Below are 72,089 nucleotides of genomic sequence, written 5' to 3'. Positions count from 1 at the left end.
GTCTGATTCAGAGAAAGATAAGGCAATATTACGGGCAAGATTTGGCAACACAGAAGAGTCTTGTATTTGCAGCTTCTAATTCTACTTTTACATGCTAGTGCACCCTTACAAGTTACAACTTTCCATACCATTCTCCAATAAAAGGTTGATGAGGTCATTGTAATGATCTATCGCGTCGGTGTTCACATCTCCAGTACCGTCTGTCCAAAAGCAGACATTCCGAATTAAAAAAAGAAAGCATGTTTGGAATGCTCAGGTTCGCGCGTTAACTTGATGGAAGGGGAAGAGAGAATGCGCACTTGGGAAAATCCTGGTCCAAGCGATGGAAAAGCGATACGCGTCAACTCCTAACCCCACCAATAGCTGGACGTCTTCCTGGAGCACGGGGCAAACAACGAACAGGTAACAAGAGCGTTCGCAGACAGAATCGATATCCGCGTAATGTCTGATAGCAACTTTGTGAATGATGCAGATGGTAATACCTTGTATCGATTGTATTCATCTCCTGCCTCGCCCGGCAAAGTTCCATCGAGCACAATCCCTGTCATCGGCAATGAGCTTCAGCCTCGTCGAGCAAACAAAAGCTACGTCTATGCTAATGAAAAGAGCAAACGGTCTAGACTACATTACACCGGAATCATTGCCACGCCATCATAAATCCGTGATTCTTCAGAAATGAGTGCAGCCATCGAAAATCAAATGGAGAGGTCAAGAGAATCACCATCCACTTGCGCGTACGTATCCCAAATGCTGTCGACTTTCCCGATCACGGCACCCGCTCCTTCATGCTGCATCGACGATCAAAATATCAAGATTGTCAATGGGAATGCAGTGATACAAAGCATAGAGCTGGGAACGAGCAATGCAAAACCAATGCAAGCAAAGCTGGCAGTGACCTTGACGGCCATCGTGAGGACACCGAAAGTGAAATTGGAGGGGAAGAAACTTCTGTCGATGTAGGTGTTGTTGGGGAATTCATAAGCGAGGGGGCGGGGAAGGGAGGAGAGGGGGCTGGAGGGGGGAGAGGAGGTGGCAGCAGGAGGGGAGAAAGAGAGGAGGAGGAGGAGGAGGAGGAGGAATGGGAGGAGAAGGGGAGCAAATGGGAGGGAAGCCATGGGTGGGAGGGGGCTGTGCAATGGGATGAAAGGAGAGGGGAGGCTAAAGAAGGGGAGGAGGGTCACATTGTCGAAAGTTTGAGAAACGCGAAGAGCGATGGCGATGGAGGAAGAGACAAGAGTACAAGCATGCACGAGGAGGCTGCTTTTGTTTATCGAGCACGAGCAATGCGTTACGTTATTAGTTTAGAGTACCTCTTCCCAGCATGAACATCCTCCCTTCCCTCCATGCCTTGCACGTGCCCCCTCTCACGTGCTCCTTCCATCCCTCTCCACTTTCCCAAACTCAAATAAGTTGATGCACCTCACTTTGTCTCTAGCCCCACGCCACGTCACCTTCCTTTTCAAACACCCACGTCCCAACTTCCTTCGTTTTTCTTTTTCCTTCTTGAACTCCGACACCAACGTACTCTTGCACTTTAATACCGGCTCAATTCGCCACGTATGCTTGTCAAAGGGGCTTGACCTCTCAACTTCTCTCGGCACTCAAGCTCTTTATACACCGCAAAAGCCGCCCAAATAAAGCCCATTGGATTACACACCAGCTATCCATCATGGCCAAAGTAACACAAAGTATTCTTAAGTAATTTTAAAAAACCATCAACAATCTACAAGACCCTGAACACACAACTGTGCCCATCACTAGTAACCAAGCTGGGCTACTTATAAAAGGGCTTTGGGAGTGGCAAGACATCGAAACCATGGGACTGGAAGCTTCAGTCATGGGGGCCCCACATGTGTGTAATGAGATGTCCACCCACCTAAAAAAGGTCTCCGATTGGTTCAAACAGCCACCCAGCCTCGAGGACTATTTGGTGTATAAACAGCCTCAGCAATTTCATGCAAGCTAGAGAGCAATCGTCTATACTCCCCGCACATCCCCACATGCCTAAGATCCATTTTGACAATGGGCTTCACCAACAACTGCCACCACCTCCAACAATTCTTGCCAAACTTTTTTCCTTTCCAAAGCCTTCATGGAGAGACAGACAGACAGACAGACAGACAGACAAACAGATAGACAGATAGACAGACAAAGATAGAGACAGAGACAGAGGCAGAGAGAGAGAGAGAGAGAGAGAGAGAGAGAGAGACTTCATGGAGCCTGACACTACAAATCACCAACTATCTCACTCTTGGCGCATTTGACAAAAAGCTCCATCGCCTTTCATCAAAGAATTGCTCCACACACTAATGCTAGGCTAGAATCATGAAACTTAAGGATGTTGGGCTAGAGCTTCAATGCCAACTTTGAATGCTCAATCAATGCTAGCCCTTGTCATGGAGCATGAATAGAACAATGCTACTGGGGCTAGTAAGTGCCAATAGCATGCAGAAGAAGCCCCTCTTATCGGGCCTCCTAGGAGTGTGCTAATTCCCTCAACAACAAGAGGGGGTTATAGGGGGAGGGATGCGGGGCAAGGCTCACCTCAACCATCCTAGTTTGACCTCAATTCCCCCTCAATTGAAGCCATTGAACCAAGATCAAAGCACTCCATCTAATATGGAGATTGTCCTCACTAGAAATGGCAAAATTCTATTAGCGTCTTAAAATGATGGCTACCATTGCCTCTCTCCCTTTCTATTGCGAACTTGGCCACAATCTCAAGCACACTACTAAGTACTAATGCTTAAATTAGCAAGAAGCACCTCCCTAGAAAGCATGCAAGCATGTCCTCTTACTCCACAAGCTTCATGTGACCATCAACATGATTCACCTCTTCCATTCTCTCCATGATGACAATCCTTCTTTTCCATTTTACTTTTATTGCAACGAAGGTTAGTCAATCTATACTAAACCCTTCATGCTCCCAACATCTCCCTTTCTATGCTTATGTCTAGTCAATAGTAATATCTAAAATCATCTATTTTGTTCATTTGTCTCTACTAGCATGCCTCATATTGAAACTAAAACTTACTATATATTCAAAAATTAATAATGTATACTTGACAATAAAAACATGAAAACATTACTATAAAAGTATTATGATGATATGTCATGAGATGCTCGTCCTTGAAGTGAATACAACAATGTGTTACCTTAGGAATAGTTGTTTCCAAACTGAGTTGTAGATAATTGTAGAATGTGCATCCGTACACATTACAAAACATTTGGACTCAAAAAGGGCCTCTATAAGAGAGCCCTTTAATTGGTGGCATGGAAGGATAAGGTGAATAAAAAAGAGTATAATATTGGCTAGTGGAGGGCAACATAATATTGGAAGTGGCATGATTTTTCAATTTCTTTGTTCAATGGACCAAAGTTTGATACATACCTCCCACTTGTGACCTCAAGTCTCACATCACTTTTTTGAATTGTAGCCAAATTTGTAAGCCAAGTTTCTCAAATGAAATTGCACCATTTGTTCTCTTTCTTCTCTCTCATTTTTGAGTGCCATTTCACACTTTCTTGCTCAAATCCTATTTTTGAATCTCTTCATTTCATTTAACCATGAAGCTTCTTTCTATGTCCTCCCTATCATGGGATGGATGTTCACATCAAACTCTCATCATTTTATGTTCACATCAAACTCTCATCATTTTCCTTCTCTACAAATGTTTCCCTCCCATTTCATTTTTGTAGGTTAAATTTATTGGCTCACATGTCTCCTCCAACCACGTGGAGACATGACTTAAATTCATAAGGGAATTCATACCATGAATATAGCAGCGGTATGCCATTGGATATGTGGGTATGCATTCCTTAAAATTAATCCAACATGCCATTGAACGTGTGAGTCTACATGCCATTGGTTATGTGAGTCCACATCCCATAAATCTCCTAAGTATGTGAGAGTCCTTATGCCATTAAATTTAATAGGCAATATATTTTTCTAGGGTATTTTCAAATCACCCTTACAAAATATATTGTAGCACCATATAAGGGTAATTTATTTTTCAAAATGAAAGGTTATTAGGACATGCCATTCCTCATTCCATATAAAGATATGTTAAATCTATAAATGCTATTAGGTCATAATTTTCATAGGGAAATATAAGGCTATGAAGGACAATACTTATTCGAGTGTAGCATGAAAGTAGTGCATGTTAATAGGCACTATATTTTAGGTGCATAACCACATTATTTGGCTTGGCATTGGACATTTGAATCAGATACCTTAGTTTTATAGGGGAAGTTTATAAGTACATGAGAGTCCCCATGCTATATTTTTATAGACAATAAATTTTATCATGGTATTTTTTCCTCAATTGACATTTTCATAGGGCATGCCATTGGATATGTTAAATCTATAGATGCTATTACAAATCATCTATGGGTTCATAATTTTCACATGGAAATATAAGGCTATGAAGGACAATACTTGTTCAAGTGTAGCATGAAAGCAGTGCATGTTAATAGGCACTATATTTCAAGTGCATAACCACATTATTTGGCTTGGCACTGGACATTTGAATTAGATACCTTAATTTTATAGGGGAAGTTTATAAGTACATGAGAGTCCCCATGCTATATTTTTATAGACTATAAATTTTATAATGGTATTTTTTTCCTCAATTGACATTTTCATAGGGCATGCCATTGGATATGCAACTCCTCATGCCATAAATTTATATATTAGACCTAAGTCATTGCTAGAAAAAGTTGTATCAATTTTACATGAAGATATATTGTATGTTGTTCACATGAAAGTTCAAGGAATTGAAGGACATCCTAAAATGTATGCATGTTAACACTCACTAGACTTCATATGCATATCCAATTGTTTGAGCATGCCAATTGGTTAATTTTAGAGGGTCACATTTATGTTCCCATCATGTTCCCATAGGCAAATATAAGGCAACGAAGGATAATACAAGCTCATGTATTGAATGAAAAAATAGTATATGCCATTATGCACTATATCTTGTTAGAAAGAAACCCAACCCAGGCTTCCTAATATCCCAAAGCCCCTCTAAGGTGCTCGGTCAATCTCATGCACACCATGCACCACGTATGCCATCCAAACCATGCATTAAAGTGGCATTAAATTGACATTAAACCCCTCCAAGAGCCTTCTAGATTATCCATGGATTTACAACCCCTCTTGGGCTATATTCCATAGTTCCACATAAAATGTCACATGAAATGACAAAGTAAAAAAGGCACATCCAAAGGTAACGTGTCTAGCATATTTCTAGATGTAAGAAAATAATACAATGTCTGTGCTCAATAGATAACAGGATCGCATATGCAAGAGAGAAAAGTAGATAGTATGGAGAATCAAAAATTTGATTACTGTAAAACTGATACAATAGATGGTGCTGCCTCCCAGCTGTGAACTCCTGTGAGAGAAGCTTTAATGGCATGCTAGAAACAGTAGAGGACAGAGGCTGGGGATGCTAAGGAATCAGGGTTGTTGTAGCCAGTGATAAAATGGGCTTCACGGGCTTGCTCTTATATAGCCACCACTAATAGTCGGTTAGACCCAATTGGGTTCACGATCGACCCAGTTCGCCCAAAACGATCGACTGGGGGTCAGTCTCGAAATAGGCCACCGACCACACGATAAAACCGTGGCGCGAAATATAGCAACTAAACCTACGGTCTTCGTTCGGCCCAGAGCCATCCGAGATCATCTGAGGCTCCAAACGGGCCCCGCAACCCAAGAGTGGGCTGCCCCGGGAAATGCTCCATCTACCCTCAGTGTGGTCACCTGTGCCCCCATCTGGTGTCCAAACTAGGACCTACCAGATAACCAAGCTACTCAAATGCCTTCTCCTCATATGGGGGGCTTACAAGTAGAGTTAGCTGGTTCCCGCATAGTTACACGAGAGTGGAGCATTGATATCTAACACCCCCCCTCAATGTCCACCTACAAGTGAACTTACTTTTTTGGGCCAATGCTAAGTCAATAAAGATGCCTCTCCAGCAAGTCTCTTCCAAGAGCCTCCGTGAAGATGCCCGCAGCATTCTCTGTAGTCAGACAGTACACCAAGTCGACCACTCCATCCATGATGAGCTCACGTACAAAGTGATATTGAATCTCAATGTGTTTTGTGTGAGCGTGGAACATAGGGTTCTTTGCAATCACCATGCAACTTTGATTGTCACATGATAACTGCGTAGGCTTGTTCTACACTACACCCATGTCCCCCAAAATCCTCCTCAACCACACTACCTCACAAGAAGCAAAACATGCTGATTTGTACTCAGCCTCGGTGGAAGAAAGAGCAACTATAGGTTGCTTCTTGCTGACCCGTGACACAGCTCCAGATCCAAGTGAGAAATAGTAACCTGTCACTGATCTCCTGATGTCCACATCTCCTGCCCAATCCGAGTCACAGAATTCGGTCAAGATGTTGCCCTTGGTATAGGTGATGCCATAATCAAGTGTGCCTTTGATGTATTTCAGTACCCGCATCCCTGCCCTCTAATGGTTCTCTCGGGGCTTATTGGAAAACCTGCTTAGTACACTAGTCACAAAACTGATGTCTGACCGTGTGTTGCACAAGTAAATCAAACTGCCCACAAGCCTTCTGTACTTCGCTTCGTTCACCAGTGGTGATGAATCTTCATTTAAAAGCTTCACGTCAACCTCCATAGGGGTGCCAATTGTCTTGCTCTCAGCCATGCCAAATGCCTTCAGTATCTCTTCAGCATACTTCAGCTGTGAAATGAAGATCTATTTTGGCTCTTGCCAAACTTCAATCCCCAAATAGAAATGCATCAGTTCGAGGTCTGTCATTTCAAACTCTCTTCCTAGCAAATGCTTTGTCTACGAGATCTTCTCTTCATGGTTCCCTATTATGACAAGGTCGTCCACATAAAGGACCACGATCATACACCTGCCTCCTTCTCTAAAGATATACAAATTTGCATCAGATGGGCTCAATCTGAACCCATTTTGCAAAAAGTAGGCATCAATCCACTGGTACCACGCTCGTGGGGCCTGTTTCAGCCCGTAAAGTGCCTTCTTCAATTTATAGACTTTACCTTCTGAACTGGGGATCACAAAACCTGATGGTTGTTCCACGTATACCTCCTCCTTGAGATCTCCATTCAGAAAGGCGGATTTTACATCCATCTGAAACACAGGCCAACTTCCCTGGGCAGTTAAAGCCAAAACACTGCGAATTGTGGTTAGTTGAGCTGTGGGAGCAAAAGTATCCTAATAATCAAAACCATGTACCTGTGGAATCCTTTTGCCATGAGCTGAGCCTTGTACTTATCCAATGTGCCGTCAGACTTGGGTCTTGTACACCCACTTCGTGCTGATTACCTTGCGTTTTGGTGGTCGAATCCACAAGGTCCCAAGTGTTGTTCTTCATTATGGAGCCATACTCCGACTGCATAGCCTCCATCCACCTATCATCACCGTGTGCCTCTTCAAGACACTTGGATTCTTCAGCACGAATCACCTCTGTCATCAAAGCATAGTTGACCAAGTGTTCTTGTGCCCTTCTTTGCTCCTCTAATCTCTTAGACCGGCGGTGTTTGGATGGTTCCTCCTCAATGGCTGGAGGTTCTCTGCCGTCCAAAAGCTGCTTTACCCACTTCAAAAATGGCCATTGCCGTTGTGGTCCAGCAGGCTCTTCTTCCTCTTCTTTATCTTGAATCCTCCCAAGCACCATTGGGGGAGTTCGGTCTGTTGTTGTTGGTTGTATTGAATGGATATCCTGGTCTTGGTTGTCTGGGAAGGAAGCATCCTCCTCTAATTGATGCGACTATTATGAGAAGACCACATGGCGACTTACTATTACCTTCTTGGTAACATGGTTATAGAGACGGTAACCCTTTGCCTCTTCACTGTAGCCCAAGAAAATATACTTGCGGCTCTTCGGTTCCCATTTGGTCTTGTTAGCATCAGGGACATGTTCACAGCCTTCGTGTAGCTATGATTCAAAGTGTAAACTACCGTGTTACATGCTTCAGCCCAGAAAGTCTTTGGCAAATCTTTCCCTTTCATCATACTCCTGCCCATTTCACAGATGACACGCATCTTGCGTTCTGCTACTCCATTTTGCTGTGATGTATGTGGCGAGGGTTTCTGCCTCTTGATCCCGTGACTTTTGCAGTAACTTTTGAATTCACTTGCTGTGAACTCTCCAACTCTGTCTGATCTCAACTTCTGGACTCTTTCTTTACTCCGTTCTTCTCACCTGCAATCTTCTTTCAGCACTCATTCTGCTTGTGCCCTACCTTGTTGCAATAGAAGCACTTGATCTTCTTCTTTCTCTTTTTATCATCAGAAGAAGATGGGTTACTAGAGCCCTTACCCTTACCTTTCTTTGATCTAGCATAGAAAGCCGAATCTTCTCCAGTCCTCATCTTTTGATGCATCTCCTCCTCCAAAAGCATCGCACTGAAATCCTCAAAGTCAAGGGGTGCATTTTTATTCTGTGTATTCAGCACTGTAAGAAGACCGTCATACTTTGGTGGGAGAATCTGCATGCACCTTCGTGCTACATTCTCGCTGATGGTGATGCCAATCGCAGTCATCTGATCGCGCTGATTCTTCTCCCTGGTGATGAACTTCTCTGCCGCTTCAGACTCAGACAATTTCTCATTCGCGAGTTGAGTCTCCAGATTCTGAATCCGCGTCTGATTCATGGTCTCATACTGATTTTTCAAGACCATCCATGCCTCCTCCGATGTGGTGACATGTTAAATTAACGCCATGACAAAATCACTTACACTGTAGACAATAGAACACAGTGCATCTGCATTTCTTCTTATCCATGCGAGAATCTCATCCGCAGTTGGTACTATTTGTTGTCCTGCATTGGCTAGATCTGGTCTCGCAACTGGCTTCACGTCCACCCCAGTAGCAGTATCCCAAAGCTCGTATGCACTTAGGTCTTCATCTTGAACTTCCAGAGTGGATAGTTAGTGCCGTCCAACTTTCCGCTTTCGCCAAACGGTGGGATTCGCAGTCTTGCGGGCTGGGCCATCTCTCACAATCTGCTCGCAAACAGAAACACACTACTAAATCTTCTTGCTAGAGCCTAAGCTCTGATACCATGTAAGAAAACAATACAACGTCTATGCTCAACAGATAACAAGATCTCATACGCAAGAGAGAAAAGCAGATAGTATGGAGAATCAAAAATTTGATTACTATAAAACTGATACAATAAATGGCGCTGTCTCCCAGCCGTGCGCTGCTGTGAGAGAAGCTTCGATGGTGTGCTGGAAACAGTAGAGGACAGAGGCTGGATGCTAAGGAATCAGGGTTGCTATATCCAGTGATAAAATGGGCTTCACGGGCTTGCTCTTATATAGCCACCACTAGTAGTCGTTTGGACCCAATTGGGTGACTGACCCAATCTGCCCAAAATGGTCAACTGGGGGTCGGTCTCGAAATAGGCCACCGACCACACGATAGAATCATGGCACAAAATAGAGCAATCGTGGGGGTCTAGGCCACCGACCACACGATAGAACCGTTTGGCCCAGAGCCATCCGGGATCATCTGAGGCTCCAAACGAGCCCCGCAACCCGAGAGTGGGCTGCCTCAAGAAATGCTCTGTCTACCCTCAGTGCGGTCACTCATGGGATGCCTTCCTGCACTTGCATGTAGCCTAGTTGGTAGTGTGCCAACTCTATCTGAAGCCGTCCAGCCATCAGGCCACACATGGCCCCCATCTAGTATCCAAACCAAGATCTACCGGATAACCAAGCTACTCAAATGCCTTCTCCTCATATGGGGGGCTTACAAGTAGAGTTAGCTGGTTCCCGCGTAGTTACACGAGAGTGGAGCATTGATATCTAACACTAGACTCATGGCACATTTTTTGGCATGCCTTTGGATACATTAAAGTGAAAATGGCAATATCACTTAAACTTAGACGAACAGATAGGCCACAAATATAACAAGGGCATGCCTTCAACATGTGTGGTTTACATGTCTTAAACTTCAAAATCACTTAAATTTAAAAGGGTACTCATGTCACAAATATAGCAAGCGCATGCCATTGAACATGTGGGTACATATGCATTAAATTTCATTCTAGATGCCATCGAACATGTGACTCTACATGCCATTAATTTGAGTAGTATATATGAGCCCTCATGCTAGTAATTTTAAGAGGCCATATATTTTGTAAGGGTATTTTATTTTTCAAGAGGACATGTTATTAGAACATGTCAGTCCTCATGCCATATATATATATATATATATATATATATATATAATATGAGTAATCTGTGACATATGACTCAAATTTTCTCTATCATCTTCACATGTAAATGTAATGAAGTGAGAACCTTATCATAAATATAGCTAAACAGTAGTGAATTTTGGCATGTGGGATTGTGGTATGGTGTTCTCTTCTTCAAGCCTAAAATACGAGGAGATTTTCTTGGGGGTAGATTATGATTTTGAGTTTTTAAATAAGTTGTAAATTTTTCATAAATTGTCACTAGTTATAAGTTCTATTTTTTAATTTTGAACTTGTGTTGTGTATTTTGTAGAAAGATGCAAGAAAATGAGAGCTGGAAAGAAGACACCCATGAAGTTAAGAGAAAGAGTTCCTACATTTTTTCATCCTATATTGTAGAGGGGTAGAAAACAATATGCCCCAAGTGATGCTTCAATGGATAGATGCTTTGAGGCCCATTTTAGTAATATGTAGTTGCCAATACTTTGGAGCTACATAATCCTATAATTATAGATGAAAACACTACTAGATTAATATTGAGCAAGAAGAAGTGGATCTTGATTTGATAGATATAGACCTCTAGCCAATTAATGGAGGTGATTTTATTTCTAGATGTAGACTATTGAGTTCACATGAGCATCCTTAGATTCCATTGTGTAGGTTGATTTCCTATGCACAAGTTAGAGGGCTTAGAAGTGATGTTGCTTCATTGAAAGTGCTTTTTTCAATATATGAACGGTATCAATCAAAGAAATTAGCACTTATTGTTTCCCTTTGCAAGTGTGATGGGGAGGAAACAATTGTCTCTAATGTAATTAAAAAGTCATGGTCTCCTTTGTGGAAGCATTAAGCAAGTTTAAGTTCATGTCAAAGAAGACGTTCTATCAGTGAGAAGATAAATCGTAGAAGAATGCCATGGATGTCATTAATTGATGAGTCATATAGAGAGAGCAAACCAAGGCACAAGAGAGTCATGCGTACCTTGATTCATCCAAGGAATCCAAGTGAGATTGCATTCAAAATATGAACCAATATGTTGATGGGAAAATGCCCCCAATAGTAAAACTCAAAAGAAGACTAGTCGCCAAAGTATTAATGGAGAATGCATCTACGCACAAGGAGATTGGGAGCTAAGAACTTCCCCCCACTCATGCATTACTAGAAAGAATACATCACATGTAGAGCAAAAGAGAAAAAAGTCCCAAAGACAAAGGGGGTGCGATAAGGCTGTTTTTTCATAAATACTGCCCCAAAATGGGGCATGTAAAATCCCACAAAAATCCACATGAAGAGTGCTCCATACAAAGATATAGGGGGCCAAGTATCCAACATTCTTTTCAGCATTCACTTGCCACCTCATAAATGCATATGCCTTTGCTATGTTCCTTTCTCCATGTTGCTAGGCCTAATTGTGGTCAACACTTAACCATATGTATGGACCCGCTTAACACTAGCACTCATGGTGAACGGATGAAAATCCGTCAAACTTCAACAAGCCCTAATGAGAGGTCAGATGCCCTATCAAAACCTAGTCTAAGATTTTACACCAATTTTTGGACTAATAGCTAGGGTTGGAAACCCATTTCAGTCCGTTCTGTAGCTATATCTTCATAAAGATTCACCACTCATCGAGTCGAAAGAATGACTTTGTGTGGTAAAGACCTCACTGTATCAAGCATCATTACTGAGGAATGAGGGTGCTTCTCCAAGTCCATTTTGTATCAAGTCAAAGAAAGTCAAACTCCCTTGATGAATGTTAGACTTCTTGGGCTATCGATAGTTGTATCGGACTTCGTTGGAGACATCTATGCATTGAAGGAGGGTGGTGCCTCAATGTAGAGAAACTCTAGGTTGTACATGTCAGTGGGGTCACAGGGATTGTTATTCTGAAATAGGGAATCTCTAATCTAAATGTCAATTACTGGATGTCAATTACTGGGAACATCTAGAAGTGTGCATCAACCATGCATCTAAAGAAGATGATCCTGAGCATTCACGACTCATTAAAGGAAGAATTCATGCACTAATTGCACTACATGAAGACAATTTCATTTGTGCATATGTTGGAGAAAAAAACCCTTGTGCATTGAGCACACAAAATTGCCTTGACTACTTGTAGAAGGATGAAAAGCATATGCCTCATCACACATATCATGAAGAGTAGTGAAAAACCATATGCATCGATCACACATGTTGGATCATCAGATCTTATGGAAGCTGTTGAATACCGTACATCACCACACATAGGGGAGAACATGTGCATCAAATGCACGTCTGAAAGAAGCCTATGTGCACTAGTACACAACCTAAAAATTTTATGCCTCGATCATAAAAAAATAGAGAGTTAGGCATCGATTACTTGCTAGAAATCATGTGCCTAAGTTCAAAGTGTAGAAAGTTAGAATTCTCAAAACTTGGGATCTACCAAAAGTTAAAACATTGGAACTACATCAGAAAGAGTTAGAAGTAGTCAATACCATTAGAACTAGTGGATTGACAAACTGATGACTAACAAGTGGACCAGAAGGAAGAGTGGGAGAGAGAGTGGTGGAGACGGAGGAAGAGTGGGCTAAGATATTGGTGCGATGCGTGAAGTAAGTAATGTTTTGAGAATTTAATCATGCACATTCCAGAACCTTTAAGGTTTTGAGAATTTAATCATGCATGTTCCAAAACCTTGATTTTAGAACTTTTGTTCTAGAATATTCCAGGTTTTCTAGAGTGCTTATATAGAGGGGGGAGGGGATATGTTTGAGCAATAGAGAGGGAGGAAGAGTGAGGAAGAGCAGTGGAGAGGGAGGAAGAGGGGAAGAGTGGTGGAGAGAAGAGTGGAGCGAAAGAGTGGTGGAGAGGGAGGAAGAGTGGGGGAGAGAGAGAGAGAGAGAGAGAGAGAGAGAGAGAGAGAGAGAGAGAGGTGGAGAGGGAGTAAGAGTGGGAGAGAGAGGAAGAGTGGTGAAGAGGGAGGAAGAACTGAACAAAGCAAGAGAGAGGGGAGGGAGGGAGGGAGGGAGTGAGGGAGGGAGGGAGAGGAGGGGAGCGAGGCTGAGAGAAAGCAAAGGAGGGAGATGCAACAGTGGAGGGGGAAGCGAGGGAGGGAGACACATATAGGTTAATCAATTCATAGAATTAATGGATTCTTTGAGCTTAGGTGCAGCCATGAGAATTTAATTGAAAATTTAGTTAATAGGGATCAGCTTTTAAAATGGATAAATAGTACTTTTCAATCTATAATATGCAAACATATTTATGCAAACATATTTGAGAGATGAGATGGCATTACGATGTGCCAAGAGGAGCTAAATAAGAGAAAATTCCATTTCTCTTATGGAGTGTTTGTTGCAATGCATTTTACATTTTACTTGATTATAGAATATGATGAAGAACTAACAAAGGCATTTTTTAGTGCCATATCTATTGATGGAGAGTTCAGTAAGGTTGCAAAAGTTTACTGGAAGTTGATGAACTAAGAACCTCTGTTTACCTCCATACAAACAGCACTATAACTTTGTTGTATGCCTCTATGTGCTCAAAATTTAGCACACACTAAAACCTTACTTTTGTGTAAACTTTGTAACATACACAGTAATTTATTTGTAGAATTTATTTGCAAACTTGCTAAAAACATAGTTGCAAAAATTTGCTTGTAGGAAATAGATTTGCCACGCATTTTTTACCAATGGAAGCTATGTACATTCCTTTGGAGTAGAAAACTTTTTGTGTATTATGCAATAACCAGTGATATGCCTTGTGTGGCTACAATAAAAGTATGTGGATGCCTTGACATGTGATGCATTTTGAATCTGCTTGATGTAGAATTTCTTTTTTTCCCTTGGCAAATTATTGCATTTAGACTTTTTGTCCCAAGTACACAAATTGCAAGCAAATTTGCAAAGAGAGAGTTAGCTACACGCACACATTGGCAAGTATGATAGATAATCATGTTTAAATATTTGGTCAAAATTTGGATTGCAAGAAGTTCTTGGCATGGCAGTATCGAATCAAGGATTTTCCTAAAGGAAAAGGCTACTAGAATCTTGTTATAAGTAATGAGCCAAAGCTGGTACTACCCCAACAAAATCCCACACCCACAACAATTGGCTACTCATAAGCAATGGTCAAAGCAAGCATTCAAGGTGTTGCATTACTCTCAATATGTATATCAGATGCTCTACTTATACACATCTAAGATGCTAAAAATCCCAAGAATGCATGGGATACATTAGTCAAGCTCTTTGATACAGACACTAATGCTTACAACTCATAATTACGGCAACAAATGCATAATGTTACAAGAAGAGGTAGGAGTATACATGATTATGTGCAAGAAATAAAGCAATATGCTGATGCATTGGCAGCCATTAATGGTCCCATGCCAGATGTTGATTTGGTAAATATTACCTTGCATGGTCTAGGGAATACATAGCTTTTGATGCATCTATTATAGCTCGAAGCACTGGGTTGCTAGATCTTAATGAGTTGGTTTCCTTTCTTCTTTTGAGGAAATCAAGCCAAGTGATCCTTATGCGTAAGTCATGATGATCATGTCAAGAATCAAGCTTTTTATTCACAAAAAGGCTCTAGAGGCAAGGGGAGATTCACACCATGTGGATGTGGTGGATGTGGCTAGAATGGTAAGATGCCACAACTCTAATAGAATTTTCAGCCATCATTTGGTGCTAGAGGTGGACACGGTTATTCACATCAAAGAGGCAGAGGTAACGCTCATGGAAGAGGTCATTGGCAAGGCCAATCATCTATCAAAAATGTGGACTGTCACTATTGTGGGAACCTTGGTCAGATGGCTCATGATTGTTATCGCAAATAGAATGATTTGAGAGGGGTAAAGTACATGGTGGTAATTTGCATCTAGCACTAATGATGATGTGCAAATCATATGTTTGCAATGAAGCATGTCATGGGCTCAATGATCCCACATAAAGCCAGTGAAGACGCATGGTATATGGATTTAGGAGCATCAAACCACATGACTTGCCATGTTGAATTACACATTTGGTTGGGAAGGCCATTATCAAGGATATCAAGGTTGACAATTGTAAAACAAGTGTTAGCCACCACACCATCAAAAAATAATTGGCTCTACTAAATGTGTCTAAATCTAAAACTATAACCATACAACAACAGCACAGAACCAAGATGATCTAGATCATCTTTGCCAATCACACATTCGATTAGGAAGGTCATTATCGAGGTGGTCAAGGCTAGAAATTACAATCAATTGTGGGCCACACACCCAGATAGTAATCTCTCTCTCTCTCTCTCTCTCTCTCTCTCTCTCTCTCTCTCTCTCTCTCTCTCTCTCTCTACATATATATATATACACATATATATACAGATATATATATATATATATTGACATATATATATATATACACACAGACACACACACACAGACACATATATATATATATACACACACACACACACATATATATATACAGATATATATATATACATACACACACACACACACACACACACACATATATATAAGATCGAATGGTGAGTCAACAGAGTGTCTTTCAAGAATATTAGAAATAACTTCTGAAGAAAGAACATTTACTCCTAGTTTTGGATGCGGTCGTTCATACATTGTCAAGTATTTTTTAAATATGGGATTTGTTCTAGAGTTAAATGCTAGAACGTGTTTCATTGTTGATAGTAAGTTTGTTGAGTTAGTACAAAATCTTTGTTGGTGATTCCAACACATTAGTGGATTATCCAACATCGATCTTCTTTGTAGTATACGTATTGCTAAAGATGTAATACCTTTAGAAACGTTTCGGGATATATCAATTATAGAAAGCATTTGCATTTGAAATATGTATGCACCTAATACATTGTGTAAATAGTATGGATCATAGGGAACCGAGTACAACTTTTTGAATGGACTATCTATGCATGCTCTACAAGCCATTTTTAATCTATGTCCTAGGCCATTTTCTACATCCAAACTTATGAATGTATTGGATAAGTCATATGGTGTTATACTTGATTCTAGTAGTGATATTACTAATTTTAACTTTGTAAAAGAACCTGTGTTAAATTCTATTCTACCACAAAATACACAATATTGCATCTTCAAAATATATTGAGAAGTAATTTGGTTCCATTCTTTTAGAAATTTATCGATGAATAGCCACGAAGAGAAACTCGATTGTAATCATCTTTTCTTGTTTTCTATGCTAATGTAGGAAGCACATTCTCTTGTTTCAATAAGTGACCTTTTCATATTTTTAAAGTAAATTATATGTTAAAGTAGAAGCACCTACTTTATTTTCCCGTTGTAGATCAAAGCATTAAAAATGACTTGAAATTTACCAATTCAAATAATCTGCAAACAAAATATCAAGGTTGTTAACACTTTATATTTTTACCAATTTTATACCAATTGGAATATAGCATATAGGAATTTGAATGTAGCATATAGCATTTTGAATTTCGAACATGGTAAATAGCTCTTTCTTTTTGCACATAGGAGTTTCTATTTAACATTTTTTTTTTTGCATGTTTTTGGTAGCTATTTGAATTTGGGATATAGCATTTTCATTTATCACTTTTTATATATATGGTAGTAATTTGAATTTGAGATATAGCACTTTGAATTTCATACAAAGCATTTTGCATTAAGAATTAGCACTTAATCATTGAGCAACTATCATTTTTGCATTTATCATATAGCGCTTTGTATCCAACACATAAACAAATAAACTTAACCACACATTTGTGTGGGGGGAGAGTCGGCACATTTCCTCTCCCAAAATTATAAGACCAAGGAACATGCCCTTCCTTGGGTTCATATCATTTTGCATTTTGCATTAATATTTTTTTTTTTGCATTTTTTTGGTAGCTATTTGAATTTGGGACATAGCATTTTCATTTATAAATTTTTATTTTTATGGTAGCAATTTGAATTTAAGATATAGCACTATGAATTTTGTACATAGCATTTTGCATTAAGAATTAGCACTTATTGAGCAACTAGCATTTTTGCATTTAGCATAGAGCGCTTTGTATCCAACACATAAACAAATAAACTTATCCACACATTCGTGTGGAGGGAGAATCGGCACATTTCCTCTCTAAAAATTATAAGACCAAGGAACGTGCCCTTCCTTGGGTTCATATCATTTTGCATTTTGCATATAGTATTTTGCATATAGCATGTTGCAATTTGAGTTTGGGATATAGAACATAGCATTTTACATTTTGCACATGGTACTTTGTTTTTAGAAATGTATGATTTTGTGTTTTGTACATAGTATTTTGCATATAGCACATAGAATTTACTAACTAGTATTTTTGCATTTAGCACATAGCACTTTGTATCCAACACATAAACAACTAGACTTAACCACACATTCGTGTGGGGGGAGAGGTGGCACATTTCCTCTCCAAAAATTATAAGACCAAGGAATGTGCCCTTCCTTGGGTTCATATCATTTTGCATTTTGCACTTATTATTTTGCATATAGCATGAACAATTTGAGTTTGGGATATAGAACATAGCACTTTGCATTTTGCACATGGTACTTTGCATTTAGGAATGAAAGATTTTGTATTTTGCACACAGTATTTTTGTATATAGCATGTAGCAATTTGAGTTTGGGATATAGAACTTTGCATTTAGTATATACTAATTTTCATTTAGGTATTAGTGTTAAAATGGCTAACATGCCATATCAACATCTTGGGTGGTTCTTGTTCTAGGTATATGTGCAGTGAGCTATATGGTGTGTTAACTTTGTATGGTTTCAAGCTTGTAGAAGAGGAGCGATGAATGAGGGGGGGCTTTCCCACACCTAGGTTAGACGGGCACCAAAAGAGTGGGCTTGTGAGGAATGAAGGCTTCTGTCTTCTTGAAAGCTTGTATGATGAGATCCATTTGTTGAGGGATACGAAATCAGATTTTGGCAAGTACGGAGGAATTGTGAGTTGGTCCAAGGTTGCAAAGAAGGTGCTTAAGGAGCTACAAACTAGAAACCCTTGTCATATACATATATTGGATGGGCACAATCAGATTGGCTTTGCAAGAAATTATGATTGTTATCTTGAAAGCTTGAATGAGGAAATCCTTGTTTAGTTTTTAGAGTGAGCGTGTGCATCAGTAGCATGAATATCTGGATAACAAATTTCTGAGTAACCTTCTTGTCATGCTTTAGCTCACTTGAGTTGCCCTTGCCCTGTGCCTCACCGAAGTCTTTGTTGTCTTGTTGCTGCATGAACTATTTTGTCATTCTGTCTTACATAGTCTATCTTGGTAACCCCGATGAGGAAAGGAGTACTAAAAAATGGTGAAATCATGGTAATGACAAAAAGAAACCCACTACCAGAACATCAAGACTCTGCATTCAATCCCCTCCCAAGCATAAAGATTCCAACCCAATCGAGAGACTGCCCTGTATACATTAAATATTGCAAAGTGACTATGCTAATCGTTGATGCGAAGTTCAAAGGATGCTTTATGGGGATGTCAAGAAAGCTCTTTGCTAAGAGTATAGACCTGCTAATGCATGCTCACACTTTATGCCTTGTCGAAGATAGCATGGCCATAGCAATCGAGCAAGAATAAAGGGCATCACAGGAAGCACATCTTGTCACTGTTCAGCTCCATTTGGAAGTAGTCGCTTAGTGGGGATAGCAACAACCCCCTCCATCATCAACATATTGCACAATGTAGGCAAGGAAATCCTTTAGGCAGTTTGATGATCAAAGAAGTGCATGAAACTGTGTTTGAGTAGGTTGCTTCTAGGAGCCCTTTGATTTAATCTATGAAGGATAAAGCATGGAGCCTTAGTGAATGTTTCAGCATAGCGGATTGTTGGCCATTCCAACAAATAGCATCCCTAGCCATATTCAAATTGCTCTTTGGATTCCTCAATAGCTAAGGTAGAGTAGACACAAAGACAGATACAGAGACCTATGCTTTGGCTACCTCAATAGTTGAGATCCTCCAAATCTAGAGTTTATGTGACTAAGCATGTTTTTCCCTCACCAATAGTGACCTCCATCAAATTCTCCGAGAAATACATTGTCAAATTGCAAGAAAGGGGTTGGAAAGGGATCCATTTGTTAGCACACTTTGGTCGACATGTATGGCAAATGTGGTTGCCTTGCAAACATAAGGGAAGAGATTGATAAGATTCCAGTTCAAAGTGTGGTCTTTGGAGGGCACTAATTGTGGGATATGCCAATTTGTCAATATGTATGCAAAATGTGATGTGCTTGCAACATCAAAAGAAGCATGTGACAAGCTTAATTACAGGGTATCCTAAACATGGGCTTGGTGACAAAGCACTGTGCTATTTCAAATAGATGCAAATGGATGGTATTTCTTTGGATTCTATCACATTTGTTTAAATCTTGAAAGCTTATGCCAGCATAGGAGCCATAGACAAGGGTTGAGAAATGCATGGGACAATTTCTAGAAAGGGGCTATACGCTATGACATTTGCTTGAAGCTTGAAAGGTTGTGCCAATGTAGGAGCAATAGAAAAGGGCTGAGAAATACATGCTAAGAACACATACACACACACACACACACACACACACACACACACACATATATACATATACATACATACATACATACATATATGTGTGTGTGTGTGTGTGTGTGTGTGTGTGTGTGTGTGCATGCGCATGTGTGTGTGCGTGTGTGTGTGTGTGTGTTATGCACTAGATCAAAGTGAGGGGATCAATTGCTGGCAAATGGATGCCATTTCTCACACCCTCTCTTTATTTCTCTTTATACACATAACAACAAAATCTCTCTCTCTCTCTCTCTCTCTCTCTCTCTCTCTCTCTCTCTCTCGCTCTCTCTCGCTCTCGCTCTCTCTCTCATGAAATCCTATATTTGAAATAACACATGCTAAAAGGGTTGCTTTAATTTTGAAGTCTCTATCTATGTCTTTATCTCTCCACCTGTCCGCTAGGGTGAGGTGATCAAGGCTAATAGAAAAACTAAAAACTAAACCTACATTTCAGTTAGGCACAAGTGATCAAGGCCAGCAAGTATGAGCTACACACCCAACCTTGAATAACAAACATGAACAAGATTGAAAACCTAAAGCATTCATGTTAGTCAGGATGAGGTGATCAAGGCCAACAATTGTGAGCCACACCCTTGAACCTAACTGCCAAAAAAACAAAAACAAAAACCAAAAACTCACTTAAAACAATCGAGAAGCAAGCAAAAAATGGTAGACTGTGAACAAGATGTGGTAAAGTGGTGATGGTGAAGCCCCTCTTTATAGGCCCATGCCAAAAATATTGTAGGATAACTTCGAATTATTGCATGGTAATATTGGCAAATCGGATGCCACACTTTCAACACGTGTCACACAATTGTTGATGGTAAATACCACACAATAAAACATAGATACCGTGGAGTAGATACAATCAATATACCACATGGTCTTGTTAAAATACCACATGGTGTATAGCACCAACCACATAGTGATTGTGAAGTACTATACGATAGTTACCCGATTGCCAAACAAATGCAATTTTGAGTGATTTGAGCGTTTTTTACTTTTTTAAATTAAAAAATGCTTTTTAAAATAAAAAACGTTTTTTAAAAATCCATAGCTTGCTGATCGCAAAACAATGATGAGTTGGGCTTGAGACATGTTTATGAAATTCAATTTTATGAAATTTCTCTCTAATTTGGTTTAAATGAATGCAAAATTAGACTTACAGACAAAAATATATGCCGCTTTGATGATTTTGATTGCTTATGGCAAAACAATAATGCATTGAGGCTTGAGGGGTGTTTATGAATTTCATTTTTATTCTTTTAATCAATGGAAATTTGATTAAGAATAATAAATTACAAATTTAGAAATGCACTTTGGTTAGAAATTTAATTTTGGACATTGTCCTTGGGAATTTAGCTCCTTCATAGATATCATTGATCAAGTAGTAACTCTCTTCATCCTCTATTAGGACCATCCTGAACCTGTGAGAAATGTCTCATAATTGAGAGGGGAAAGGGGAACAAAGAGGGGGGGGGGGAGGGTACTGCTTAAGTGGATTATTGTTCCTATGGAAGGGGCCATGACAAGCTTTTTTGGATGACTTGAGAGGCTAGCCTCCCCTCCTTGCATACAATCAAGTTCCAACTAGCTGCAAGTAAAGCTAGGTTTTGATTAAATGTGGGAGGGGAATCAAAAGGGGAAGGGAGCCGGGGGGGGGGGGGGGGATGTACTACTGTAATGGGCTTTTTTTAGATGATTTGAGAGGCTAAAAGTTAAATTCTGATTGAAAATCGAAGGGATAGGGTTGTGAAGGGAATTTTTGTGAGGGTGGGAGAGGGGGGGGGGGGGTCACTAAAAATCCATGTGTTAGCAAGAAAGGTCATCTCTCCCATAATGTCTTCCTCTTTTGATTATAAGATATGTCAAACATCACCCTATTGTTACCATGGAAAAAGCTACTGCTTTATGTGTTGGTTTCATAGGTATGCCCAAGTCTCGCATCCTACATACTACACAACCTAGCTTGAAAAGAAAATATAGGTACATCCATGCCAAAGTCCAAAGAAAATAGAATCCAACATAGGAGGATGCATGTGATAGATTAACTAAACAAAAGAACATGCTATTAGTTGATGCAAAAGGGATTCAAATGCTTAACTATCATGGAAAAATACTTGTAAAAGCTTGATAAACCATAAATTGGATGGGTTCACATTAGTTTGGGTTGTAAATTGATTAAAGCCATGCAACACCTTAAAAGTAAGACAAATGCTTGAAGATATTAATTAGTTAGTGTTCATGCAAGATAAAGTACCAATGGAATGAGTTTCCATCAAAAGTTACTTTATTTAGATAATAAATTGCCAAATCCAAGAAATAAAAGCAAGATTTTTGTAGCCAAAAAAAAAATCGTCTAACATTACTATTAGTGCATCAAAATTATGTTCAACATACATACTTTGAATGTAGATTATAAATCCAGATGCAAAAACTAATAAAATTAGATAGTTTATCAAAGTACATGAAATCATGCCTAAATATGAGATTATGAATGAAATCAAGACAAATGTAAGAAAATAAAATCTAGATGCAAGGTGCACAACCCCCGGAAGCACCTCCCGCCCCTTGGGTGAAAATTCAAAATGTTAGATACTTATCAATTCGAAGGGTTGTCGAAGAGTATTTAAAAAATAACTTCTTTAAAGGACAAAGGAAGAAATCATAATGATACATTTTCGATGTTCATGAAATAAGAATACAAATTATGACTTCCAGAGCTCCTACAAATTATAGGTTCTCATTTATTAACATAAGGATCTCATACCCTTAAAAAATTTCCTTTTGCATAGTTGTAGTGCATTGATACCTTTTTCTAGAGGAATAAAAATTTAAAAATTTAAGAAAGTATAAGCTTAGCAAAGATAGTGATACCATTTAATTCGGCGACAAATTTAATATAATTTTTGGAATGCATACATAAAGCCACATGGATTGCAAGTCCCATCCTCTAACAACCTTACGATTATACCTATTCTTAAACACCCTTTTTGTACATAAGAAATGTTACATGAATTTTAAACAAAGCTTGATATAGAAGGATTTTAAGTAGCCATATCCTATCCCCTCAAAGAGAGTACCCAATTAAACGAGTAGCAATGATGGGAAAGCATTATATTTGTATGAAAACAGTGATATTACCTATTCTTAATAGTGCACAAAAGGTGTGCCACAATTAAAGACAGAAAGAACGAAAGAAAGAAATAAGGAAACTTTATTACAGCCTTTGAAATATTAAAGGGTCTACGAGATTGAAAAAACCAAGACAGAATGAGCTGAATTGGTGGAGCCACTAAGCTGGCACTTGCACCCAAGATAAACATCAACACAACATGAATACTATACATCTCTAAAACCCATGGGGGGATGAGGGAATTGTAGTGTTGTATCATTGTGGTGGTCCTCTGTATGTTGTTTGAGGAGTTACGTCCTCTAGGTGGCTAAGAATCAAGAAGAGGGACTCTACACAGAGAGGCTCCAATGATGGCCGGTGTGTGGCAGTGGCATGAAACCCATGATAGATTGCTGATGTTGGTCAGTTTGCATGGTCCACTACTACCTCCTAGCTAGTTGTTTGTCGAACAAGTGCCATTGTCACCCACATACTCTATGCCCCTGGTCTAGCAAACATGGAGGGAAAATCCCCATGCTTAATCTGTGCATCCACACGTTGATGAGTCTGTCATAATCTCTTGCTCTAGGCTTCAGCTATGCCTTCTCTTTGGGGACTTGGATCATGCTTATTTGATTGGAAAAACTTAGTGATCACACTTTGGCTGGAGTGAAGTTGAGCATCTTGATCTTGTCTATGTGCTTTGAGTAGCTGATATCTATGCCATACAACCTCATGAATGAATGTCACCAAACTAGAGGCTTGACATGGGTCTAAATCTATCTCTGAAAAGATAGTGGTGCCTAAACACAGGGCATATAAAGGCAAACTGCTCTTTTGACTCAATCTCCTACAGATCACATAGGGTGTGCATATGCAGCTCTCTATAGTATACGTTTAGCATGTCTAATCTCAACACATATATTGTGGTGTGTAGCTTAGAGGGTTGATGAATCCCTCTAATATCTGTAGGCAATGATCTCTATGGAAGCTGAGCTTTAGCAAAGAGCGAGAGAGAGAGAGAGAGAGAGAAGGCAAGGGGAGGGGGGGGGGGGGGGGACAATGCAAATATTGGTTTAGTAAAGAAGAAACATACACACCTTTAGCTCTATTAAAAAAGTTTAAAGCATGGACATGGATAACACAAAGGAGGAGGAAGAATATGAACTCATAAATGAAATCAAGTGAGGAACCATGATGTTTTGAATTGGAAACAAGAGGAAGAGATATGAACTGATAAATGAAATCAGGTGAGGACCCGTTATGTTTAGTGAAGTTAAAATTGGAGGGAAGTGGGAGACTTTCCATTACGTTCCCAATTTGGACCAAATCCTTCAACCAAAAGAAGTTTTAAATGCAACTGTAGGTGGAGAAATTAGGTTGCCAAAAATAGAAGAGCTTACAAGGGTTTTCGAGGCCTACTAGGAAAATCCACCATAGAGGTTTTCTAAAACTTCCCAAAGAACCCACCTTACTTAAAATTGAAGATCTGTGTTATAGATTGTCCATGCACAATTCAAACCTCACTAAAGCTTGACTCTATGGCCTTATCCATCCTTTTCGTTGAATTTCAATGGAGGGTCTGGTCCTCATAAAAAACAAAGGCTTGTGACCATTTACTGCAATTCAAATAAGACTGAAATGGGAGTCACCTCCCAAACAAAATTTTGCTCTTCTACGAGAATAAGAAGGTTGAATACCCAAGTAACTAAGGTCATTTGGGATATCTTTTTGAAAATTTTGAGGAGCCCATGAAATGCTCGTGATGACTAGCAATTGCACATAGCTCACTTGGTATTTATGCATAATAGGACATTCCCCACTTGTTCAAAAGACATTTTCATTAAAATTCTGGGACTACAAGAAAAAACTATTCAATGAGGTGTTGACCCTCCATAGAAGTTCTATGACATAAAAGAAAACCATTTGTATCTTTAAATTAAGTTTTTTGATAGTAAGCGTTTGACACTCATGTTCAAAGAGCCCTATTAGTCCCATAACATGCAAGCAAGCACATGTCTTTTAATGGTTCAAATTATTAGAGAAATAAGGATATTTACTCACTATGAGATAAGTTATTAGCACTCCCCTTAAGGCAATGGTAAGAAAAACATTTTAGGTTTTCCTAAAATGATCCTTAAGTTGGGAGGTAAGAGGTATACAAGTGGATAATGACACTTAGGTTGTATGTCAACAATTTTCTAACAACACCAACCTCACTCCTCACAATGATGAGAGGTCTGGTTGGGCTATGATGTTGGGCTATGATGGAATGTTAGATGTATTTTGTAAAGCCTTCAGGGTCTCAGATCAGTCACAACAAAACATGGGTATATGGTACTAAGGCCTGAATTGTAAAAGGGAACCCACTTCAGAATTCTAGGAATTCTAATGGTGTTTCAATACTCAATGAAGGACACGTGAGAGTGCATATTGCAGTAGAAACTCCAAAAGTGGCAAGGGATCCAATATTCTAGAAAATTTGTCCTAAAGCACTAATTTACTTTTTATCTTGTTGCATACCATCTAAGGCAAGGATTAATAAGTTAAATTATATCTTTAGAGTTTTCTTATGGGGAGGTTAGTGAGGATAACAAGAAAATAGCTAAGGTGAGATGGGCTTTTTGTACCTTACCAAAATATGAAGGTGGCGTCAACCTGAATTGATCAGCTGCTAGGTGCATGTGTAAGTGGATCGTTAGAGCAATCCAAAATAGGAACACATGTTGTTCCATCTTGATTAGGAGGTAGGTGCAAGCTTTAAAACTGTTATTTTGAGCTACCTACTCTGTTTGGGAAGGAATCTTGCACAACTAAAGGGTCAGGGTTGTGGACGTCAATGTGGAAGGGTTGGGAAATGCTAGGGGCATATCTCTTGGAAAGGACTCAATAGAAAGACGAACATTTACTTTCTAGGGACTCCATCTGGTTTCAAGTCATTTGGAAAGATAAACCTCTTAAGGAAAATAATTTTGGGTGACCTATGGGACACGGGAGCTCAAAGATGGTTAACGAACAATGACGACTTTATAATCTTAACAGGTTTGATTTGTTGCTCATCAGGTGTGGCCCCTAGTTGTGGATGGGGGTGGAGACCTGAGAATTGTCTTAGGGAATTTTTCTAGAAAAAGAGAAAAAGAGCCTATCCCTAGTTCCCATGTTCTTCTCTTAATGGAATTTGTGACTCCCATAATAGGACGTGGGAGGGAAGAGACTCAAAAGGGGGGGTGGAAAGAACTTTTAAGAGGTTCTAGGAAAAGACATTGTTAGAGAAGCAAATATGTCTACCATGGTTGCTTTTACACAAGGCAGTCTGCACAAGGTATGGTCTCCTCCTTATGCCAAAGTGCCCCGACAACATAACCCACCTTTTCCTCAACTGCAAAATTTCCAAAATAGTGTGTTAGAAAGTATGTCACATGTGCAAAGGCAAACCCTCTAGTTACAAAATGACGGTGTTAGGGAATGTTTCACCTAGGTTGCAAGGTGACAATCTTGGGAAGTCAAGTGTTATACTATTTCACTGAGGAGAAATGCCATGGTTTATAATAAGGGTTTTCTTGATGCTGAAATGAACACATTGAAAGATCATTGCAAACCTTAAGGATGTTGTGAACACATTTTGGTTACAAAAGGCATATGGAACTTGTTAGGTAGCATCTCTTGTTCCCAATTGTTTTTTAGCACTACCTGCAAAGGCAACGCTCTCGTTAGAAGTGTCCCTCCTATCATTTTATGCCACGTCCTTGCCACTCATCCCATATCCATGCCCATTCTAATTTTGCTCATGTGACCTCTCTCTCTCTTCCCCAAAATGAACTAAGCATCCTCCTCTATCGATATACTCCAATGTTTCATAAAAATGCTATTGAGCACATCATGTGCTCTCTTGTTTTGTTTAGATCTCAATTGATGTATATTTTTGGTTATGGTTATGGCACGGGCTCAGAGAGCCCTTGTTAATATTGCTTTATAAGTTATTAATAAAAATTATCCCTCTTCCTCCAGAAACAAAAGAAAGGTCATCCTTAAGGACTCCAATTTGAGGTTATTTTTGGTTGCTTTCTTTTTGTGTTGCAATGCATGCCTTGCTATATTCTCTTTAGACCACCAAGGCAATGCCCTTGCAACTCATGCCCCCTTCTTATAAAAATTTCCCAAATTAATTCCAAATTCTGTTTTGTCTTTCCATCTTTGACCTTGTTTTGTACTTTTAAGTGCTTGATGCATTTCTAAGCAACTCTTTTCCTCAATTCCATCATAGATCTTGTCATTTCAATAAGCATGCTCACATTTTTGCGGCGCCTCTAAAGACACATGCAAAGAAATTATGAGAGCCTCAGCATTTGTCTTTACAATAATTCAAAGGCTATCCAACCACACATGCCCAACTGCTTCGAAGAAAAAAGAAAAAATGAATGGATTCTTTCCAGTAATTCCATCTGATCCAATATAAAATTGACATTTTGGTTGCAGTGACGTCATGACCAATTTTTACATATTTATTGATAATTAAACCTGACAGCTTTGCTCATGCCACACAAAAGGTAGAAGTAGGTTCAAGCTTGCATATACAAGGGTGTCTCACAAAGATTTACAACATGGGCCATCTTATCGTATCTCACCCAAAAAAGGGGGGGGGGGGATATTAGCTGATTATACACTCCTGGGAATTTTCGCCACTTCCCTCTTCAGAAGAGTCATCTTCACCTGTTTTATCGCCGTCCCCATAGTCAATGTCGTCATCACCATCCACTTCTTGATCTGCACCAGCAAACCTTCCATCTCTATTTGACTGAGGATGCCTCTGAACGTGCCGCCTATGCAGCCGCAGCAAATGCATAATGACATCCGGAGTTAAAGCAAAAGCCTGATCCTCTCTGCTGCACTTATTCATCTCCATTATCTGTTGACAAATTATGTCATGTGATTAGACCTAACAACTCTAGGGACTGACGCGTGATCTTAGAAATAAACTTTTGTGAGTTTGGGAAAGCTCTTCCAATGTGGTGCAGGATGTGCCTTGAAATTTAGAAGTTCAACAGAGAATCGAGAGGTATGCAACACACACAACAGCCACTAAGTACGTAACACGATGAATAAGAGAAAATTTCATTAAACAGAAAAAAATAGACCTATCAAATTTAAGTATGCTCATTGAACAGCATTCTGATAGAGACAATCCTCCCCCGACGTGCATATAATCCAATATAATCCATGAGCACATCAACTTTATTGAATGCCCAATGGCACAAAACCCCCTCCTCGACTACATCTCCTATTTTGCAATGGCTGCGAAGATGTACCAGAGGACTGGACCCTAGGAACAGATTTTTCAGTTAAAGCAAGAGATTCGAGAGCTTAAGTTATGTTTGGTCGCAATGGAAACACGACTCCAAGATTTGGAGGGGATGCAGGACCCCCTACCCCGTTTTACAGTCAAGGATATGATTCATAGAGAAGTGCAGTCAATAAAGACAGACGTTACTGTAGAGGTGGATACGAATGTCAACAACGCTATTAACATGAGGACAGGCAGGATAATGCACTTAAAATCAGGATCAGGGGGCATACAAGGAGGAAAGGAAGACTAGTTTTCTGAGACCTTTAGACAGATTACGGTGGCAGTCCCAAGTATTACATGGCCACAAGAAGACGAAGACGAAGTAGATGAGGTAAAGTGCATCCACACAGGCTGTACTTACTCTTAGCACCATGGCTGCAAGACTTAACATTGTTTGCCAAGGAACAAAAGTATTGGTAGAGAGTCAGAAGGCAAGCAAGTTGGCCAAGGTCCAAGCAGTCAGATAGGCACGGGCAACTGGGCAGTATATCGTGAGAGTGTGGTCCTTATCAAGGGGTTTAAATCAAAACCAAAAGATCCAATCTTAAATGGATGTATGGCCATCTCTTGTCTTACTTTTTCAGACTACAATGTAGTTATTCTATAATAACTTTGTTCCATCCTTTTCCCAGCCTTGAGCTAGGGGCCACCCTCGGTTACATTCTCGCCCCTTGACACCAAAAAGATTTGTGAGATGAACTGAGAATATCACTTGCCTAAGAAGTCCAAACCTTTTCAAGTATTTTAATCTTTTGACTAGTCCCTTTACTTGATCGAGGATTTAGTAGTGTGGGATGCCACAACTTATTGTAGATGATAGCATCCCTTGAGTATTCAGGAAATTGGATTCTAAAGTGAGTTTCAATTCAGCTGATGATCTAGAATCAGATGGCCAAATTGAGAGAGTCAATGGTAGACCACAGACTTTTTCAAATAAGAAGTGTTCACCGAGAATTTAGAGGAAAGTGCCATGATTTACCTTAAATTCTCAAAAGATTTTAAGATAATGAAAACACGAAAAGTTTATGAGTTGTCTTCTAGGCATTGTGGACCCTTTAGAATGATAAAATGATCAAGAAGGTTACATACAAGTTACAACTTTCTCCAGGTATACAAATGCACCTTGTCTTTCATATGGCTCGAGTCTATGTCATAAACCGGTACATACCCTATGGCAATGAATGGTGGTCGTAGGTTCTCTTTCCACTCACGGATCTTGTCCGGAGTCATGACTGGAGTATCATCAACTGTGTGATGTGAAAAACTCCATGCTTACCCGTGTACTGGTGAAAGTATCTACCATGAGAACACTATGTGAAAGCTGCCACTAAGGGGCTTATGGGAAACTATCAAATCAAAACCAAGTCATGGTGGAAGAACAAATGTGTGCCAAGGATCAAGCCAGTCCTTAGGAAAGGGATGTTTTGATTTCATCCTTAAAGCTTCTTTGTTTAAAGGGGTGAGAATGTTATGTCCACATAGACATAACTAGCAATCAAAAGAAGGATGGGTACTAGCATGTGGTTAAGGCCTAGGCTAGCTTGGATGAGACCAAATAATCTTGGTAGGGATGCCTTAGCTAAGATAGTACGAAGGACAATGACCTAGATAGTACCCAAAATACCTTGGCCTATAAATACACTTGGTGTCCTCAAGCTTAGGGGTGGCAACAATGTACATAGTCTATAGTTGGGAGGTGAGTCCACTAGCTCTCTTTATGTTGTTCTTAATGATTTATTGTAGGTTTTACAAGTTATTTGTATTGGAGTCTATCTCATTTAAGGATGATCTAGTGTGAACTAGACCCTATATGGGTTGCTTCATAGAGTTGGTTGTTAAGTTGCATAGCTTGCAACCTGGTTGCATCATAGAGTGTACAAGCAACGAACGTAGGGCAATGGAGATCAGAGTCGCCAATATAACAAACATCCCTCCCTCTCTTGCAACCTGGTTGCATCATAGAGTGTACAAGCAACAAGCGTAGGGCAATGGAGATCAGAGTCGCCAATATAACAAACATCCCTCCCTCCCTCCCTCTCTCCCTCTCTCACTCTCTCTCTCTCTCTCTATCCCTCTCTCACATATAGACCCATGTCTAAGGGCAAGTACCTAGCTCAGTGAAATCTCGTCGTAGGTCATATTGTTTGGTCACCACAATTGAGAAGATTGGGACCTGTTCTCACCTAAGTTGCTAAATGTGAGCTTCGTCCTCCAATATCGTTCTTGAGTATAGCTTGTAGATCTTCTCCAAATTATCGTCCAATGTCCACCTCTAGGTCATGAGGACTAACTCTTACCCTACATATCATTTGACTTTTGTGCATCCACCTTGAAGGTAGTTATCCATAAACAGCCTGGAGTTAGTTCACTCTCTAGAAAGCCATTTTCTCTTTTAGTTCAACGAATGTTTCATTTATCGTGTTTTGCTACACTAGGTCTTTTGTTGCAATCGCTTCTTTTAAGAGGTAGAGGTAGAGGTACAATCAACTTTTGTCACCCGAATTATGTATGACGCATTGACTTTTAGTTGCTCGATTTGGGCCATGGTATCTAACTGAACCCCCTAGATGGAGCTAACCCCCGGTGTTGGGCTGAGGGTTTCGGGGCTGGGGACCGCAGACAAGAGAAGCTCTTGGGGGAGATTAGAAGCAAGAGGAGCGGAGTAGCAAAGGAGCGACGGGGAGGAGCGGAGGGGACTCTTGAGGTGGGTACACCTTAGGGGAGCGGCTGTGCAGGTCTGTGCATAGCAGTGCTGGAGCAGAGGAGAGGCGTGGATCTCTTCAAGCCAGCAATGACGATTAGGAACGATGAACGATTAGGAACAACCAACACTGACTAGCGACGACTAGCTCGATATTGACGATGTTACTCTTGTAGGCCTCCACGGTCGGGGTCAAGCTCCATGAGAAGTCCATATTGAGGTTGTCAAGTTAATAAACCAGAATTTATAGTTCTCCCCACATCCTCCCATTTGGCCCTCTCTAGGCAAATGTTCCTCTGAAACTAACAAAACTAATTTTGCAACTTCTCCCCTTCGTTACAACATCCCTTCCCAAATAGTTTTGCCCCCAAAATTCCATGCGCTGGCTGTGCATAAGAGCTTCTAAGGTGGCGAATGGCTAATTGTCTGCCAAGAAGTAGGGGGTAAGCTCCCATGATTTCTCTTCTTAGAGAACACACTTCCATTTAATGAAGTATTCTATGTAGACCTTATTACAAAGAATTAATCCTAGAAACTCATAATGTGCTTGGGATATAGAGGAGGCTCATAAGTGGCAACACAAAACAATTGAAACATGAAAGCGCAAAACAATTCAAACATGAAAGAGAATCATGGATTCTTGAAGTGGGTACCAGCTCCAACTGGTAGGCCACTTCCCCAACTCTATGGATAATCCTATAGGGGCCATAATCTATAGGAAAGCTTGGTGTTGGTGCTGCCCTTCCAGAGGCATATTTATTTTTGGAGTCATGAGTGAACAAAACCCCCTTCTTTGAACTCCAAATGCCTTCGACATCAATGGCGTACTTCCTTTTGGCCAATTGCAAAAAAGCATCCATCCTATCCCTTGCTTGCTGATTTTCAGAGCCATGTCTACGATAGTGGAAGGCATCTCCCCACCTTGCATCCATATACCACCTCAGATGGGTTTATCCTAATATCTAAATGCTCAGTGCTATTATAGAAAATTTCAGAAAGTACAATGCATTTATCCCAAGACCGCCATCTGTCATGGCAAAAGTTCCTCAGATACTCCTCACCCATTTGTTCACCCTCTCAGAATGACTGACCATCAGTCTTAGGTTGATAACATTGTGAGTGTGGTGCCTAATGCTGTAAATAACTCTTGCCAAACATGACCCATAGACTTCACATCTTTAACACTAACAATATCTTGAGAAAATCCATGATGCTTAATTAAACACATGATCAATAAACTAACAAGCAACCTGAGATGTGGAAACTTGGCAACGACGAAGTGAGCTTACGCAGTCTGCCTGTTGGAATGGTCACCTCCAAGATGGAGGGGGCTGCCACATGGGCAGCACCTCACAGCCAAGAGAGGAGGATCCCTGAAGGAACAGTACGGAACAGCAGCGTCTCTAAGTACGGGTGATGATGCGTGGTTGTATGGGACTGTGCAGATCCTTGGAGGCGATGACATGGCGCTGGCATCTGCAGAGTGTACGGATCTGTACGGCGGTGAAGAAGGGCCTGGCAGAGGCGCAACATGGAGGGGATTACCAGCAGCCTAGTAGGGCTGGTTCCAGCCAGCCTACCATGCCTAGAAAATGGCAGGGCAGAGGGGGGCTGGACCCTGTATATATGGGAGGGCATCTGCCCTTGAAGTGAGGGCCAAAAGCCCTAGTTTTGTGGGCCAGGGGCCCTGGTTATGAGAGCCCTTTTAGGGCGGTTTTGCAGCAGCCTGGTCGGCCTGTTTGGGTCGGCCAGATTGAGGCTGTTGGTCGGTTTCTACAAGGGGCCCTTGAGGGCCTATAAAAGGTGAGGCCTCAGGCCTCATTTGATATCCAGCCAAGCATCTTTGGGAGGAGCAGAAAGGTGCAGCACATCCACCATCCTTGGGCCTCTACACAGGAAGTGAAGGAGAGAGGTGTTGCTGCAGGCTGAGCTCCAGGGACAAATTCCTCTTTTGATCGTGATCTTGTTACAATGGACGTGGTATACTTGTATTGGGAAATATTTATAATTTCATTAAAGGCCAATGTGCACCACAAGCGGAAGGAGAACCGGCTGCTCCCGCTGCCCCCTCCCCGCCATCTCTTCCTTCCCGCAGCCTCCCTCGCTGCCTCCCCCAACATCGCTCCCCTTCTCCCCCGTCTCTTCCGTCGCCTCCTCCTCTACCTTCTCCGCCCCCCCTCCCCGTCTCCTCTTGCCTACCCTCTCTGCCTCTCTCGCCTTGTCTCCCCGCCTCCCCCGCACTGCCCCCCCCCCCACCTCCCCTCTCTACTTCCTCCGCTCCCCCTGCTTTCCTCCCCTCTCTCTTGTCCCTCCTGCCTCCCCTGCTACCCCTCCCTGGCCCACATCTTGTTTACCTCTTTCCTTGGTATCATGGGTTCACAGTGGAGGACATGGATACGACACACCATGTTCCAGGTTTCCCAGTTACACTCCGCTTCCTAGGGCTCCCCAAGGAGTATCAAGCCATCCTCCCTTCCATTGGTTGGGCATTTGGCACAGTGCTCGAGTCCCCGCCAAAGTCGACCGCCTCAGTTCTAGCAGATGATGGAGTCCCTAGGATCAGACTAGTGGTTGAGAGCCCAGAGTCCCTCCTAGAGTTGATCGTTCTCAAGACCCTTGAAGGCAGCACACTTCGCCAGAGGGTGGAGATTTCCGGGTTACCAGGCCAGCATCTTCGGTGCTGACAGATGGGTCACCTCGCCAGACATTGTCCCCGTGGCCTCCCTCATGCGCCTCCCCCCCCCCCTCCGCAGAGTAGACAGAGTTAGCAGGCCTGAGCCCAGCGTCCTCTCAGGCAAGAGCAGCAGGAGTCTTAGACCCCTTGGGTTACCCCCTCAGAATGGGACTGGACCCAAGTTAAAAAGAAAAAGAAACCAAGCAAGCAGGCTCACAAGGGCCACAAGCAGAGGGCCACAAGCAGAGAGAGGGACAGGGTTGACCAAGAGGCCTCGAAGGAGGAACAGCAGGAGCCACCTCCTCCAACGGCAGGGGCCACCGCCCATCCAGATAGTCCTCCAACTTCGGAGGTTCAGCCTCCGCACCCACCCTTGTAGCAGCAACGAGCCCCAGTAGCTCCAGATGCGACGATGGCGGAAGCCGCAGACGCTAGCCCGACAAGGGCCGCAGAGGAGCGGATCCACTGCCCCGATGAGCCTGATCAGCAAGGGGGCCTGAGGTCGTCCTTATCGCTCCTCCTCCCCCCCTCCCCCAGACCACTCCTCCTCCCCCCCCTCCCCCAAGACCCTTCCCCCTCTTCCTCTTCACTTCCCCCCTCCCCCTCCAAGGTTCCCCCCGCCCCCTCTCCCCCCCCTTCTATGATCACCCTCACCACCCACCCCCCTCCCTCTATCCCCCGTGTCCCTACCGCTCCGTCTCCCACCGTGCCCCTCTCCACTTGAGCAGCAGGTTCTTCCGCTTCGACACCCCTACCAGCTGGCAAGGGAACGATGGCGCCCCCTTCTGCTTCCTCATCGCAGCAGCAGCAGGTCCGTTCAGGGAGGGATCCTAAGGGACGAGGCTCGTCTTCCGAAACAGTGGCTCCCAACCTCCAGCCTAGGCATCCCTTACTGCAGGTCTTCTAAAGGTTAGGACCCTAGAACTATCTGGAGATTCCCGACTCGTATCCTCTACCATTGGAGGTAACGCTCATGGTCCTTCAGCCCCGAAAGGGGGGATTGATCAGTGCAGTGAAATCTCTGACACATCCCGTTTGGAGATTTCTATTTGCCTCCACAGGGTTGGAGAAATGGTCCCCGGAGGTGTTTGATGCTATTTTGGGGAATCAGATTACACTCATGATGGACGAGTGGATGGGACCATTTGGACTAGACCTTTGGTATGCCCATGGTGCGGAGGTGAACTTTCAGTAGAGCTTCAAGCGCGAGGAGCTGGTGTGTGGTTTGGCGACAAGAGTTATCAGATCGCCGCTGGAGGCAAAGGAGGAGAGGCACACTTCTGGCCCCTTTAGAAGTGTGCGGAGCTGTTCGGGGTGGAAGCCTCCCTCATGATGAAGTGGACACGGAAGATCAGTATTGAGCCGGTATCCACCCTATAACGGTGACGCACAAACACAGACTACTCGCTCTCTAAAACCCCGAAAAAATCACACAAGACAGCCTTTCTGGAACAAGCACCTACTCACAGGAGAGCCTTGTTCCTGACTCCCCCGTCCTCATGAGCTGGACCATAGTGAGTTGGAACGTACACGGGCTCCACGACCGTGTTCGTAGCCAGCCGCAGTACCTCATACTCCGGCAGGAATTGCAAAGGGCAGTGGTAGGGCGGGCTGTGGACATCCTTATAATTCAAGAGCACATGTTTCCAGCTTCACACATCAGATGACCCCATCACGTTCTCCCAGGGAGAGATCCAGTGAAGTGGTCCCCTACGGTAGGACGGAGCGAAGGGCTCTGCATCTCAATCTCACAGACTCTGGCTCGAGAGGTCTACGATCAGGGCGAGCTCATTCCAAGACGGGCAGTTTGGATGGAAGTTCGGACAGAGCCCACGATCGGGATCCTGAAAGTGTATGTCCCAGCGTGTAGACAGCACCGCCCAATCTTTTGGAGAAGGCTGTCAAAGTGTCTTCCGGATGTAGACTCCTAGATTGTTGGAGGTGACTTTAACAACCTGGAGTTTGGGGAAGACAAGCAGGGTGAAGCCTCATTCTCTGAGATGCCAGCAACAGAGCGTAGCACCTGGGAGCATTTCATTTTCATGATCAATGGCAAAGACCCGTGGAGAGAGCCAAATTTCAGCAAGACAACTAGCAGCCTTCTCTTCTCCTTTGGACAAACGAGACACGATGGATTGCTAGAGAGATTAGACCGTTTCTATGTTGGGGACTGGGCACTACACAGAGGCGGATCTACCGAGATTCTGGCAAGTACCACGATGTCCGACCACTCTCCGGTGGTACTTCACTTAGATCATCCCCGCCGAGGTCTCCCCCAGAAGGGGGTCCACATTCCAGAGGACCTCCTGCAGGACGAGGAGATTCAGCGAGTCATGACAAGGATTTGGGAGCAGTCAGAGATGACACCGTGTGAGGGATGGGCTGCATGGGTGGCCGATGCGATTCAGAGAAGCTGCGAGGAGCTGCAAGCTCACGCCCTTAGGCGGAGGACGACCCTTCAGAAGCGTGAGCGGGCTTTGAGGAGAGACCTCGCCTCCATCGAGAGGCTCAGGAAGCAGGACCCAGTTTCTCAGTGGCTTAGTGACAGATTCGACAGCGCTCGTTTCGAGCTTCACGACACGCAGCTGCAGCGGGCTTTCATACCACTGGGCCGCGATCGGCAGGCATACAGCTACACCGTCTACGGGACTCGCAGTGCATCATGCACACTGACCTGCAAGAGATTCCCGACATGACCACCGGTTTTTACAGCCAGCTCTTTCAGACAAAGAGGATGACCCTAGCTGGTCTTGTGGCCTGGGAGCTAGTTTGGATCACGTTCCGACAGTAGTCTCGCAGGACTTATGCAGCAGACTTGAGGAGCCTTTCACAGATGAGGAGCTCTGAAAAGCCCTCAAGGATCTCCGAACCTAGAAGTTGTTGGAGATAAGTGCACACTAAGTGTACTATTTCCTAGTCTAAGTCTAAGTCTAGTCTTTATGTCTTGAGTGTGTGCCATGTGGCACTTCTACAATTATCCCATAAACACTCTTGCATTATGTCTTGTACTTTGGCCCATATATTCAATGGGTCACATCATTCTAATCTATCAGTCTAGCTTGTGTCTTGTCTACACTTTTCTCAAGGTATTTCTTGTCTTCTAGTCTTGTCATTTCATTTCATTTCCAGTTTCTAGTTCTAGTTCTTTTTCCATATTTCAACATGGTATCAGAGCTAGCTTGATCCCTCTTCTCCCCCCTCAGTCTGCTGCAGCCATAGCTGCCCCTTCTCAGATTTCTCCCCCGCTCAGCTGGTCGCCATCTTCCTCTTCTTCCCGTCTTCTCCACGTCGTACTTCGCTGCCGCTGTAAATCTGCCCGCCATCTCTCTTCCCGATCTGCGCGTCTTCCAGATCTGTTGCGCAGTTCCAGATCTGCACGCCATTGCGCTGCCAGATCTGTTGCGCAGTTCCAGATCTGCACGTCAGATCTGCGCAGATCTGGCGCTGCTTCCGCTCCTGCTGTCGCTCAGCCAGATCTGAGCGCCAGATCTGCTGCCACCGACAAATCTGCGCAGCATCCATCTCTCCTCTCCGTACGACCGCCGCTGTACGCCGCCGTACTTCGTTCGTCTTCGTCCGTACTCCGTCGTCAGTATTCTGCACCATCGTCCGTACAGTCCGTACAGTCCGTACGACTGTACGGAATCCGTACAGGCTGAAGACTTCTTCGACTTCATCTGCCTATTTCAGTTTGCAGAACAGTCTCCTTTTTTGCTGGTTCCTCCTACTTCGATGGGCTGTCATATGCTATGGCCCTGACAAAGTGGTGAGAGAACCGGCTTCTGGGATCTCTCCTTCTCATTTATTTTCTGCAATATTGTAAGGGAATAGACACTGCCCTTGCATCCTAGCAAGAGGTAAGACCTTCCCACATGGCATCTTCCTCTCATCCTCTCATGTCTATCGACAAATTCAATGGGTCCAACTTTCATACTTGGCAGATCAAAATCAAGTGCCATCTTATGAAAGAAGGCCTTTGGGACATTGTTCACCGTGATGCTCCCGAAGGTCCATCTGAGCAAGTTGTTGCTGCCAAGAACGACAAAGCCTATGCTATCATATTGCTCGGCCTTGGAGATGATTACATTCATCACATCTCCGACATACAGTCTGCTCCTCAAGCATGGATCACTCTGGATACTCTTTTTGGAGCCCGATCTAAAAACTCTAAAATTGCACTTATGATCTCATTCTTTGATCTACATATGCAGGAAGGAGCTACTATAGCCTCTCATGTTAATTATCTTCGCAGTCTTATGGTTCAGCTTGCGTCAGTTAAGTCTCCCATCTCCGAAGATATTGCTATTGCTGTGCTTCTCAAAAGCTTACCTGACTCCTATGATACTCTTGTCACTACCTTCAAGTATCATAATAATCCTTCTCTTGAGGGTATCATCAATGCTCTCCAAGAGGAAGAAAGAACTCAACAACGAAAGGTAACTGACACTGCATTTTTAGCAAAGAAAGGAAGTTCTAAGGTAAGAAAGCCTTGCACCCATTGTGGCAAAACTAATCATATGGAGAAGGACTGTTTCAAGGCTCATCCATGCACCATTTGTGGCCGTGATAATCACCGGGAGAGGGACTGCTACTCCAAAACCTCTACATCAGCTCCTGGATCTACCTCAGCCCATGTTGCTGCAACATCTCCATCAGCTGATCCTGCTGTTCCTTCCTTACATGATGAAAAGTGGGCTTTCTGATTACTTCTATGTTTTGTCTACCACCTTGACCACCGATGATGTAGGTCAAGGGGTTCTAGTGTCTTGGTCTTTCTATTTGTCTACAGTCAGTCTTCTGTCTATCTAGTCTTGTCTGTCTGTCTATTTGTCTATCAATCTGACTGTGTTTTAGATCCATCTTGTCCCTACCCTTGTGGACCCATATGAGGATATCACTTGAGGAGGGGTGTCTCAGGATCTTTTGTCTGTCATGTTTTCTATCTTGTCTCTCAGTCTATCAGTCTTTATGTCTGTCTTCTAGTCTTTTCTTTCTGTCTTACTCCTAGTGTCCACTTAAGGAGGGTGTTGGAGATAAGTGCACACTAAGTGTACTATTTCCTAGTCTAAGTCTAAGTCTAGTCTTTATGTCTTGAGTGTGTGCCATGTGGCACTTCTACAATTATCCCATAAACACTCTTGCATTATGTCTTGTACTTTGGCCCATATATTCAATGGGTCACATCATTCTAATCTATCAGTCTAGCTTGTGTCTTGTCTACACTTTTCTCAAGGTATTTCTTGTCTTCTAGTCTTGTCATTTCATTTCATTTCCAGTTTCTAGTTCTAGTTCTTTTTCCATATTTCAACAGAAGTGCCTGGGTGAGGATGGCTTGATTCCGGCCTTCCGGGAGATTATCTGCACCCCTTTCCGTCTAGCTTGCCAGGAGATTTTTGACACAGGCCTTCTCCCTTAGTCTTTGAGCCAGGGGTGGATTTGTTTGATGCCGAAAGGGGGAGATAGGTCAGACATCCGACAGTTGAGGCCGATCACTCTACATGATAATCCATACAAGATCCTTGCAAAGGTCTTGAGTTTGCCGTTACGGCCCCATCTTACCGACATCATCCATGACACACAGACTGGGTTTGCCCAGGAGCGTAGCATCCTTGACAACATCTTCATGTTCTGGGAGGCAGTGGATTGGTCCAAGGAGAAGTCACAGCCGCTGGCCGTCCTCCTCTTGGACTTTGAGAAGGCCTACGACAAGGTAGAGTGGTCTTTCTTAGAGGGCACTATGAGGAGATTGGGTTTCTCATACAGTTTGGTTAGAGGAGTTTCAGCGCTATATGCAGGGAGCTCTAGTTAGATGCTTATCAGAGGACACACGCGCGAGGCCTTTTCTCTCTCTCGCTCGGTCGCCAGGGCTGCCCACTCGCTCCCTTCCTCTTCTTGTTTGTGGCAGAGGCTTTGGGCTACTATTTGAGATCACAAGTGGTGGGTCTCACAGAGTTGAAGCTCCCAATCAAATAGGAGGAGGAGCTACTTGACTCAGAGTTTGTAAATGACACGGCCTTGTATGTTGAGGGCACCACAGCGAGTCTGGAGAGAGTCAGGGGTGCCCTGGCTATTTACTGTGAGGCCTCGGGGCACGGATCAACTGGACGAAATCTATAGGTTTCTTCACAAGCTTTGAGGAGACACAAGAGATCCATGAGTGGGGGAGTGACTTTGTTCAAATGGATACGGCGGGGCCAGACAGCGAGATACCTTGGATGCCAAGTGGGTATTGACATTACAGCAGAGCAACGGATTGCCCCAGTCCTTGAGAGTGTTCGGCGCAAGCTTCTCTATTGGAGCTCGGCCAAACTCTCCCTAGCAGGTCACGCCTTAGTGGCAAACTAGGTCCTTCTTGCCACGGCCTGGTATATCGCCTCCTGCTAGTACTTTCACAGAGGATGCATTGGGCAGCTCTGACAGTTGGTACGGAACTTCCTTTGGGCAAGTTCAGACGACACGAGGAACACTAGGGCCCAAGTAGCTTGGCAGACGGTGATCATGCCGCACACACTGGGATACTTGGGTGTCATTGATCCGAAGATGCAGAGCACGGCCCTTCTGGTCAAGTTGGTGGTTCGTGGCCTCACCCCAGGTGCAGAGCCTTGGAAGCTCCTCTTACAACGAGGGCTTCTGAGGAACAACCCACGCACTGGGGAACAATGGCAGCCTTCACATAGATGGATCTTCTCAGATCCCCCCGTTACGCGGAAGGGCTCCCCCCTAATGAGGAGTCTTCACAGGGTATGGTAGAGATTGGCAGGGGGTCTCAATTTCTCTAGAATAGTTCCAGAGATCCCCTAGGCAGTGAGCTGGGTTTCTCTGGAACAGGCCGGTTCCTTCTTTCAGCCTTTTCCAGTTTTTCCCATACTCAGCAGCTTCGAGCCTGCTGTCTTGTATGAAATCTTTCAAGCATTAATAGAAGGTTCCTTTCTTTGGGGGGGAAAAAAAAAAGCAGGAGAACCGATGCATTTAGCCCAACAAGCCAACCTCATAGACATGTTTGGAAAGTGCATGCATCTAGTAAAAGGCTGGGACGATTGCACATATCTTCACTTCCTATTGCCCCTAGGACCTAGACACGTGTGTGCACATTTTTATTAATAGAATCTATGTCACATGTCCAAATTCGATGCCATCTGAAGCAGTGGCTCCAGCTTAACTAGTCCTATCTACTGAGATGATCCACCGCCATAACAAATTGGTCGGTGTCCATCATAAATACAAATACATGTTACACCATTGGCATATAATATATAATAATGTTTTTAATGTCTACTGATCACGGATTAGTGATCTCTCTTAGCATGACACTCTCTCCAAATTTAATGGGCAGAAATCCTCTTCTGGATCCTCTTTGTTGCTTACGCTTCTCTTTTCTTCTGCATTTGCATCTCCTCTTCATAATTTGCGAATAGTATTCTCTTAGTAGTACACGATCTCTTTTGAATCAGAACTTAAATCCCATCTTCAAGTTCTGGTTCCTCTGGATGCTGAATATTCAAAATGCAGAAGTACCACTGCAGTGCTGCTTCAATATCTCTTCATACTTAGAATGCTCTTCTGAATACGAAGCTACTGAAATTTCTTTATAGTAATTTATAGTAACCTGCTCAATAAGCTGAAACATATTCTCAACAAACTAGTCAGTATTAAAACGATTCTCACACCCAAATGTTTCATTGAACTAGGTGGACCTTGGCTATAGATGATTTTGCGTTGAAGAGCTTCTTAATCTATAGAAACTATAGATCATCAATCTCTTTTTCCAACTCTTCTATTTCCTACACAGAGGAGAAAAGTCTTTATTCTCTATACAATATGCCTACTCTCTATTCAGTTCACACATCCATACTATTGGAATTATAGATATAATTCAGCAGTGACCAATGTAATTTAATAAGCTAGTTAGGAGCACTTTTCCCTCTTTAAGAGGTTTTTCCCCCTAACCGCAGTTAGTTTACTAACTATGGTTAGTGACTACTAAGGTTTTGTCACTAGGTCAAAACCTTATCTCTCACTCATTGAGTTGTACTCTTCACACTCTTCTATTGCAACTCAGCTTTCAACTTTCAGCTTTCAGGTCTCCAGCTCTCACTCTCTTGCTCTCTCTCACTCTCTTGCTCTCTCTTACTCTCCATTCTCTCACATTTGGTATCAGAGCATTTGATCCAGCTCCCTACTTCTTCCCCGTTGAGCTCCAGCTACAACCCACGCTTCGCTGCTACACCTCGCCCGTACAGTCCGTACGACTGTACGGAATCCATACCGTACCTGCCGTACCGTACCGTACCTGTGTTGCAGATCTGCGTCGTACATCGCGTCCATACAGCTCGCCGTGGTCGTCCATACAGCTCACCGTCAAACTGTACGATTCGTCGTACAGTTCCATACCAGCCATACAGCTCGCCGCCACCAGCCGTACAGCTCGCTGTCATTGTCCGTACCAACACGTACGTTCTCCGTACTGTCATCCATACCGTACTTCCGTACTGGTCCTGCTTCCGTACAGCAGGTAGTCCTCTGATTCCGTATAGGAGAAACTTGCACGTGATCTTTGGCAGGCATATTGTGCAGACAGCCATTGTTTGGCTCAATTTTTTGGGAGTGCATTTGGGGCATTTTATTTGTTGCAGACATTGCAATCATTTTGTAGTTTCGAAGCTACACTTGGAGCAAACATTGCAGATTTGGTCTGAAATTTGGGGCTTTCTGCTGAAATTGCAAAATTTGGGGCTTTCTGTACTTCTGCCCCTTTCCAGTTGCAATTTCAAGCTCGAAATTTGGGGCTTTCAGTTCTGCAGTACAATTTCTTGAAGAAATTTGGGGATTTTGTAATTACACTGCAATCTCGCAGTGAAATTTGGGGCTTTTGCAGACAGAGCGCAATTCTTGCAACATTTGGGGCTTTTGATCTATTTGCCCCTTTCCGGTTGCAATTTCACGCCTATTTTGGGGCTTTTGTGTTGGGAGAGCAATTTCTGGAGTTTTCAGTTCATACTGCCTTTCTTGGAGTGTTTTGCAGCACTTTTGGCAGATTCTAGAGAGTTTTTGATGCTTGGACAGATTTCTGACAGTGCAAGTACAGAAATCTGAGTTGCATTTACAGCCAGTGCTTGGCTGTGTTTTTTGGGAGTTGTGCATTTCATTCCCAGTAAGGGAATTCAGTTTTGTATCTGCTTAAATCTCTTTCTCAGATATGGCCCAGCAAAATCAGAATGGTCTTTCACAGGAATACAAGTTGGATCGTACCAACTATTCCCTCTGGAGTTTTGTGGCACGCAATATTCTGATTTCTCGCAATTTATGGGATTATGTGAATGGGGGTGAGATCCGACCAGCAGGTATGGCACCTAATACCCCTCCTCAACAAGGAGGTGGAAGAGGTCGTGCACAAGGGGTAGCTGCAGAACAAGTTGTTGGTGCAGCTATAGCCACTACTCCAGATCAGAAGAGATGGGATTCACGAGATGCCTTAGCTTTGTCATGTATCTCTCTTTCAGTGAAAAAATTTATCATTCCGCATATCCGGTCGTGTAAGACCTCCAAGGCAGCGTGGGATATTTTAGAAAGCATGTATGCAGCCTGGAATGATGAAAAGAGTTAAGTAATACACATATGGAAGAGGGTGACTCCATGTCAGTCCACCTCACAAAGCTACAGGATCTCAGAGAGCAATTGTTAAACATAGATGAAGTTATTCCTGATTCAGAGATGATTACAACCACTCTGAATTCTCTTCCTGAGTCTTATCTCAGCTTTCATACCTCGCTGAACTTATCATTGAGGGGGGGTGCAAATCCTCACTTTTCATGAGTTGATAGGACTTCTGCTTCAGGAAGAGCAGACCATGAAAAACTTGGCTTCACGTGCAGGTGAACAAGCCATGCTCTCAAAGTTTAAATCAAAAACAAAGGGACAGGCAAAGACATCAGTAAATCAGCCTTCCAATGGGTCACGACAGCCTTCACAAAAGGCTAAAAATGATGCAAGTAAGCCCAAGAAGAAGGTTTTTTGTCACTACTGCAAAAAGCCACGTCATCACATTGCAAAATGCAGGAAAAGGCTTGCAAAAGAGAAGAAAAACAGCTCCGGTATGGCTGTTTCAGATTCAGCTCCTCATACATCTGACAGTGGGGATGCTGCAGCCAACTTTGTGGGACAGGATTATGCCTTTTTATCTTCATTTCAGATTCTAGGCTGGCTGTTCCAGATGCTCGGGATAGTATAGCCACTTGTAATGATGATACTTATGCATTTTTGACTTGCAGTTATGACTCTTCTAGGGATGCATCTGCTTTCAGTGTCAATGAAACACTGAACACTTGGTATTTTGACAATGGTGCATCCAAGCACATCACTTCTAGGAAGTGTCTTTTTACTTCCTTGCATCCACCTCCCGTTGGTAAGAAAGTCACCTGTGCCAACAACTCATCATATTCAGTACGTGGCACAGGAGATGTTGAGTTCACTACCATTGATGGCTCAATTTTCAGACTTTCAGATGTCTTATATGTGCCTGGTATAACCAAAAATCTTCTTTAAGTGTCCACTCTTAACAGAGCTGGATTTCAGGTCATCTTTTAGGATGACAAATGTGCTGTCCGAGACAGGGAAGATGACTATGCCTTAAGGTTATCTGGTACTCTGCTGCGTGGGCTTTTTCAGCTTGATCTTTTTTAGAAAAGAGCAGCCCGTGCTCTTGCAGTTTCTACCCCTACAGCTGCCATGCAGAATGCAGAATTATGGCATGCCCGATATGGCCACATGCATTACAACAGCTTGATGACACTTCAAAAGTATTCCATGGTTGATGCATTGCCACCTCTTGAGATACCTCCTCCACATGCCTGTGAAGGGTGCATTTTAGGCAAGATGCATAGATTCCCCTTCAAGAAGGATGGTTCAGTTAAAGCTGTCCGCAAATTACAGCTTATACACAGTGATGTCTGTGGTCCCATGAGGACTCCATCGTTGGGTGGTCATCTCTACTTCGTTACCTTTATTGATTATTACTCCAATTTCACTTGGGTTTTTGGGCTGAAACGCAAATCAGAAGTATTCACGGTGTTTAAACACTTTTCAGCCATGGTTGAAAATGAAACCGGACTCAAGATACAGACATTGCGCACAGATAGCGGTGGGGAATACTTATCTGCAGAATTTGATGCTTTTCTGAAAGGCAAGGGTATTATGCATCAGCTCACAGTCACGCTGACCCCTCAGCAAAATGGCAAAGCTGAGAGGAAAAATAGAACTCTCATGGAGATGGACAGATGTATGCTGAAAAGCAAACACATGCCTCACAAATTCTGGCTTGAGGGCTTGATGTGTGCCAATTACATTTTGAATCGGGCTCCCACTAAGGCTTTAAAAACAAAAACTCCTTATGAGGTCTGGAATGATAGAAAGCCTTCAGTGGATCACTTCCGAGTCTTTGGATGCCTTGCTTATGCTCATGTACCAGTTGAATTTAGGCACAAATTGTCAGATAAAGCCATTAAGTGCATATTTGTTGGGTACAGTGCAGAAAGCAAGGGGTACCGTCTCTACAATCTTGCTACACGCAAGATCATAGTCAGTAGAGATGTGATATTTGCTGAAAATTCAGCTCACACTCAGGCTGAATTTCAAATGCCTTCTTCTTCAGAGATGTCTTTGAGGGGTTGCTACCCATTGCCTTGGGTTCCCCTCCCGATTTTTCTGATGCAAATCAGAATTTACAGCCACCTCCAGATGTTTTAGTTCCGCCACAGGATGTCTTGCCCCCTCCACAGGCAGTGGAACAGGTGGTGCAGCAAGAAATTGCAGACATACATGCAGCAAAAACAGTCCCAAACTAGCTGTTACAGACTCTCAGGGAGAGTAAAATTGATGCTCCGTTACCTGGCAGGACTCGCAGTGCAGCAAGGCACATGGAAGGTGCTAATTCAGTGGAATCAGCATATGCAGGTACTCTTCTTGATGAGGAGGAGCCTGCCACATTCGAAAAGGCAAAGGACAATGTGCATTGGATGAATGCCATGCACGATGAGTTGCAGTCCATTGCAAAAAATCAGACTTGGGATGTTGTAGACTTGCCACCGGGTAAACATGCCATTGGCACATGATGGGTTTTCAAGGTCAAACGGAAGCCAGATGGCTCCATTGACAGATATAAGGCAAGGCTGGTTGCTAAAGGCTATGCTCAGAAAAAGGGCATAGATTATGAGGAGACATTCGCTCCTACATCCCGGATGACCACCATCCGATCAGTTATTGCAATGGCTGCACATTTTGAGTGGAATGTTCATCAGTTGGACATAAAAACAGCCTTCTTAAATGGGGACTTGCTGGAAGAGGCGTATGTCAAACAACCTCCGAGCTTTGAAATTGCAGCAAATGCACTTCAAGTATGCAAGCTCAACAAAGCTTTATATGGGCTGAAATAGGCCCCTCGTGCCTGGTATGCCAAGATCCATGCCTTTTTGACCAGCAAGGGGCTGCACAATAGTCCTACTGAGAGCACCCTCTACATCAAGATGGATGGGGGGGAAATTTTAGTCATCCTTCTTTATGTCGATGACTTACTGCTCACAGGGTCCAATGAAGACAAAATTGCAGATTTCAAAGCTGATTTGCAAACCAACTTTGACATGTCAGATTTAGGGCTGCTTCACTTTTATTTGGGGATCCAATTCTCTCATGAGAGACGTGGCACTGTTATGTCTCAGTCCAAGTATGTTCAGAAACTCTTGGACAGATTTAACATGCATGATTGTAAGCCCATAGCCACTCCCATGGAGCCGGGGCTGAAACTCACAATGCATGATGCAGGAGAATTAGTTGATGCCACACTTTACAGTCAGGCTGTTGGATGCCTCATATATCTCTACAACACTAGACCTGATATTCAGTTTGCAGTATCTCAGGTGAGCAGGTACATGCACAGCCCAAAAACTATGCATTGGCAAGCAGTTAAGCGCATCTTCCGTTATTTGCAGGGCACGAAGTCTTTTGGCTTGCTATTTCCCAGGGGGGGTGACTTGCAGATGCATGCCTACAGTGATTCAGATCGGGCTGGTGATTATGATACTAGGCAGTCCACTAGTGGCAATTGTTTCTTTTAGGGTAAATCTTGCATTTCCTAGTTGAGCAAGAAACAATCTACAGTGGCTACCTCATCATGTGAAGCTAAGTACAGGGCAGCTTTCACAGCAACAGTTGAATGTGTCTGGCTGCGACGTCTATTTCTATCTTTGGAGGGTCCTTCTCCAATTCTCACTGATAGTCAGAGTGCCACTGCAGTGGCAAAGACTCTAGTGTTTCATGCTCGCACGAAGCACATTGAGGTTCACTATCACTACGTCAGAGAGAAGTTGCATGCAGGAGAGATCAGTATGATCTTTGTGTCCACACATGACAACGTTGCTGATATTTTCACCAAAGCACTACCACGTGAAAAGTTTGAGGCATTTCGCAGTGCCCTAAACTTATATCCGTTTGGTGATTGATCAGCCTTGTACATGACATTGGCACTGCAGGGGGGTGTTAGAATTATAGATATAATTCAGCAGTGACCAATGTAATTTAATAAGCTAGTTAAGGGCACTTTTCCCTCTATAAGAGGTTTTTCCCCCTAACTGCAGTTAGTTCACTAACTATGGTTAGTGACTACTAAGGTTTTGTCACTAGGACAAAACCTTATCTCTCACTCATTGAGTTGTACTCTTCACACTGTTCTATTGCAACTCAGCTTTCAGCTCTCCAGCTCTCACTCTCTTGCTCTCTCTCACTCTCCATTCTCTCACACATACACCAATGTTGGCTGAATGGATAGCATTTACTCTTGGTTCTATGTTCACGGTAGAGTCCTAGGATGAGGAGGTAGAAGCCTCACCCTCCTGCTTGGATGCTTTGCCTTTCCCTTTTACAGAATTGGTTTTGGCAATTTTGGCTAATAGAGTAGGACATTTATGCCACGGATGCCCTGGCTTATGTTTCTTACATCAAAAACATTTACCCTCCTTAATTAGCTTTTTCTTCTCATCGTCAATCATGGAAGGAAATGGTATCCATCCAAAACGTGATTGGCTATTAATATTTTGTACAATAGCTTTTTTATTTCCTTTGTTTAAGGGTTTACGAGGATTCAATTTCCTCTCAGCAATCTCGACCAATTTAGTGAGGTTTTTCAATGTGTTTGGGTTAAAAATTAAAACCTCATACCTGACTTTCGAGGTTAATGCTGCTAAATACTTCTTCCTTCTGTCATCCTCGCTCTTCTCAAGTAATTCTAAAGAGAGTATCTAGAACCTAGCTGTAAATTCAGCGTTATATCGAATTGCCTGAACCTTCCCCAACGGAAGGCCAATTCTTCTTCATGCCTCAGAGGCATGAAAGTGGCCTTAAGCTACTCTACAAAGTTGGACCATTGAAGAATAGGCTCTTTCCCTGTTTGTAATAAGGACCACCACATCAAAGCATCCTTCTGTAGATGCAATGTGTCAAGAGCAAGTTTCTTGTGGTCGGTCTTATCTTGATGGGCAAAATATAGCTCAAAATGGTGAATCCAATTGAGGATTCTATCTGCCTCTCTTGCTCCATCAGACTTTGGGAACTCTATTCTCTCTCTAGGTTGAAGTTTGGCTCTCTTTGAGGGGGTGCCTAAATCTTCATCCCCAAAATTCAGCACTCTCTTAGTCCCAAATTTGGTCATAATGGACTGTTCAATCATATGGCTAAGTTGAGAAACCAGCTTATCAACGGGACACTCCTCTCTCCCTCTCGCACTTGGATTATAATCCATGTGTATGGGATTTTGAGTTAAAGGCGTGAATGCAGTGCCTTGCTCTTGGATGGACTCGTTTCTTGCTTCATTTCTAAAGGAAAACTCCCTATCAAATGATTCTTCTTGGAGAGATGAAGGTAATTGTCAGGGGGATGTAAATGTATGAACCATGACTAACTTTGGCTTAGGGGACTAGCCCAAGGGAAATGACACTTCCCAAAAGTCCCTAGGTGCACACACTAGGCCTACATGCTAGGGGCAAGGCAAGGTTTTGAGGGGTCTAAAGGTTAGGCCCAATAGAATCCAATGTTTCATTCGTTAGAAGGGTTAGGATTTAAGTGTGAAGGGCAAACCAATGTTCCATTGGTTTTGTGGGGTTAAAGCATTAATGAGGGGGCCACGTGGTAGCCCCTCATGCACACCTACCCTCTTCCTCTCCTTCCAAGGCAAAAAGGTACGGGATTTTTTACGTGGGTGGCTTCTCTCTTCTCACGCATCTCAAGGTCCTCTCTCTCTCTACGGCTCTTTCTCCAAGGCTTCCGTTACGAAAGCATTAATTATTGATTGCACGTGCTATTGCATGACATCCAAGGCGGACATCCTTTTTGCTGGCTATACAAAAGAGGCACGTATCCCTAGGCTGTTTGTACGAACGGTTGCACGCTTCCCGTGGTAGTTTGGCGCTGATTTCAGGGCTGTTGTCCGGCTGTTTTCTGCATATTGTTCAAGGTGCATGCTTCCCTAGGTGGATCTTGAAGGTTGCATTGATCTCTTCCTCCTCCTCCTACCCGTGATCCTCCTGCTCTTTTCCTCTCTCTGATTTCCAGCCCGTTATCTCTCTTCCTTCCCCTCTCCAAGCTGTCGTTTCCTCCTGCTAGCCTCCACACTGGATCTGCTGCCCATGGAGGTGTTCTGGACTGAATTGGAGTTCGAGATCTGTGTTGAAGCTTGGTCACCCTAAGAGGCTGGTCACTGGGTTGTGGGATTGCCAGTCCTAGTTAAGCAAGTTGGATGCTTTGTGGAATGCTTGGACACCTTTACAGTTGGTCATGGACAATGGTAAATGCCTTAGCCTTGAGTACTAGTGTGTGCTCTAGGATGGAATGCAGGTTGTAGCCAAAGTTTGGCTTGGATAGCGGAATTTTCCGTGGGGCAAAGCACAAGAGTGAGCCCTTGTTATATGTACCAATTTCATTCCTAAAGAAATAAATAACTACCGGAACGGGCGCCAAGTGTTTGGGTCCAGCACTCTAGCCTCCATCCAGTTATTTCTCAAATTGTTTCTAAGTGGTATTGTTTAAAGTTAAGTGGTTGGAAATGATGCAATGTGGCTGTGAGTAATGAATATGCAATGCAAGTTATGGTCTACTGCCCTTTAGGAAACTCACGGCCGGTTACAGTAATTCTATACGTGGGTTATCATACTCAATATGTGTGTAGCTCTCATCTAAATTATCCTCTTCAGGAGGAGGTCATGGTATTCTCTCCATATCTCCTTCTGGTAGTGGAGGAAAAAGGACAAGTTCATTATTAAATATCCTTTCCCCTTCCATTCTTTCCTTTTAGTAATACAAGAGAGAAAATGACTTGCTGTAATTTCAGAAAAGGAGTTTATTTTACAGTAAAAGTCAAGTGTTTTAGAGTTGGTGGTACTTATCCGACTCCCACTTCGCTTGTGTCAAAAAATCACTTCAAATGACCTCTTCTTCCTTCTCTTTTAGCCTTTCTTTATGGTTTTATGCTGTAAACTGGTACACCCCATTTGGGCTACTTGTTTTAAGTGGATTGGAACTCTAGATACCGTTATAGGGGATACTTGGTGGGTGGATCACCCCCTTAAAATCTTGTTCCAATCTGACTTTCCGTTGGGGATAACGAGAGGGGGTCTCTTTTCCTCACAGTTTAAGAGTTTTAAGGGTCTATTCGCACAGGGAGGGAGTCACCCCATTCTTTGTCCAAAGACCCCAAAAGAAATCAGAGAGAGCCCTTACCTCAAGGGCTCCAAATTTCAAGGTTTCCGAGGATGAGAAATATCTTCCGTCAAAACTCGCCACCTTGGTTGGCAACCTCCAAAGCTCGCCCTTTGTATACGAGCTTCTGTCGACTGTTGCAACGGATCTCACTTTGCGCACGGCCAGGGCAAGACACTGTTGCGTGCACGAATCTGCGAACCTCCGTGCTGGTGTGCCCTATGACCTTCCTTCCGTCCGCCTCTCCACACGCGTGGCCTTACTACTGCGCTCTTTTCCTGTGTCTTCCGTGCAGTCTTCCCCTATGCGTTGCCTCCTTGCGCGGCTCTCTTACACGTAGTCTTCTCATGCACTCGCACTTGCTGTCGATGCCTCCATATCCGACACGCTCTTCTTTTGTCCCAGTCGTGGATTGTCACACCTCTGATACCAAATGTGAAGAACTAGACTTCTCGAGAATGCAAATGTGTGCAATGCATGCAGAATTTGAATGCCAATTGGCCCTCCAATGGGAAAGAGCACCCTCGTGAGAGTAATTGTTTCTATTTCGACCTACATGCAAGGTCGGAGAGAGAAGGCGGATGGGTAGAGAGAATGCTACGTGAGATTCACAATGAAAGGGTGATACTCTTTCATTAATGTCCCTTGAGATCACTCAAGTTCCATCTTCCCATTTACACCTACCCTTAGCCTATGACCCATGCATCTACCATTCAATGCACCTTAATGCACCCTTCCCTTCCTATTGCCCCTAGGACCTAGACAAGTGCACGCACATTTTTATTAATAGAATAAGTGTCACATGTCCAAATTCGATGCCGTCTGAAGCAGTGGCTCCAGCTGACTAGTCCTATCTACTAAGATGATCCACCGCCATAACAAATCAATCGGTGCCCATCATAAATACAAATACATGTTACACCATTGGCGTATAATATATAATAATGTTTTTAATGTCTACTAATCACATATAGTGATTTCTCTTGTCCAATGTTGTTATCTCGCAGGTAGTTGCACACGGCACAATGGTAACCATGAAAAATGACTCTGAAGCCATTTATAGAAATGGATGATATTGAAATCAGATTTCTCTTTTTACCTAGGAACATTCAAAGCTTCCAAAAGAGGACTGCATCTCCTAAAACTGAATTAAATTTAACCTGACCAACCTTCTCATGAGATAACATGCATTATGTCCCCCTTAGATGCATCATCCAAGGACTGAAATAACTTTTTGTAGGAGGTGATGTGCTTAGAAGGAAAGAGAGAGACCCAGGCTGACATCATAGGCAACCAGCACACAGGCTGGTTGCTGCCTGCAACGGCAGAGAAATAGGGGGGGCCTTGTGCCTCCCTTGGAGGCGTCTACAGCCCCATGGACTGGCTGCACAGAGCACCCTTTTATAGGGGCCTGTGGCAGGCCCAGTCAGCCCAACCAGGGCCACCGACCAGGGTTGGTTGGAGGCATCTACAGCCACATGGACTGGCTGCACAGAGCAACCTTTTATAGGGGCCTGTGGCAGGCCCAGTCGGCCCAACCAGGGCCAACCCTGGTCGGGGTCAACCCTGGTCGGATTTCCAGGGCATTCTGGTCGGCCACCAGACAGGGTACCGACCCTGCTGGTCGGTCAACCTAAAGGGCCTGGGCAGTGCCTATAAAAGGCCCACTCCTTCAGTCATTCCAGCATCCAGTGCAGGACGGAAAGCCTTCTTCCTAGGCTGTGCTGTGCACTCAGAGCTGGTTCAGTTTGACAGAGAGAGTTCCACCAGTTTTCCTCAGCACTTCGCTGAGTTTTGTATTGCTCCCTTGGAGCCAGTTTCTGCCCACCTTCCGGTGGATGAATATACTCTCTCTCTCTCTCCGTTTAAGTTATCTCTGAGTGAGTGTTTATTGCATCTGTGATCAGTTATCTGAGTTGAGTGTAGAGAAGAGTGGGAGAGATCTTGGGTGGAGGTTTGAGTGATTCATTCCCTCCTATTTTCTAACATGGTTTCAGAGCCATAGGGTCTCAACTCTTCTTCATCAAAGCACTCTCTAAAGGAAGGAGTCCCTTGGCAGTAAGGCGATTCTGTTTCAGCTCAAGCTAGCACGGGAGGTTAGTACATTTTTTTGCTTCAGTTTTTCTTTTTCAGTTTGCTATTCATCAAGATGGATCGGCGTTCAGAAGCTGTTGGGGTAAAGGCACATTGCCACCCCTTTATTAAAGATATGACACCTATGACTGTCTTAAGACAGTCATAGGGTGAAAAACCTAATCCTAATAAAACTTAAGAGTTTGTGGTGTGGCTCATCACTTCACACCCACATCTTTAGTGTCACTCCTCTCTCTCACTCTCCCCGTTGTACTTCTCCCTCTTTCCTTCCCTCACAACTGGTATCAGAGCCTACCCTTCCCTCTCAACTTCAGTCTACCCACTCCCTCTACCTCTATCTATCCCCTCGGGCCTCGTGCCCTCAGCATTGGGCAAGGCAACGCAAGGCAGCAGCTGGGCATCGCGCAGGCAGCGCGCGGGCAGCGGCTGGGCATCAAGCCGATTCGCGCACCGTACAGTTCGTGTACGGACGTACGGCCGTCCGTACCGCCGTACGGACACCGTACAGTCGACCGTACCGTACGGACGCCGCCGTACGGACTGCGTCAGGGAGCTGTATCAGGGAAGGTGCATTTCGATCTGGAGCTGCATCAGGGAAGAGCATTTCGGAAAATTTTTTTTTCTCTCTCTCTGTTCTGGGATTTCGTACCCTGCACAAGTACACAAGTACAGCAGGTACAGTGCTGCCAGTACACAGGTACACCACTTTTTCTTTGGGGAAAGAAGGCAAAGAGAGAGCATTCCCGGCTGTTCACTCCTTCAAACTGTGTTTTTTTTTGAGGTACAGCAAGTACACTCTTGTCCCTCGTGCTTGAGGTGACTAGTACCACAGTGTGTGGTGGTTGCACAGTTATCTTGTTTCGGGAAGGTAATGCCTTGATTTTGCAGAGGAGTTCTATGCTTTTGCTGAGTGCAAATCTCAGCTTTTGGGTGACATTTTCAAAGGGCTTTTGCCTGGAAGCTTATGCAGTGTATGCCTTGAGGCAGTGTGGAGCCAGGGAGCCCACATTGGTCTTGTTTCCGCAGTGTATTCAGTGACATTTCTGCAGGTCACATTTTGTGTACGACACTTTGGAAAATCTCATTTGAGCCACGCTTGGCCAGGGCGCATCGAGTTTACTCGGTCCCTAACTGTCCATCGTTGACAGTGCTCAAAAGATTTTCTCTTCAGTGTTTGTACGTTGAGATCTGTGTTGTTATTGTGTACACAGGGCTGTTTATGCATTGCAATGTCAGGTGAAAGTGCCAGGAGAGCGCTATATTTTGTATGCTACCTCAGTGTTGAGGTGTTTTTCACTTGGCACAGGTGTCAAATCAAGGGGCTTTTGCTCAAATTTTGCTTGAGAGCACTTGAGTTACTGTTTGAGACCTTCAGATGCCTTTTATCCCCTTGGCAGAAGGGTGATTGCTTGAGATTTGTCCCATTTTCTGTTGCAGGTTTGTGACAGGCTGAAGTGTCTGGAGCCTCTTTTTCAGTGAACAAAACAGTGTATGACAAGTGGTTTATGCATATAAAATCAGTGCAATACCTCATCTGAGGTGGGAGAAGTGATCAGGACAGCAGTGTTTTATGCACTGTTAAAGCACCTGTGGAACAGCTGCAGCATTCTGAAATTACTGTTTTATGCCTATTTGAGCATGGTACAGTGTGTCAGAAGGTACAGTAACTGGAGGGAAATTTTCTGTTTTGCTGCAGATTCTTTTGACAGTAAAAACAGCACTATTGTGAGTGCTCCTGGCTCTTGATAGAGCAGGTTTTTTCTGAGAAATCAGAACTTTATTCAGTCATTTTTTGACTTACAGGGAGTCAGGAACTTTCCTTATCTGATATGGCATCAGGGGGAAGTGAATCTTCAATTCTGAACATAAAAAAATTGGAAGGAGCACACAATTATGCATTATGGGCAGAACAGTGTTTGAATGTACTTCTGCTAAAGAAGATTTCTAAGCCCATAAGGGTGAAGGGTGTCAAGCCATCTGACATGGCAGATGATGAATGGGAGGAGCTTGATTTGTCCGCAAGGGCAGCTATCATGCTTACTATTTCTGATACTCTTGTGTTCAATGTTCAGGCTGAAAAGACCTCTTATGGCCTATGGCAGAGGCTAGCAGAGTTGTATGCCCAAAAGAGTTCAGCCAGTAAGGTTTATTGGTTGAAGAAGCTGGTTGATCTTCGCATGAAGGAAGGTACAACTATGACCTCACACTTGAGTGAGTTCGATGCCATCTTTACACAGCTGATTGCACAGGGGTTGAACCTTGATGAGGAGTTCAAGGCTACTTTCTTGTTGTGTACCCTCCCTGAGAGTTGGGACACATTCAAGACCACCTTGTCAAATTCAAATGTCATTCTTATGTATGCTGATGTGGAGAGCTCTCTCCTTATGGAGGAGATGAGCAGGAAGAACAATATGGGCAGCAAGTCTTCCAATGCTTTGCAGGTACAGGAAAGAGGCAGGACTCAGCAGATGGGGAGATCTGCTAGTAAGTCCAAATCCCGCAGTCAGTCCCGTGGCAAAAAGGATATTGAATGCTTTTATTGTGGCAAGAAGGGACATGTGAAGTCTAAGTGCTTCAAGTTTATACGGGATCAGAAAGCCAAGAAGGTTGAGGCAAAAGATGCAGGCAGTGGAAGCAAAGGCAAAGGCAAGGCCAAGGCAGATGACTTGGATGCAGTGAATGTTGCAGCAGAGGACAGTGACAGTGACAGACATGATGTTTTATGCTCTTCTGCTGTAATTGCACATACTTTGGTTATTGATGGCCATGACATGCACACCTGGCTCTTGGATTCAGGTGCTTCTTTTCATGTTACTCCTCATAGGGAGTGGTTTACTTCCTACACAGGTACTCATGGAGTTGTTCATCTTGGGAACAACTATGCATGTCAGATTGCAGGGATTGGCAGTATACAGATAGTATTCCCTGATGGACGCATATTTATGCTTGATGGTGTTCGCCATGTGCCGCAAATCAAGAAAAATCTGATTAGCACTGGCTTGTTGGATGACAATGGTTACCACACCACATTTGGGGATTCCAAATGGGTGATTACTGATGGCCAAGTTGTAGTGGCTGAGGGTTTTAAGAGTGATACCTTGTACCCTCTTTATGTTTCCAGTGTAGGTAATCATGTTGTTGCCATAACCGAGCTGCCAAAGGTTTCATTGTGGCATAGCCGGTTGGGACACATGTCCGTTAAAGCAATGCAAGAACTGTCACGTTTGGGTTATCTGCCGTCTCTTTCATTTTCAGATTTGCCTACTTGTGATCATTGCATATTTGGCAAGCATTCTATGACTCCTCATAAGAGGAGAACTCCCCAAAATAGAGCACCGCTTGATCTAGTGCACACTGATTTGTGTGAGATGCCACAGTTATCACTAGGGGGTGCAAAGTATTTCATTACTTTTATTGATGATGCCACACGCAAAGTGTGGGTCTATTTCTTGAAGCATAAAAGCGATGCCTTAGATGCTTTCAAGAAGTTTGTCGCTCAAGTTGAGAATCGGATAAGTCGCAGGCTGAAATGCCTCAGATCCGATAATGGGGGTGAGTATGTGTCACATGCTTTTGTGCAGTTTTGCGAAGCTAAGGGCATTAAACAGGAACTCACAGCCCCTCATAATGCATCTCAAAATGGTGTAAGTGAGCGGATGAATCAAACTATTCAGGAGAAGGTTCGATGTATGTTGTCTTATGCTGCATTGCCCCATGGCTTTTGGGCAGAAGCCGTGCAAACAGTATTCACATAATCAACAGGTCGCCTAACAAGGCTTTGGAGTTGAAAGTGCCAGAAGAGGTGTGGTCTGGCAAGCCACCTTCATATAAGCGCTTACGTGTGTTTGGCTGTGAGTGCTTTGCTCATATACGCAAAGAACTGCGCACCAAACTGGAGCCAAAGTCTTCCAGATGCATCTTTATGGGTTATGGTGACGAAGGTGAAATGGGGTACAGGTTATGGGATCCCGTTAAACGGAAGATTATACGCAGCAATGATGTCATGTTTAAAGAGGATAGTGTACACAAAGAACCCGTGCAACCTGTGGAATACAGGAGGGTTGTTTATGATGATGTCGGACAGCAAAGAATGCCCATTAATATGCAGCAGCAGGCTGCTGCAGATAACCCTGTTCAAGAGGGTATACAGGCTGAAAATCAGCCAGATAATTTTGCCAATGATGCACCACTAGATATGCCAGCAAATGGAGCTGTAGAACAGCCAGATATGGTGGTACAGCCACCCGTCATGCATGACGAACAGGCTGGACAGCAGCCTAATCCGGAACATTTTGTTAGGAGGAGCACCAGTGTACAACGGCCTCCTGACAGGTTTGTCCCAGGAGCCAATAATGTGGCTGATTTTATTATGCTGACAGATTGTGGTGAGCCTTCCAGCTTCAAGGAAGCTATGAAAACAGAGAAAAGGAAGTGGGAGAAAGCCATGCAGTCAGAAATGGACTCCCTACTTCAAAATGATACATGGGACTTGGTGCAGCTACCTGCAGGCAGAAAGGTTTTGCCATGCAAGTGGGTTTACAAAGTCAAAGTGGATTCAAATGCTTTACCGAGGTATAAGGCCAGATTGGTTGCCAAGGGATTTAAGCAGGAGAAGGGCATTGACTTTGATGAGATCTTTTCCCCTGTAGTCAAGATGACTACTTTGAGAGCAGTGTTAGCTCTTGTTGCTCATGAGGACATGGATTTATGTCAGATGGATGTGAAGACTGCTTTTCTTCACGGAGATCTCCATGATGAGATCTATATGAGTCAGCCAGAGGGATATGCTGTTAAAGGGAAAGAGCAGCTTGTGTGTAAGCTCAAGAGGAGCTTGTATGGACTCAAGCAGGCGCCAAGAGAATGGTACAAGAAGTTTGATGCCTTCATGCAGTCCCAAGGGTATCATAGGTGTGAGACCGATCATTGCTTGTACACCAAACGGGCAAAGGATGGCAGTTTGATGCTACTCATTCTATATGTGGATGACATGCTGATTGCCAGTAAATCTCAGCAGGAGATTAGTACTTTGAAGAAACAACTGCATAAGTCTTTTGACATGAAAGACTTGGGTAATGCAAATCATATTCTTGGCATGCGGATTACTCGTGACAGGTCCAAGGGACTTTTGTTTCTGTCACAGAAGGAGTACATTGACAAAGTACTGCAGAGGTTTAAAATGGAGGGGGGGAAGTCTATTAGTACCCCGTTGCCTCCACATTTAAAACTCAGCAGTAAGGACAGCCCCAGATCAGATGATGATAAGGCTGAAATGGCCAAGGTTCCGTATGCATCTGCAGTTGGTTCTTTGATGTATGCCATGGTTGCCACTCGTCCAGATATTGCTTTTGCGGTGGGAGTCATCAGCAGGTATATGGCAAATCCAGGCAAGCGGCACTGGGAAGCAGTGAAAGGTGTCTTGAGGTATCTCAAGGGTACCAAAGACTTGTGCATATGCTATGGTAGGCAGGATGCATTGGTGCATGGTTTTACAGATTCAGACTATGCAGGGAATGCAGATAACCGGAAGTCTACTACCGGTTATATTTTCACATTTGCAGGAGGTGCTATATCATGGGTGTCTCGGTTGCAGAAATGCGTTGCACTGTCAACCACTGAAGCTGAACATGTTGCAGCCACTGAGGCTTGCAAGGAAGCAATATGGCTTACTCGGCTGGTGGGAGATTTGGGCATTACAGGAGATATGCCAATTTTGCATTGTGATAGTCAGAGTGCTATCATGTTGGCAAAGAATCCGGTCTTTCATCAAAAGACCAAGCACATAGATGTGAGATACCATTTCATCAGGGAGGTACTGGAAGACAAGCGACTTGAGCTTGTGAAGGTGCATACTGATGATAATCCTGCAGATTTGCTCACTAAGAGCTTGCCTACAGAGCGGTTTGCACATTGCCGCCACATCATGGGATTAGGATGAGACCATTCTTATTTTATGGTCTTGTATACAATAACTGTATATTGCTGTAATTTTTATTCTTTTCTCCCCTTTAGGCACATTGGCCTTTAGGTGGGAGGTTGTTGGGGTAAAGGCACATTGCAACCCCTTTATTAAAGATATGACACCTATGACTGTCTTAAGACAGTCATAGGGTGAAAAACCTAATCCTAAATAAAACTTAAGAGTTTGTGGTGTGGCTCATCACTTCACACCCACATCTTTAGTGTCACTCCTCTCTCTCACTCTCCCCGTTGTACTTCTCCCTCTTTCCTTCCCTCACAGAAGCCTCTACACCCATTGATCGTCCTTCCTCCTTCTCCAGTCGGATTCCTTCTTCATTTATTCCCAATTTTGGTGATGGTGAAGCTGGAAAGCTTGATGGCACGAACTATCCAATTTGGAAAGTCAAGATCCGAAGCCATCTGTTGGCACGGAAGCTGTGGAAGATAGTGATTGGGACCGAGGAGAAGCCGGAGGACATTGTGGACAAAAGAGGTGAAGTTCTAGTTGAAGCAAATGCGGATGAACTCTGTGCATGGGAGGAGAGGGATGCTCAAGCATTAGCAATGCTTATTGGCACGACAGCAGATGCTGTGATTCCTCGTATCCAATTGGCAGAGACGTCTTCAGAGGCGTGGGCCATACTGAAGGAGCTGTATGAAACCGATAATACAGCCCCTATCATTACTCTTCAGCATCAGCTTTATAATCTTGATATGAATGAGGGTGATAGTGTGCATGATCATCTGACAAAGGTGAAAGTCGTGCGGGACCAGCTCGCAGCGGTTGGTTAGAAGGCGGACACGAGTCAATTGGCGTTGCTCACACTCCACAAGTTGCCACGGAGTTTCAAAAGTTTTGTGACTACGGTCACTGCGGGTCAACGGACTAAGCCAATCACCTTTGAGGAGCTTGGCCCACTCCTGCTTCAGGAGGAGGCTCGAGAGAAACTCTTTACGCAAACTGACGAGAAGGCATTAGTGGCCAAAGACAAGCCTGGAAAAGGCAAGCCAAAGGATTCCAAGAAGTCAGAGGACGATGACCGTAAGAAGAAAATGAAGTGCTATTACTGTGAAAAGCTTCGCCACTCCGCCAAAGAATGCCGAAAGAAGAAAGCAGATCAGAAGCGGAAGAGAGAAGCCAAGAACAAAGAAGAGCCTAAGAATGATTCTGCCAATGTGACGACTGGACAGTTATTTTTAATCAGTAAACATTGTTCAGCATATGCAGTCAATGAAGGTAAAGAGGGTTGGTATGTTGACAGCAGTGCTTCCAAGCACATGTCCAACAGAAGGACTTGGTTCAAAACCATGGAAAGTACACACCCGGATTCCAAAGTTTCTGTCGGCGATAGCCGGACGTGTCCTGTGAAGGGCATCAGTAGCATTTCTTTCATTACAACGGCGGGTGAGGAGAAGGATATCTCTGGAGTACTTTATGTACCCAACCTTTGCAAGAATTTACTGTCTGTAAGTCAGATGGACAAAAACAACATGGCAGTTCTCTTTCAAGATGGCAAGGTCACCGTGACATCCAAAGCAAATGGACAAATGGTAGCTCAAGGCGTTGAAGAGAACGGACTGTACCGTCTCAATGCAATGTTGGTTCATGAAGACAACGGAAAGTCCAAACTTTGGCATGAGCGCTTCGGTCATGTCAGCTATGGAATCTTGGCTGAAATGTCAAAGTCGAAGATGGTGGATGGACTTCCACCAATTACAGGCAAGGATGATGTCTGTAGGGCTTGTCTAGAAGGCAAGCAGCACAGGGATAAGTTCCCACAAGAGGCCTCGTTTCAGGCCAGCAAACCACTTGAGTTGGTTCACGCCGACATTTGTGGTCCAATGTCTACAGCATCGTGGGCAGGATCCAAGTACTCACTTCTCTTTGTGGATGATTTCAGTAGAATGACCTGGGTATATTGTTTGGCTAAAAAGTCTCAGGCTTTCGAGAAGTTCAAGGATTGGAAGGCCAGAGTTGAAAAGGAGACAGGGGAGGATGTCAAGACATTTCGCACAGACAGGGGGGGAGAATTCACCTCAAATGAGTTCAACACATTTTGTCGCAAGCATGAGATCAAGCGACAACTCACCACCGCACATACTTCTCAGCAAAACGGGGTAGCCGAGAGGAAGCATAGAACCACCAAAGAGACAGGGCTTGCTATGCTCCGAGGGAGGAACCTTTCTAAAGCCTCTTGGAAGCTATCAATACAGCCGTACACATTCTCAACAAGACCAAGACGAAGGCCGTCAAGGACAAGACTCCATATGAGGCATTTTATGGTAAGAAGCCCTCTATTACTCATCTTCGCATTTTTGGTTCTAACGCATGGGTGCATGTGCACAAGGAAGACAGCAAAACCAAGCTTGATTGCCGGAGCAGAAAATGTATCTCTATTGGGTATAGCGAAGAATCCAAGGCCTATTGACTCTTCGACCCAGTAAAGAAGCAAATCCTTATTAGTCGGGATGTTGTCTTCGAGGAAAAGGAACCTGAACCCCAAGAGGAGCCGCAGATTGAGGAGGATGAGATTGTTCAACCCCCAAACCCACCCCGCCCCAAGTTGACCATCCAAGAGGTGGCCAAATCAGAAGCTGATGTTCCACAAGATACTCAGGAAGAGCAGGATGTCCCGGAAGAAGTTGCAGTTCCTCCTCCCACAGAGAAGCAGAAAAAGTTGCCCCAATGGTACCTACGGACATTGGAAGAGTCTCGAGTCACCGAATTACCTGAGAGTTTCAGTTCCGGATTGCGGCGGTCTCGACGTCTTCAAAAGACCCCACCCATGAATTTTGCGTTGGTGGCTCAGCTTGACGAGCCAAGGACCTTCGAGGAGGCGAAGGACAATCCAGAATGGCAGGCTGCCATGAAGGCAGAGATGGATGCTATCCTGAAGAACAATACCTGGGACTTAGTGGCCAGACCCCCGCGACGGAAAGTCATCGGCACTAAGTGGGTATACAAACTTAAATACAAATCAGACGGCAGCTTGGATAAGTATAAAGCAAGGTTAGTGGTCCAAGGTTTTGCTCAAACTGAAGGCTTGGATTTTGATGAAACTTTTGCTCCCACAGCCCGCATGGTTACTATCCAGACAGTGATTGCCCTTGCTGCCCAATTCCAGTGGCCTATTTTTCAAATGGATGTGAAGTCCGCATTCCTTAATGGAACCCTGGAGGAGGAGGTATACGTGGAGCAGCCACCGGGCTTTCAAGATCCAGGGTCCCCATTAAAGGTCTGCAGGTTGAAGAAGGCGTTATACAGGCTGAAACAGGCCCCCAGAGCTTGGTACCAAAGGATTGATGTATTCTTTCAGAAGATAGGGCTAAGTCGGAGTCCTTCTGAGGCAAACCTTTACTTGTTCATTGAGAAGGGATTGCGACTGGTACTCATCCTCTATGTTGATGATCTTATCTTGACAGGTGATCATGTCAAGAAGATTTCACAAGTCAAGGAGCTACTCATGTCTGAGTTTGAGATGACTGACCTTGGGTTATTACATTACTTCCTTGGGATTGAAGTAAAGCAGGCCAAAGACAGGATCTTCATTTCATAGGAGAAATATTGCAGAGAACTTCTGAAGAGATTTCAGATGGAGGATTGCAGGACAGCATTAACTCCCATGGAGGTCGGGCTCAAGCTAAGTGTTCACGACACATCTCACCCGGTCGATACTCCATTGTACCGACGATTGGTAGGAAGTTTGCTTTACCTTACCAATACTCGACCTGATATTTGTTATGCAGTTGGGCTATTATGCCAGTTCTCTGCTTCTCCCAGGAAGTCATTGGGATGCAGGTTTACGAGTGCTGAGGTATCTAAAGGGTACTTGCACCTATGGGATCACCTACACCAAAGGCATCGAACTAGGCGGGTTCTATGACAGTGATTGGGCGGGTGATGCTGACACCAAAAGATCGACAACAGGGTATTGTTTCTTACTTGCATCTGGTGCCATCTCTTGGCTGAGTAAGAAGCAACCCACAGTGGCCCTTTCATCTACAGAGGTAGAGTATAGAGCCGCGTGTACAGCAGCTTGTGAGACACTGTGGTTGAGGTGGATTCTGGAGGACATGGACGTGTGTCAGGAGGACGCAACAGTGCTGATGTGCGACAATCAGAGTTGCATAGCCATTGCCAAGAATCCAGTGTACCATGTGCGGACCAAGCACATCGAAGTTCATTACCACTTTGTTCGAGAGTTCATCATCGACGACGTGATCGAGCTTATCTACTGCCCGACCGCCAATAATTTGTCCGACCTCTTCACAAAGGCACTCCCTCGAGAATAGATGGAGCACCTCATCAAACGCATGGGGATGGGCCCACAGTTGTGACATTGAGGGGGGGTGTTAGAAACTCACTGTACCCACCTGTGAACCCCCGATTTGAGGGGACAAGGGGCAGTGAAAGGTAGGAGGGCTGGGAAAGAGAGAGACCCAGGCTGACATCATAGGCAACCAGCACACGGGCTGGTTGCTGCCTGCAACAGCAGAGAAATAGGGGGGGCCTTGTGCCTCCCTTGGAGGCGTCTACAGCCCCATGGACTGGCTGCACAGGGCACCCTTTTATAGGGGCCTGTGGCAGGCCCAGTCGGCCCAACCAGGGCCAACCCTGGTCGGATTTCCAGGGCATTCTGGTCGGCCACCAGACAGGGTACCGACCCTGCTGGACGGTCAACCTAAAGGGCCTGGGCAGTGCCTATAAAAGGCCCACTCCTTTAGTCATTCCAGCATCCAGTGCAGGACAGAAAGCCTCCTTCCTAGGCTGTGCTGTGCACTCAGAGCTGGTTCAGTTTGACAGAGAGAGTTCCATCAGTTTTCCTCAGCACTTCGCTGAGTTTTGTATTGCTCCCTTGGAGCCAGTTTCTGCCCACCTTCCGGTGAATGAATATGCTCTTTCTCTCTCTCCGTTTAAGTTATCTTTCTCTGAGTGAGTGTTTATTGCATCTGTGATCAGTTATCTGAGTTGAGTGTAGAGAAGAGTGGGAGAGATCTTGGGTGGAGGTTTGAGTGATTCATTCCCTCCTATTTTCTAACACATCGACCATTTAAATTTCTTTTGCGTGAAAATCAGACGACGAGTTTTCCTCAGCCACCTCAGCCACTCTCTCATTCCTACTCTCTCTCTCTCTCTGTTTCACACACAGACTGGGGCCCAGAACCAAGACACTCGACCCCCCCTCCGAAAGGTCTTTATTTCACAGGTAGAAAAAGTTTACAGGGTTCCACATCTGTAGCTCGCAGGCTGATTCTTACAAACGTGAGAAAAATGAGAATACAAGGGAGAGTGGGTTCTCCAGTCTTGGCAAGTGCCACGTCAATTGCCTATCCACTACTCTAACATAAAATAACAAATCAAATACTATAATTAGAAAATAAAATACTAGAAATAAAACTTTCAGCTTTTCACAGCTTTTTCAGCTTGCTTTTAGTGCTTTCTCAGCTTTATAAGTTTTCTGCTTTCACAAAAGGTCTATATAAAGTTTGGGCTCTGCTGTCCAACTTCATGATTGCTGGAATTTCTGCTTCAGCCTACCTTTCTTCCTTTCCAGTGCCCAAGACAAGTCACGGGACAAGTATTCTTCGCATATTTCACTTTTATCAACCACTACACTTTCTTTTACGGGCTATTTTTCTCGTATTCAGTTCCATTTTTTGTCTTTCAGGCTACCAGAAAGCGATTTTTAGATTTCATTTTTTACGCATAGGGCTTTCTAAAACTGATTTTATTTATACTGAACCCGTTCCCTTCATTTTCAAAAGTTTCTAACCTCGTTTAGGTTGAAAACACTAGCTACTTCTATGTTTTCCAGAGTGTAATGTTTCGATACTAACCCTAACGGGTAGAATCTGAGTTTCTCGTGTTTCAGGGATAAGGAGAACCAAGACCATTTTATGTGGCTTTCTCCACCTCGTACCAGGCCAGGGGCTGCTAGTGGTTACTATCTTGGATGATCGTCACTCACATAAAATGGCTTTCTCCACCTCGTACCGGGCCAGGGGCTGCTAGTGGTCACTATCTTGGATGAGTCCCACTTTGAAAAGAAAGATCATTGTAACAGTCCTATATTTGAGTCTTGGTCTAGAGCTCTGGATTTCCCAGAGGGGGTTTTGTCCAAAGATCTGTCCTACCATTGTAGTGATGCTAAGCATCATTGAATATATAACAAGTGAAAGAAATGAATGACAAAAGTCATTCATAAGGCCTCCCCAAAATGTAAAACAAAGGATGTAATGAATGGAGAGAGAGACGGAATGAAGGTAAAAACAAGGGGCCCTAAGTCTTGAATGTTCATTGCCAAACTCGTCTCAAGGCCATTAGTGCACTTAACTCCCACTTGACGGCAGCCAATCAAAATATCACACCTATTTTAGAAGCAAATTAATCCTAAAAATTCCGGATTTCTGCTTCACAAAATGAGAACGATTGCTAAGGCAAGAGGGCAGGCCAAAAAATACAACAGGGTTTACCCAGTTTGGGGGAGCGGCCTGCCGGTGTACGTGTCTTTATCTCTTTTATTTTCCTATTGTTATGTGGTGTGACTCTGACATTGACAATGAAGTATGCCATCTAGTCAAGCATGAATGTACTAATGCTAAGCTTGGACAAGTGAAAATGCATGAGTATACGTAAGATCTGACTACGTGTGGTTAGTGTTGAAGATTATAACCTTAGTACTACCCAAGTTTATCTTCATGTCTCAATTCTCACGAAAAGCCTGCAAAGCCCTTTGTTGTGTTTGAGATCAGCACTCAATCACTTCCTCTATCAGGGCTCTAAGGGTGAAGAATGGTCTCAACAGAACGTCCCATATGGCACAAGTGTGCCGTACAGGGAAAAAAATAAGGTACGTTTGTTCATGGTGCAAGAAACTGTCATTTCTCCCATTGGGGTGAGGACGTGTCACATCAAAGGATACGTGCAAGCGGTCTGCTCCTGGCATAAGAGGGTGTATTATGAGATCATAAATCTGTGACATGAATGAAGTAAGGAGCCATGGGGTCAAATGTACTGGGGAGAGTAAAGTGGGGGATATGGCATAGGGCCCTCAAGCTAGTACTAGCAGCCAGGTTCGGCAGGAACAGAGGACCCTTGCATATAGTTTTAGTACTTCCACAAAGTTTGCAATGTGAATCAGCTTAATGGGATGCAAACGAGACGGGTACTTTCTCCATGTGCCTTCACAATAAAGCCTCGGAATGGTTTATGGACCTCAAGACAGCCAGCCTCAATACACTTCGAGAGGACTTCTACTTGAGGTTCCAACCAAGTGGTACAAAAAATGACCTCCTCAAAGAGTATATAGTCCTTTCCCCGTGGTGTCCAGTTTAGCCTTCTCAATCAATAAACAGGCCCAAGGATGTCTTCTGCTTAATTTTCTTCTCTATTACAGAAAGTAAAGAGTCTCTCTCTCTCTCTCTCTCTCTCTCTCTCTCTCTCTCGTTTTTTTCCAGTTCCATAAAACTAAATCTCTAAGAACAATTTTAAAAAGAAGTTAATCAATTATCTCACCCGTCTGTAAAAAAGCTGTAAAGTATCCTAAAGCATACATACAACACGCACAGCTACATTGTCACACAAAAGTCTCGAGAAATCTTGAGCTAACCTCTTCAGTTTCAGGAGGAAGTGGAAGCAGGTGCTCTGCTGTGGGTGCCCAAATTTTCACATCAGTGTCGAGTCCACTGGTTGCAAGGATTGTGGAATATGGATGAGGTTCCAAGCAATTGACCACTTGATTATCTCCTTGCATAAGAGCCACCAGCTCCCCTCCCTTCTTCTTCCATATAAATATCCGTCCACAATCAGACCCACTCACAACATATTCAGTGTTGGGACCAAAAAAGTTAACACCTTTCACTGTCTGTGCATTTCTATGTCCCTTATATACTTGAGATATATCATCAGAGACCCCACCATTCTCTAGCGACACTGCTTTGGGATTAGGTCCAAGCCCCATGCTTTTCTCAAAAAGATAAATATGCTCATCATTGTAAGAAGCCAGAAGCTCTTCTTGAAGAGAGAAAGCAACGCAAGTAATGTGTACTTGACCTGAACCAATCAAATGTCGAGGTGTGAAGGTGTCAACTGGATTATCTCCCTTGCTGGATGCATCATAAGATTTCCTTATATCATAGACCCTTGCATACTCATCAGAACCCCCTACAGCAAAATAATGGGGGTTTCTTGGATTGATAACAATGGCATTTAATCGAACAGTTGGAGGTCGCCGTCGAGGCTTTGAGCCATTTGGGAAACTGAGGCATGTAAACAGCTTTGTGCTTTTGTTGCTCCTCAAGTCAAACTACACAAAAAAATGATTAGCAGGCTGCTCAAAATTATCAGTTAGCACTCGCACACACACAAAAAGCCAAGATTCATGTAGTGTACAAAACCAAGGCACTGTTGGAGATTTAAAACATGGAGAAATGAGCCAACGCAGTCAAATCTCCCAGTATTGCTATCTTATTATAGCCTGCCTTCAGCAAAGCGAGGACATAGAAGTAACATGCTACTGGAAGTCAAGAGTACTCCTGCAGGTGCATTTTTCTCACAACAACTTTATATTGTTGAAAAAAAGGTATTGAAAACTTTTTGAGAATTTGTTTGATTGTGACCAGACCCCAAAAAAAAAAACCATTCAGATTGAAAACGAGCTTTATAAAACAGGACCATAAAAATATCACGAGACCAATAAAGGGTAAAAAACTAAAACAGCAGAATCCCAGCAGGTAAATAGAAGTCTGTGATCTTAAGAGCAAACGAAAAACACAATCAGGCTGACGTGAAACCAGGACGTGTAGGTATGACCAGAATGTCAGCTTGAAGGTGTGATGAAACTAGATATATCTATATAGCATATCACAAAATTCAAATTTTCTGAGGCAGTATGAATGTGCCAATTTTTTCCTCGGGGATCATGCTGGTGAGTCTAGATGCCATAGCCTTCATGCTAAAAATTGCAACTATGAAATGATCTGAAGCTCAAGGTTCGCTCATTCGTGTGAATAGAATCAAAGTCTTAACAATTGTGCTGTAACTGAAAGGCTGACGAAGAACTAACTAAAGCAACAGAGAACTTACATGCCGAACCACACCATCTTCGCCACAGCTGTAAAATAGACGAGGACTCCCTGGCTCTATCGCCAACTTGTGTGCACGACCCTGGTGTTTGGCTAGTTTCTTGGTCTCTACCCTCCCATCCTCCATAATTTGAGCATGACGGACCTGGCAATTGCCCATAACGTATTGGAGTCTGATAAATTAGAGAACTAGCAACAAAAACATGCAAGTGACAGAGAAAACGAACCTGACCATCTGCAGCACAGCTGACAACACTCCGATTCTCTGAAAAAGGCATCACTTTTGCTTGAAAAACATTACTGTCATGACCAGAGCTATAATTGACTTTTTCTGTTTTGGCCGCCCAATCCCAGAAAATGATATGCCGGTCATCAGAGCCTGTCACAAGCAACTCTCCACTGGGATTGAAATGAACCGTATTTACACATCCAAGATGGCCATCGAGATTGGCATAACAGACAAGGCGTTGTATTAAATCCTGCATCCAACAGGGAAGTTTAAATGTGCTGAGCCACGTAACGTTCTAACGAAGTCATTCCCCAAATGAAACGAAACAGAACTTACATTCTTTTCTTGTACCTTCGCTAATCAGATCGACTTTTCATTGCATTAATTTGTTTGTATTCTTAATTTAAACCGCCTTTCAAATCGGTGCAAAACCAGACACTGAAATCAAGTTCTTGCACAGAGGAACAATTGAATAACAATTAAGCACCTGGCAACCTCCTATTCTGTGAGCAAAAGCGGTGGGCGACAAATCTCCAATCTGACGTCGCCATAACTCTTCGTGACCACACCTATAAAGCTCCTTTCTGAACATGGCCGTGACCTTCGCAAAAATTAGAGGAAATCCTCTGCAAGAAGATTACAAGCTGCACCTATTTCGCCCGCACACTACTGCTACGCATAGCCGAGTAATCACCCAAAATGGGTAAGCAGCTCCTTGTGACCGAGAAGTCGAAGCGTGATCGCTAGTGCGGGGCGGGGGCGGGGGCGAGGGCGAGGGCGAGGGCAGACGGCCATGAGAGACAGGCGTGGTCATGAGGCAGAGAAGTAGAAAGGGATGGGTTCTACAGTCTCTGATTGTTGTTATTATGAGCTTTTCTGATGGGTGATAGTCATATGACCTTTACACTTCCAAGAGTCCACATACCCAGGGTCTAGTTAGGGTGAGTCCACATACCCAGGCGCCCAATAGAATCTGAGGGATGGTCGCCCGTCGACAATCACCATGGAGGAGATCTAGAATGTAGCAGTTGGAAGAGTTGGCCATCGAGTGGGCACTCCTCACTTGTGCCAATGTTCGGGCCCATCCCTTCTATCAGGCCAACTAGGATGGTAGCTAATGGCCTACGAGTAGTGTGAACCCAGACATGTCTTGTGAAAGGACAAGTTGCTCGACTCAATCCCCCCGTCAGTGTTTTTTTTTTAAGGCAAATGTTAGAAAATCAGGCGCTCATTTGGGTTTGGAATTTTTTGGGAAAAACCTATGTTGATCGCTAAGAATTGCCAAAGTTTGACAACCCATATCTTTTGATTGACAAATTCGAATTGGGTCGTGAATCAAATGGCAAGACATGATTTAGAGATAATTAGCACGTTTGTTGCACCATTTGATGAAGTAATATTCATCAAAATCTGAATTTTATGAGTCTGTGGCTAATTTTCTCCACAAAGTTTAAAGCATGATCACATATTGTTATGGAGAGTGTCATGGTGGATAACAGGGTAATCTTATAGGAAATGAAGCTATAGAAGTATCTTTCCCATGTTCTTGAAAAAGTCAACAATATAATGTCCTGTTGAGCTACCAATTGCTTATTAATTATTCTTAAGAATTGCTCAAGCTCTATCCCTTTGAGCATTGGCCGTATTTGCTGTTAGAATGAGCTATTATTGAGCTCCTCCATGAGCTCTCCTTCAAGAGCCCAAGCTCTTTTATGACTTTTTTATGTGTATTGGAACCTCTATCAGATTTGAAGGTATTCTAACATAACAATTGCTCAAGCACCTAACTGTTGATCTCTAGTTCACGTCCTTAATCCTAATCCTCTACATGATTCCATGTGGCTTATTGTAAGAATTTGGGTCTTGGTTTCTGCAACAATTGGTCACACCTTAAGCAAGAAGATCAAGATCCATACAAATTTAATAAAGAGGACTACATATGTATGCGAGTATCCAAGGTGGATTTGTCATGTAGCTTCCCTAGACATGTTGTTTCCAATAGCCTTGGGAACTTGGCCTCAAACAAGGCAATTCATTTGCATCCCAAAAATCTCATCTTTTCTAGTCAAGGCAATCATAATGGATTGTCAAAGTAGTCTCACTGAATTCCGCCAAGCCTTGAAATAGCATAGGAATATGGACAACTGATTGGCAATTGTGGACCAGCCCTCTTTACAACATGAATGTAGCAATTGACATACGTGTTCTATTCCTACTTTTAACGAACATGGTGGACCATGCTTCACCATTGGTCATTGTTGTTTGTTTCTTTGCGTTTCTCCTTGATCTGTGTACACCTTGCCAGTTGGCACCGATCAAATTCTTCCACTACTCCTAGCTTGGTCTTCACATGAGCTCAACTACACCGCGTTCTTAAATGCTGCATCAACCAATTCGGAGTTGCCTTTTAACAAGAGGTTAAAATTTTCTACCAAAAAGCGAAAGTTCCAAAATGGTTCACAAGAATCAAGGATCTCAAGAGAGCCATGTGGCTTCTTGAGGCCTTGTAAAAGATGAGATAAGCATCCACCAACGTGTCAAACATTCAATGCAATTACTGTCATAAGTTTGGACACTATGAAAGAGATTGCCACCACAAGAAGCAGTACGACCAAGGCGGTCAATCCAACAACAATCGAGGGAATTTTCGTGAAAGAGGAAATCATCGTGATGGACATTCTAGTCACAGTCATTATGCAAATGAACATAGTAATATATTTCTTGCAAACAAGGAAATGCAGAAGTCTGATACAGTATATCTAGACAGTATATCTAGACACTGATTGCAATCCAAAAGAGGATTTCAGCTATCAAGTCAACCAAGCAGATCAAGATCCTTGGTATATCGACAGTGGTGCATCATCTCATATGACAAATCATCAAGAATGGTTCAGAGAGATGAAACCATTAGAAGGTCAAAAGAATGTCATCTACATAGCATATAATACACCAAAGCCAGTTCAAGGGATATGCATTATCCCTATGAACAATTTCACTGGAACGAAAGGATTGGTGAAAGGTGTACTCTATGTTTCAAATCTCAGCAAGAACCTCCTGCTTTATCTTGCCTTCAAAAGCTTTACAATAACAAACCCTTTCTTCATGTCAATCCTTTCCACAATCTGACCATTTTAGCATCTCTTTTTCCTTTGCTGCTCACCTTCTTCGTTGTTGACTTCTTTGTTCCATTTTTTATCACATAGGCTAGCTCTCTAATAGACAAATTTGCTTCCATTTGTATTCCCTCACTCAGGAGTAGTACAACCACATCATGGAATCAAGATTTATAAAGCTCAAATGTAAAATCTGTACTAACTCACTGCCAATTGTTTCAACAAAGATTGCATTTCATTAAGGAAAGTCCCTAAGCTCTCTGATTCACCCATATGAAAGCCAAACAACACTTGGATTTGACATTTACTGAATCATCTACTGCCAATCTCATGATGCTTAAATGATGGAAATATTATAGAACAGGCGCTCTCCCCTAGGTGTCCATTGCAACAACAAAGTCGATGTACCTTTTCATTTCTGAGTTCTCTTGTAAGAGTTTGAACTAAGTATTCGTGAAAAAACCCAAAACAAGACGTCTCTTTAAACCATTGACCAAAAACTTTCCAAAAAATATAGCAAGCTCTCACGTATCCTCACGACAATGCAAAGACACTAAGATATCCTCACAAAATGTTAAGATACCAAATGTTGAATCATTGACCTTCAATACAATCAAATATCTCGTAGCATAGAAGCTTCAATTCTCGCATTAATCAACTCATGAAATTAAAGACCAAAGCCTAAACCGGCTTTCATATGAAATAAGGATGAAATTTCATGAGCATCTCATATAGTAAAACCCAATGGCTTTGTATTAGGAAGACTAAAGAGATAGCTCAACCTAAAAGACCACACCTCACCTCTACTAAGTTTTTTGCTATTTACAAGACTCTAAAGAGGGGGTTAGCGACGAGTGGACAAAAGGTGGGAGGGGTCAAAATATATAGGCTCAAGTCTTTTTTGGGGAGCAAAAAATTCCAAATTATTTCAAGGAATATGTAAGTAAATATGAAACATTGATAAATAGATATAGATATAAATATACCTTTATATAATATACATATATAATGTCCAAGTGGTGACTTATTTTATGACTTTCAAGAATCCTTTCTTTTCCTTTCACCATTGCTTGGATCATGAAATTTTGAGCAAATATCCTCTTTACGGTTCCTCGGGATGACCTAAGAAAAATAAATAGTAGCTTTTTAATAGACCCTCTAAGTGTATTTTGCGAGAGGAATATGGTTTGAAGAGCTTGCCCCAACCCTATTCCGCCGGCGAAATACCCTTGGAGAGCCTACGCAAAAGGGGTCATAACTTTTGCTCCTTAG

General features: G+C 43.3%; 2 protein-coding genes across 2 annotated transcripts in view; both read right to left on the bottom strand.

Moving 5' to 3' along the window:
• Nucleotides 1–1,224, bottom strand: part of LOC147888259 (coniferin beta-glucosidase-like) — a 3,486-nt gene extending 2,262 nt beyond the window's left edge. The window contains exons 1-6 of the mRNA XM_087393402.1: nucleotides 897–1,224; nucleotides 722–788; nucleotides 483–541; nucleotides 300–375; nucleotides 129–200; nucleotides 1–2 (exon numbers count right to left, since the gene is read on the bottom strand). The exon at nucleotides 1–2 is cut by the window's left edge and continues 86 nt beyond it. Of these exons, the coding sequence (XP_087249528.1) occupies nucleotides 1–2; nucleotides 129–200; nucleotides 300–375; nucleotides 483–541; nucleotides 722–788; nucleotides 897–1,115 (495 nt within the window). The 5' untranslated portion in view covers nucleotides 1,116–1,224. The remainder of the gene's footprint in view (nucleotides 3–128; nucleotides 201–299; nucleotides 376–482; nucleotides 542–721; nucleotides 789–896) is intronic.
• A 26,143-nt stretch (nucleotides 1,225–27,367) lies between these two features.
• On the bottom strand, nucleotides 27,368–68,555 carry LOC147888258 (uncharacterized). The gene is made up of 5 exons (XM_087393490.1): nucleotides 68,192–68,555; nucleotides 67,703–67,954; nucleotides 67,477–67,620; nucleotides 66,002–66,697; nucleotides 27,368–27,789 (listed from the first exon to the last, which is right to left on the bottom strand). The coding sequence occupies exons 1-5, from the start codon at nucleotides 68,294–68,296 to the stop codon at nucleotides 27,532–27,534; spliced, it is 1,455 nt and encodes a 484-aa protein (XP_087249616.1). The 5' UTR covers nucleotides 68,297–68,555; the 3' UTR covers nucleotides 27,368–27,531.
• Between the last annotated feature and the right edge of the window lie 3,534 nt (nucleotides 68,556–72,089).

The sequence above is a fragment of the Dipteris shenzhenensis genome, chromosome 22, assembly GCF_047967505.1.
Source record: "Dipteris shenzhenensis isolate YYH24624 ecotype China chromosome 22, Dip_SZ_1.0, whole genome shotgun sequence".
NCBI classification, from domain to species: Eukaryota; Viridiplantae; Streptophyta; class Polypodiopsida; order Gleicheniales; family Dipteridaceae; genus Dipteris; species Dipteris shenzhenensis.
The sequence above is the reverse complement of the archived record's forward strand: the minus strand, read 5'-3'. Positions and strand labels throughout refer to the sequence as shown.

Coding starts and splice junctions, on each gene's coding strand:
- LOC147888258 (XM_087393490.1), bottom strand. CDS start 68,296: ATGTTCAGAAAGGAGCTTTATAGGTGTGGTCACGAAGAGTTATGGCGA. Junction 67,955..68,191: donor ACAGAATAGGAGGTTGCCAG/GTGCTTAATTGT, acceptor TGTTGGATGCAG/GATTTAATACAACGCCTTGT. Junction 67,621..67,702: donor GCTGTGCTGCAGATGGTCAG/GTTCGTTTTCTC, acceptor GGCAATTGCCAG/GTCCGTCATGCTCAAATTAT.